The sequence below is a fragment of the Crinia signifera genome, chromosome 2, assembly GCF_055691185.1.
Source record: "Crinia signifera chromosome 2, ASM5569118v1, whole genome shotgun sequence".
Taxonomy (NCBI): Eukaryota; Metazoa; Chordata; class Amphibia; order Anura; family Myobatrachidae; genus Crinia; species Crinia signifera.
The window spans coordinates 184,480,787-184,552,875 of NC_139218.1; the positions used below are offsets into that span (position 1 = coordinate 184,480,787).

Sequence of the window (72,089 nt, forward strand, 5' to 3'; positions counted from 1 at the left end):
ACGGGGGGGGCGCATCGCCGCCCCCCCTGGGCATGCAGGGACATGTCTGCTGTCAGGGACAGCAGACATCGTCCCTCTGTCACTGCGTCTCTAGACGCAGTGGCACTTTGAAGTCATGACGTATATATACGTCATGTGTCGGGAAGTACATCCCGGCCATGACGTATATATACGTCAAATGTCGGGAAGGGGTTAAATGCACCCCATATTTTCATACCCCTACTATCCAACTACGCATAGTTACATAGTTACATAGTAGGTAAGGCTGAAAAAAGACTTGCGTCCATCTAGTTCAACCTGGTATAGATATCTATTGCTGATTTGGTAGGTTCTGGTATTTTACAGACAAATTATATTGAAGTTGATTTTATATAGTGTGGCGAGCGCAGCAAGCCACCGTGCCCGAAGCGTGGCAAGCAAAAACGGGAGCCCAGATATTACATAAGTACCCAGCAGTCAAATATAGGTGTGGCTGCATCATTGAAAAGATGCTTTAAATCGGTGGTTCTTAACCAAGGTCCTCAAGTATCCCTAACATTTCACGGTTTCTCAGTCACCCAGCAGGTGCATCATTACTCACTGACACATTTGAAATAATGCAGAGGTGGAGCTAATTAACTTGTGATTCTGTGTTGAGACCTGGAAAACGTGCACTGTTGGAGGTACTTGAGGACTGAGGTTGAGAACCACTGCTTTAACCCCTTGAGTGGTAGGTTTTGGTTGGGTAGGCCAGGTTTGTCCTGCCCCAGCAAAACCCACCACAGAGCGTAGCCACCCACCTACCTGTCCGGGAACCCTCCTCACCTCTGCTCCGGCGTTTGTATCCCAGAGCTTCTCTGCCACTGCTCCAGCTGTCAGTCACTCCTGAGCACCACTGAGCTGCCCCAAACATCACCAAGCCTGCTCCCTGCAAATAATGGTAGCGGGGATGTACAATCGCGGGAGGGGGGGGGGTGCCTGGACAGGTGATGTGCCAGTGGTGCACACATTGATATTAGTGGTATGCGCAGCTGAGCTCAGAAAATTTCCAGGGATATTACTCAAGCGGTTAGATCAAAGGGGATTGGAAAGCTTTATTACAATGAAGAACAGCTGGATGGCACAACATACAGGGAGATTTTGCAGGAAGGGATCAGTATGCTGGTACTTGGGATGCCGTCGGTCAGAAGAGAGGTTGTGGTATCCCAATGTATTGAATCCTGACACACCCAAGCGGTAAGCATTTTAACCCTACCTTGTTATGGCCGAACTCCTCCCCACTGCAGCCTAATCCCCCTCCTCCTATTTTCCCAGCATTCTTAAATTTGAAATGCATTCAGGATCCCAGCGACATTCTTCTCATCAGTGTCTGGATTCTGGCATCAGTATACTGACTGAATACCAGCAAGACAACCTTCAGTCTGCTAGAAAACAATAGCTTGTGAGAAGATTTATATTTCAGCAGGTATTGTTGAACAAGAAAATGATTACATTTGCCAAGTCATAAATCGCACACAACTCCCCTGAGCTGACCCCGACCTACCTGGGCGGCAGGATCGCATGCAGTTCTTTAGCATGCTATATATCGCATGCAATCCCTGCCGAGCCTGTTCAGAGTCAGAAGCAATTCTGCTGATTGCTTCTCTAGCCGGGACAACTCCGGGGGTCCAGTGCAATGTGCCCATTGCATCGGACCCACTGTCAGTCCTGTAATTTGGGCTCTTTTCCTGCGATTGCCACAATTGCAGAAAGAGCCAAAATTACAGCTGAATCTCCCAGTGTATGGGGGCCTTGTCACAATCTCAATTCAAATGAAACTGTCTCTATTTCTATGTCTCTAAAATTTTTGACTACTGGTTCAAAATAAAAGGTTTGGAAATAGACAATTTTTGTATTAGTCTGGTCTTGCAGGGGTGGATGTGTGTTGTACTGTTACAACTAGCCAGCTACACTAGTCTGTGACAATAGACATAAGTGGGTGAGCTAGTAAAAGGTTTTGTTACTTTAGACATGCATTGTGATTATGTTATTGGTTGTCAAAAACCGCTGATTTCCAGAATGCTGAGCGACATTTGTTTTCTACTGCGTAATACGGTAGTAAGGATTACTGGCCAAACATGCCTGCTGAATAGGTAAGTGCAGTGATTCCCAAACTGTGTGCCGTGGCACCCTGGGGTGCCTTGGAGGACTTGCAGGGGTGCCCTGGATTGGTGGTCCATGACTACTTATTTAATAAAAAATAAAAACTACAACATGATTTGTTAATTTAATTAAACATTTTACTTTCTAGCATAAATTAAAAATGAGTAACCTAGGGGTTTTTATCCAGCAATGCAGAATAGGTTCATTTGGTTGACAGTCAATAGGTCGACCACTATTGGATGACATACATTAGGTCGACCACTATTGGATGACATACATTAGGTCGACATGGTCAAGAGGTTGACATAGAAAAAGGTTCACGTGTTCATGATTTTTTTTTTTTTTATACTGGTTCATACTTGACCATCCCAGTTGGGTATAGAGAGATAATACAAAGTACCCAGAGGGAAATGTGAAGGCTGCGCTGATTAATGAAAAATATATAAAATATCCAATACACCATGGAGGGGAGCACATGTATAGCAAAAGGATGGAGACTGTTTCAAAAAGAGTTAATCAAATACAATTTATTTTACATAAAAGAAATATATATATAATGAATAAAATACTTGCTAATTAAGGTGGCCACCTATAAGATCAAATATATATTACAGGTTGAGTATCCCGTATCCGAATATCCGTTATCCGAATTATTCCGAAAACCATACATTCCAGAAAGTGAAAAAAAAAATGTTTTTTTTGCTAAAAACTCACTGGGGACATTTGTAACAGTCCTACTGAGGACATGATATGTAACTGGCACTATATATGTGCAAGAAAATGATTGCTTGGCCTTCAAATTCAATATCTGAGAGAGTACACAAATTTTGTTTCATGACCTTGTTTTTTGAACAAATAAAATATATTTGTGTGCATTTCATGTGGTAATAAAATATATATGTGTGTATTTTATGTGTTTATACAGCAGAAATGCAAGATACTTCAAAATACATCATTTAAATATTAAAATATTCCGAAATACGGAATAATCCGCTATGTAGTAGTAGTAGTAGTAGTAGTTCGCTATCCGAAATTCTCCTGGTCCCGAGCATTTTGGATACGGGATACTCAACCTGTATTAGCACATATTATACTGCTAATTAACATGTACTCATTTTTAAGAACAAATTACAGAATAAATGACTTTGAATTCACGGGTCGTATATAGCTTTAAATTTGGGTATATAAACTGCAGACTTGCATATATAAACAGTTTGCCGCTTTAGATATTTAAGATGTTGCCGGGCCACAATAAACAATTTTTTGTGCAATGATAGTTGTTACTTTGTAATGCAGTCTTTTAGACAATAAATATGTCAGATCACGGTTTGCACATACATCACCTTTGCTGCCGTGCGGTGGGGTCCTATGCAATGTGTGAATGTGGAGGGACTGGTGGAGACTGACAGAGGAGTCTCAGAGTTGTTGCCGGTACGCGTGTCTCTCACTCACGCTGCCGGTGATGCTGGGTCCTGTAAAGCGGTACCATGGCTCTCACCCACGGGTGCTTGTACCTGCTCCTGTTGGCGTTCTCCACAAGTCACGATGGGGGGGTGGATTGGGGGCTGGCAGATGGAATAATTTGCATGAGGTGATGGTGGCAGATGTGGCAGTCGGCAGCTGGTATCCCATATTTTGCTGGCATGCAAGTGGGTAGCTAGTGGCTTCTAACGCGTTTTGCCCTCCAAAAGGGCTTTTTCATAGAGAGATAATACGATAGTGTGCCAAGTGCGGTACACTAATACAGTGTCCACGTCGTCTGACATCCAAAAACCTTGAAAAACTCATGTCTACTTTTTTGTTTGCTTTTTTTTTTACCATGTTGACCTTTTTCATGCCTGCCAATCGTGGTCGACTTATTGACTGTCGACATAGATACTGTTGACCATGATCCACACCCACAAAATAGGAGGTACAGCACTCCTAAAGGTAAATGTGTGTACCCTAAGCTCATCCAATGTATGAGATGTCAGCATTCTAACGTGGTACAATTAGATAATGATAAATCTGTGCGCTCTGTGGTACTGTTCATGGCTGACTAATATTTGCATACACTTACTACTCCACATGTCTCCTTGTAAGATACATATGCACATTATATAGCTGATGATATTGGTCCTCACGTCTTCAGTGGGTATTAGATGGAAATGCTAATCTGTAAGCAGGATGTTATTTAAATTGAATGTTGCTTTCTGTGTATGATTGTCCAGACATGATCAATACTGCTCCAGTCCCCCCGCCAGTATTCTGTAGCCAGGATAATACAACTTTTCAATCTCTTACTCTATTTCATGTTCCCTGCAATAGTGTTGCACAGATTGTAGCTATAATTTTCAAATACATTTAAAATATGGTTTCTATGGGTAAAACCTTCACTTGTGCTATTTAGAAGGTTTGATAAATCGCACTACAGTTGAGCTCAGTAGAAATGAGGCATTGGGCCGTTTTCAACCAGATTGGTCTAAAAATAATACAAATTATTTTGTATTTTGCTCCTAGTGACCAGCATGCCATGAAGTTAGTGTGAAGATACTAGATGGTAGTAAAAACTCCAAGTAGATGTGGCATTGGCTTCTTTTCAACTGAGCACGTCAATTGTCAACACAATATTTTATGTTTATTGATTTAAGTTGGCCATACACCTAAAGATTTTATTCTCCAATCTGACTGGTTGGAACAAAAATCTGGTAATATCTGAATGACCGCTTCTGTCAGTTTTTCCAGCATTTCGAAGCAAATGGTCGACTGTCATTTGCTCTCATAAGTTACCAGATTTTGGTTCCAACCAGCCAAATTAGACAATACATCTTTAGGTGTGTTGCCAGCTTTAGAATGGATGTTTGGGCAAGAAATGATAGCTATTGTGCGGCCAGTAGGTTATCTAAACATTTTTGGTACTTGTTTCCTAGCAGGGCTTATTATGTCATATAAGCACCTTTTGGCATTGTTTTAAGTTACCCCCAGTATCCACGCCACCCCAGAGCGTGGTGAGCGCAGCAGAACGCGTCCTCCGACCTTTTCATACCCCCCACTATCCACGTCGGGGTGGAGTTGAGTTTATATAGTGTGGCGAGCCACCGAGCCCGAAGCATGGTCAGCCCCGCGGATTACTTTTATATGTATTCCACGTCCCCTCGTGCCCCGCCACACTATATAAAATCAACTCCACACCGACGTGGATAATGGGGGGTATGAAAAGGTCGGAGGACGCGTTCCGCTTCTGGGTGGCGTGGATAGAGGAGGGGTTTTGGGAACAGATTATACTCTCTGTCTATGGGAGTCATGGAATCCCAAGAGGGAGAGTAGCATTGCGTCGCATCGCACACATCGTGCGGTACAAACGTACCATGCGAAACGATTTCACTACGTTTGCGTACGTAAGAAATCTGGGTGCCCTGCTAGGAAACAAGTACCACATTTTTTATTATAAATGGCTATGTTATACCAGTGCTCATGCTCAGTGAAAAAATGTGTGGGGCCTGGGGACCCCTCAATTCATAAAGTTTAAGTATTTTATAAGAGGAAGGGGGAGAGATAAAGAGGGTGTTAGAGCGAAAGAAAGGAATGAGAAAGAGGGAGGGTGAAGGCTCCTTGGAAAAAGGGAAATAATAAGAGGTACAAGAGAGTGTTGGCTAGAGAATGAGGCAGAGGCAAGAAGGATGCGAGTAGGAGTAATGGTGTGTACACACGGTGAGATTCACCTGCTATTCGACTTAAGATTTGAGTGTTATGCAATCTTTGCTAATGCTGTATACACACGGTGAGATTTGGCATCGAAATCAGATACAGATCACACAGGTTTTTTACCTTGTGATCCTGATGCACGCTCCCGTGACAGCACAAATCGAAATCCAGATAGACAGGGCAGCAATGACTATAGAGAGGTGACAAGGAGTGAGGGGTGTGAGAAAGGGGTCAGGGGGAGAGAAAAAGGAGACGGCAAGGAAGAGAGGGTGACAGATAGTGGGTGGTGGGAAGGAAGCACGTTATGATAGGGTGAGGTAGTGGTGGGGTGAGGGTGCCTATTTTAAGGGTTATGGGTAAAAACCGGACTCTGACAAGACCCCGGAATGCCGAACTGGACATCAAACTCTGTATTCTGGAGCTTGTAGTGTCCGGTCTGGGGGATGGGGGTGGGAGGGGGGTCTGCTATCACAGGCATCCCACCAGATAAGACATCTCTGGACTGGAGACTACAAGCTCTGGAATGCAGAGTTTTTATGTCTGGTTTGGGACTATGTAAAAACCGGACCGGACTAGACTCCAGGCCGCCGGACAGGACATCAAAATCTGCAGTCTGGAGCTTATAGGGTCCGGTCCGGGGGGTGTCCTGTTCAGGGGGTGTCTTGTCCGGGGGTCCCTGTGATAGCTATCATCAGGGACATAGGGAAGGGGAGATTACAGCCTCCCCGTGGTCCGGACCGTCCGGGTTTTTGCTACATGCCCGGACCATACAGGGAGACTTTATTCTACCCCTCCTCCTCTACCTGGTGACCGGTGTCACAGGCAGAACCCCCAGACAGGACACCCCCGGACCGGACGCTACAAGCTCCAAAATGCAGAGTTTGATGTCTGGTCCGGGGGTTTTGTCCTGGTCCGGTTTTTACCCATACCCTCTGGTTCAGCGTTTCCGGATCCTGTCCGGGTCTGGTTTTTACTTAGTCCCTATTGTAAGTCAATTGACAGATTGATTAAACTCCCCTTTTTGTGTGACACCTGTGAGAACTTGTTTACACAGCATTGTCTGGCTTACTGCAGTTTCATAGAAAATTGTAATGTTCTCTCAGGGTGGTTGTTGCTGGTTGTTCCTATGTGCTCCGACAGGGAAACAGGTTCCCAGAAGTTTCAGTTTGTGTGACTGGTATTGTCCTACGTGTATTATATTGGGCACTGGAATGTTTTGGGGTAAAAGGAGAAAATTTAAATGTTAAAGAGAACTGGGGGTACTCCTGGTCATGACCCCCAGTCCCTCTGCCTCTGAGCAGACTCTATGTGCAATGTTTATTTCCCACTCCACAGCCCCGGGCAGGGACCCAGTGGGCTAGCACACCTTCCCTGCCTCAGAACACTATCTGCGTGGCCTGTCTATTAGGAACATGAACCAGTGGTGAGCGCAGCAAACTCTGAACAAGTTTATCTGATCTGAGGCAGTTTAGTTATGCTAACACAACATGACCTCGAACCAAAAATATGTGTTCTATATTCTCTGTAAACATATATTTTCTCTTCGGCGGCAAATACTGTGGTGTATTCCTTCCATATTAATGTGCTTGAATACCTAGGGAAAGGTCGGCGCATGCGCTGGAGAAAAGTTCTGGTTACTGGTCAGCAGCAGTGTTGCGTGTTCTGTTGCGCGAAATTCATGCGCCATCTACAGGCTTCACCGACCGCCGGGACATCCTGGCCGCGGCTGTTAGTCACGATCTACCGTATTTGAAGATATGGAGGTAGGGGCATATTAACAAATGCGCTGCATCATAGAAAGATGGGTTAGTGCTGTCGATTTTTTTTTTTTTAAATGCCCTCAGTAAAAATGGCGGTGCTGTCTGCGGAAGTGGTAAGTTATAGGAAACTAGTATTCGCGGACTGAAGTGACGAATCAGGAAGTACGTTTGGGTCAGAGGTGAGTACGTGTGAGGATTCGGCTCCAAATTCTGTATCGTGCATGTGCAGGGAGTAACCCCGTAGTGAAAGCTGTGGTGCGCCTGTATGACAAGTTACCCCCATCCGTGTATTGACTATTGAGCTACATTGAAATCTATCCGCAAGTGACCGGGGGCTTTATATGTGCTATTGGAGCGCCCTCTATTGGTGCTAGGCTGCTAGCAGTGACAACCAAGCGCCTCATCTGGGCTTCTAAGGAAGCCGGACGCCAATAACTCCTTCCGGATAGCTATATGTATGTGTGTGCTGCATTTAGGTTTACGTTGTGGACACCTGGTAATTTTTACAAAATGGAAAAAAAAAATATTCAAGGTTTCTTAAAAAAAAAAAGAAAATGGTTTGGTAACAGAAATAATAAAGGAAATTATTGGCATTTTGTTTCTAATCAAATACTAGATGTTAGCATTACATAGTATACCATATTTACATACCTCCCAACTCTGCCATACCTGCAGGCGGGACGCTGCTGCTGCGCGCCGAAGGCGCGTTGAAAATTTTGGGGGCGTGGTCTATACTTGCGGCTCTCCCACGAGGCCACGCCCCCATTTTGCCGCTATGGGGGCATGACCCAGAGGCTCTGTGAGCCTCTAGCCATGCCCCCAGCCCCCTGGCTGCGGGAATAGACGCTGTGCGCACAGCGTTTATTCCCCGGTGCTTAGCAGCTGACAGGGGGGACTCCCAACAGCCCCCCCACGCCGCGGGACACTGCCGCCCGCGGGTGGGACAGCGGGACAGGCCCTGATAATCGGGACTGTCCCGCTAAAATCGGGACTGTTGGGAGGTATGTATTTATACTACAAATGTATACCATGTATTTGTGTACAAATATCAGATGGGGACATAGTTGCCTACCCTCCTGCATTCTGCAGGAGACTCCCTGAAATAGCAGCAATCTCCCTCATTAGTCTAGCAATCTCCCTCATTTCACCTAGCCCATATTACACTATTAAATTTTGGGGGTAAAAAAACAGAATTAGAGACAGATATTTACATTGAATTATCAGCGCCATTTCCCAGTAGCTCGTACTAACTGCTTTGGGGCTCATCTACATTTGGATATAGAGATCCACTCGTGGGCGCTCCCTATGGTTCGGAAAGTGAGAGAAGGGAGAATGGATAAAATAAAGGGGAAGTAGGATACTTCCTTTGTCTTCTTCTCCTGAGTGGGCTAATTTCTCCTGTAGATGTTCTTGGGTTAGAATGTTCCTGATTCCAAATGTGTCTCGGTGATCATATGGAAAGGGTGAAAAAAAATCAGAGAAATCCACAATGAGAAGTGTCCCTGGGGTAAAGGGTAGGTTTATAATGATGTCACTTCGAGCTACGGTGGCGTACCGAACTCACTTGTGACAACAAGGATACAGGTGTATCAAGGTATCTTTGGATCGATAAATGGGATTGCGTACCCGTACTCACGTGGTAGAATGGAGATCAAAGCGCATCAAGGTTTCTTTAAATATCCGTTTTTATTGGAAAAAGTAAAACATCAATAGAATAAAAGAAGGTATAAAGTGGAAGGTGAGCTAAAGTTGGGTGAAGTCAAACCGGATAACATACGCCCAAGTTCTCACAGGTTAGCTGAACTCACCTTCACAGCTTTTCTGCCTCCTGGGTACACTAGATCTGGGCCAACATGTTTCGAGATAATGCTATCTCTTCTTCAGGATCCAGACTAGTGTAATCAATGTGGCTCTATATAAGCGCTATAGCACTTCCTGTTCCGGGTTGCGTGACACCGGAAGTAAACAAACTGCATTTATCTGAATAAAACAACAAGGTATATAAAATAACAGTGCACGGTCCCCCTTGCTGGTGTTCCGTTTTGTATCTCAAAACGAGATGTATTTATGGTGCACTGTGTGTATGAAAATACTGTCTATATGCGGCAATAGGAAGTTGATACATCGTGGCCGGAAGTTCCCGCGACGGAGCTCGTCCTCTGTACACCCGGAAGTACAGTGATTCCAGGTGACTTCATTAGGAGGCGGAAGTGCTGTGATCGGGTGTTCCGCGGCCTGAAGTCCGTCTCTCTAGGTTTCTCTCTCGTACACCCGGAAGTCCTGTTCTGGTCATTCCTTGACAGCTTCACTGGCACAGACCAGCAATGTATATATTATTGGTACCACTGGGCACCAATGATCATAGCCAATAATATATACATTGCTGGCACAGACCAGCAATGTATATATTATTGGTACCACTGGGCACCAATGATTATTTATTAGCCAGTAATATATACATTGCTGGCACAGGCCAGCAATGTATATATTACTAGCACCACTGCACACCAATGATTATTTATATACATTGCTGGCACAGGCCAGCATTTGTGCTGTAAAAACGTTTTGAAGAGCTAAAACGTTTTACCTGCAATGGGAATGGTACTTAAATGGCATTTAAAAATGTAATCTGCTGCAGTGGGAATGCTAAATACCGTTTAAGTTTACCTGTAACTTAAAACGGGTCTGCAGTGGGAAAGCAGCATGAGACGCCTTTAGAAACTTTTCTATCTATATCTAACAATAAGGGCACTCTCATCCCCAACAGGTATTGTAATCACTTAACCCTGCACTGACCAAAGCGCAACAGGGCAACTGATCTACCTAAAAGGGACAGCAGATGCCTCACTCCCTACTCTTTCTGACACTCTATTCATACAGATAAAAACATCATTGAATGCTCACTGATTTTCAGGGAACCAGGACGGTTGCGAAGGTCAGCAGCAGCTTCTTTTGATCTTTTCAACTGTGAGTGCAGAGCCGGCCCTAGCCTAAATGACGCCCTAGGCAAGATTTTTGCTGGTGCCCCCTAGCACCGCCACTAGTTCTGCCTCTGACCCTGCTCCCCTTTCCCAGCACCATCAATCCTCATCATAGCAGTCATCATTTTGGTGCTCCTACCCGCAATTTTTTAAATAGAAACAGTGCACAAATTCGGTGCGCAGCCCAAAAGAGGGGTGTGTTCTTGCTGGGAAGGGGCAAGGCCACACAATAGTACCCCCAAATTAAAATTAGGCCACACAGTAGTGCAACTTTATTCACATTATACAGTATTATGCGATGGTGTCCCTTATTCATGTTACATCACACAGTAGTACCACTTTACCTTATATACATTACTCCTGACATTATACCCTTAGAAAAATATCCTGAGAAAATAACGTATTTTAAGCACCTCCATGGCCACAATGCAACCCAGCACAAAGCAGTGTGTGCTGGGCAGAGGAGAAGAGCTGCAGCTGCTGCTGTCACTTAAGGGGAGGGGGCCCGGGGCCCCCACTGGGCCCTTCCATCAGACTTTGTCCTGGGTGATTTGTACCCCCTACCCCTTACTCTCGGCACCCCTGATAATACCACACAGTAATGCCCCTTACACATGTGACACACATTATTAATGTCCTTATAACCATAATGCCCCTTACACATTATGCCAACCTTTATTAATGCCCTTCATACACATAATGACACACATAATGCCCCTTACACATATGTTGCACATTATTAATGCCCTTATACACATGACACACATAATGCCCCATACAAATATGTTGCACATTATTAATGCCTTTATACACATGACACACATAGGGCCTTATTCTGGTTGGAGCGGCCGGGCCGTACGCGTACGTCCCGGGGTTTTTCATGATCTGCGCATGTGCAGATACGCTAATGCGCCGGCGCGAACACTCCACAACGCTTACGGCCGGTGTCTCAACGTGCGAAAAAACCTGTACGCGAGCGTACGGGTAATGGGGCGGCATAGGGGCGTGTTGATGGGAGCGGCCGAAATAATGAGGGAAAATGGGCGTAAATATGGGCGTACACGGGGGTGTGCACCAAAAATGAGCGGTGCTACTACCGCACGATCGACTAAGGCACCGTTCATTTCGGACACCAAACAGGCGGCCGCCAACCGCCAGCTCAAACCACCCCTACAGATACCGCATGCCAGCGTGCGCCTGAGTTGGCTAATTTACGCTGATTACTACTCAAACACATACACCTGAATGTAATAAGCAATGCTGCAGTCTATTAAGTCCAAAGCATGATTTCACTACCTGCAAGCCACACACACAGCACGCAAACACATTGGAAGCTTATGTTTTTATACTTCTCCACATTTAAAGGTTTGTTTAATTTAAGGTAAGAATCTTTTTATACGCTAAGGTAGGTATTTGCTAAACAGTTAGACACATTCACTACGTGCTTTCATAGACTTTACGCAGTAGCACACTCAATCTACACAAGTCGACATGTGTCAACGTGTTCACTCTAATACTAACATAGGTTTTGTATTTAGGATACAATAACATAAACCACAGTTTTATTAGGTCTTTATTAAGGTAGACAATTGAGTTAATAGAAAACAATAATTGAATAACAAATAGATTAATTAATCAATTGTCAGATTAGTAGTTGAGAGGCAAGATTTGCAGGTCCATATATGTGAAGGGTATGCCAGCGTGCACGGACGTACGCTCACTCTCACGAGCGGTGAAATAAGCTGAGTTTTCCATTGAAAACAATAGGGACCCGTCCGTGCAAGCTGGCGTACGCTCAGATCTCCGCAAGAAGTCGTTGGGAAGACGGACGAAAGACGTCCGTAAACGGCGCTGTACGCTCAGTTGTACGCCAGTTGTCGGAGTGTAAGGGCTGGCCCGTCCGCGTACGTTCCCGTACGCTCATTTGTACGCCACTCCCCTTCTACGGTATTTCTGTCCGTACGTAAGCGGCTAATTTGTGGGTGGACTTAACCCTAACGGCCGCGTACGGCTAGCGTGCGGTAATGGCGAACGTACGCACGTTTGGCCGCTCCGATCAGAATAACCTCCATAATGCCTGTTACACATAAGTGGCACATTATTAATGCATTTATACATGACACACATAATGCCCCTTACACATATGCTGAACACTATTGCACAACCAACCCACCCGCAGGCAGCACTCGCACAGCCGCTAACACTGTGACCTCTGCTTCTGCTTGGATACAGATGTTTCCTCATACTGTACATCTTGCCTCAATAGGCCATGCAGTTCCTGGCCAGTTCTGCTAACTTTGGGTGCCTTTTTTTCCTGAAAATTCTTCTTATTTGCATTGTTATGTGACCAGTACACACACGGAGCTTCCAATGATTAAAATGATATGTGGCATGCCTATATTCTTTGTGCGACTGTGGCTGTACCTGCATACGGAATGCTATGTTACAGTGATTTCCATGAATACACTATTTCATATGCCGATACAGCCTCACTCACACAGAATATAGGCATGCTGCATATCATTTTAATCAGCAGAAGCTGCTGATGCCCCTAGGCATTCCAAATGCCCTAGGCAATTGCCTAGTCTGCCTATGCCTAAGGCCGGCTCTGTGTGAGTGTCATCTATTTATCTATATTAACCATATTCTGCATCTCTGTGAGCGGTTATCGTCGCAACATAATACCCAGTAGCAACACAGATATCTCTATTTCTTAAAGCTACGGCTACAAAATTATACAGCCAGAATTGAAATAAGAGTAACTCCTACTCTCCGGACTGTACCAGAGTAGGACTAACTCCTCTCTGACACTAATACTAACTGTGCATCTATGTATATTTCGCAACTTCTATTACTACCTCTATGGGAACAATGATCATATTATGGGAATAAGCTGAAATTTAATACAGCCAATAGAAATTACCCACATCTTCGTTTGCCCTTTCAGATAAATTCAGGAGCCTGAAAACTCATAGGACAGTGCAGGAATATAAAAACCTGTACTGTACGTTACCTATGCTATTTACGTTTAGTGTTGTATGTCTGTATGTCCGATCTCTATTTTAAGATTAAATATTAAAAGCTAAATTTTATTTGTTCGTAATAAATCACACTGACAAAGCTAAAAGAGTGCCCCCAAACAAAAGAGCGTACTTTTTCTCTCCACTTTGGTACACTATATCTACTCTCAGGGGAGCACCGCCACGTCATTATCGACCCAACCTATGGGTTATTATTTAATACTATTGTGGTAATCATACAAATCGTTAACTACTGCATGCATTATTGTACAGAATTTTGTGTCACTTGTGCTCAGGTCATATCCCCTCCCAGACTCCCTCCCCATCCCCCTTTTTCCCGATACTTATACAAAAATAGATCATGTCAGACTAATTTAATTAGCTTCTATGAGGAAGTCAGTAGGGGGATGGGGATGGACTTAGGGCGGGATGCTCTAACATACGCGCCACCCTTACCGCCGCAGATTGCCTACATAATTATCGCATATGCGATAATTATGGCAAAGGACAGCTCTTGCGTTAAGAGCTGTTCTTTGCGGTGGGAGACAGCGGGACCCGGCAGGTAGGGTGACCAACTCATCCCTTTAATCCGGGACACACATTAATTACACAGGTTATGTGGCTGGCTACCTGGTTTTAAACTGCCACAGCTCAAGAGTCCATTTTACCTGGTTTTAAACTGCCACAGAACCTGTGTAATTAATATGTGTTCCAGACTAAAGGGATGAGTTGGTCACCCTACCGGCAGCTCCCCCCTGCCTTCCTTACCCGGCGTTGCTGCTGCTGCGCCGGGGCTCTCCTCCTCCCTGCACCCGGAAGAGGAACATAGTGCAGGGAGGAGGAGGTCACAGGTCCGAAGCACAGCACTGTGCTGCCCGGACACAGGTGAGGGGGGGTTTGATGCAGGGGTTGGTGCGTGGCGGCGAGGGGTTGCGTTAGATGCCCCCTGTCGCGATAAGCCCACGGGGGATGCTTAGAGCATCCTAAAATGCAGTAAAACCCCCGATAACGGGATTTTTAATGCATTTTTAGTTTAGAGAATCTCCCCCTTAGGGAAATCTGTTGATGTAATACGTCTTGATTTTGCTAAATCTTTTGACACGGTGCCTCATAAAAGGTTATTAATAAAACTAGGTTACTTCGGGATATGAGATAAAATGTGTAATTGGATTATAAACTGGTTACACAATTGGGGACAGAGAGTGGTTGTAAATGGAATACATTCCAGCTGGGATAAGGTCCAAAGTGGAGTCCCACAAGGTTCAATATTGGGACACTTGTTCAACCTGGGTGACTGTGTAGTGTAAACGGGTAACTGGGGTCAATGCGACCCGGGTCCCATTCACTACAGGGCAAAAACCGGCGCTGGCAGATGCTTTCATCTCCCAGCGCCTCCCCAACCCCACTTCCTGATGGCGGGGACTGGGTTTGCAAACCGGGTCGCACCCAGGTTGTAGCTGGGTACAAAATCCCAGGTGCGACCCGGCATATTTAGCAGATATTTGGAGGATCTCACAGCAATGTTGGCACTCAAAGGGTTTATCCCTTCTCCTGAACATAATGCACATTATTTTAGGATTTCTGGAATTTGTCCAGAGCTGAGACATGTAGGTCAACAATCCAGATAAGTTAAAGCGTTTTTTTTATGTGTACTGCAGTGTTTTCCATTTTTTTTTAATCTTTGTAAAATGTTACCCAGTAATGAATAAACCTGTGCATGCCTGGGAGATATCTAAAATATGCAGAGTTAAGCTCCGATTATTCCTTAGCCAATTAGCAGCATAACCGATCTAGTTAACTATATGTGTGTTGCCGCTGGGCAAACTACAAAGTGCATACACACCGAACAATATCGGTCAACTATATCGTTCAGTGATATCACCAGGGCCCCTGCTATGCATTTAGTCACTGATGATATTGTCAGATTGAGCTGCATGCACAGATGACAGGGAGGGGGTCATTAATGTGCAGAAGTCTGCGTCGTTAACAATATTGAGCATACACTCTAAAAGTTTGTTTAAATTATATTGTTCAGAAGGGCATGACTGAGTGATATCTTTTAATAGATCAGGTAGTGTGTATGGGGCTTTTGGTTGAGTATACATTTAAAGATTTACAGTATTTGTCCAATCTTTCTGGTGGTAACAAAATTCTGGTAATGTAAATGCATATGACAACCAACCATTTGCACTCAAATGCTTGAAAATTTTCAAAACTGGATATAGTTTGTTAAATTAATCTGTGTAAACCAATTTGTCTGAATGAATGACCATTGTCTGTCTGTTTTCCAGTGTGCAAAAAGTTGACCTTCGTTTGCTCCCATATATAGCCTGATTTTTGTTCCCACCAGATAAATTGAAGCTGGGCACACACTTAAAGATTAATCTTTAAGTCCCATGAGGACTTGAGTTGGAATTCATTGCCCTATGCGCAACTTTTTTTATTCTTTATGCTGGAGATGGCTCTTCAGATCAGACTTGTATGTATGAATCCCACTAGGGCTACATATGCATTAGGAACTTAGTATCCGAACCAGCAGTAAAAGCAATAGCTCAGGCTTTCTTTACTATTTTTCTTCGTTCTTATCAGCCACTCTTCTGGCATGAGCCCCTTAAGAAATGCCCTAGCTGTGTACCCACGGTGAGATATTGACTAATGGACAAATTTGACTAAGCAATTTTGGCTAGATGCACTGGAGATTTTGACTAAGCAATTTTGTCTAACTAATGATAGTCTATGATCTAGTCAAAATTGCCTTGCCTGCACAGTCTGTCTATGCTAGGAGATACTGACTTAAACTGGGTAGATACTGACTTAAGCTGGATACACACCTACAGATTTATCTGTTCAATCTTTCTGGTGGTAACAAAAATCTGGTAATATATGGGAGCAAAGGACAATCAACCGTTCACTCCCAAATGCTTGAAAATGGACCAAAAAAATGATTGTTCATTTGTTAAATGTATTTAAACTATTTGTCTAAATGACCATAGTCTTTTTTCCAGTGTTTGGAAGCAAATGTTTGATTCTTGTATGCTCCCATACATTACCAGATCTTTGTTCCCACCAGATAGATTGGACAGATTAATCTGTAGGTGTGTATTGGACTTTAGCGTTCGTATCTAAGGAGAAACACTGGACGATTTTGGCTAACCTTCTAGGAGATTTTGATGATCTCCTGACAAAATTTCACTGGGCAGGATGTACTAAAGTAAAAATGTGGTAAAAACCCGGGTTTTCTGTGTTTTTACCACATTTTTTAATCTACGAAAGCACCTACCAGCGGGGCTTCTCTGTGGAGGGGCTTTAGTTACGCCAGGGTTACACCAGCTAGAGCTATGGCTTCTCTCCGCAGTGCCGCTGTCTGAGGGATCCGACACATATCCCTCCCATCATTCCCTGTGGCCGCCAGTGTCTTTTGCGCATGCACAGAGGAAGCCCAAGCAGCGGCTGGGATCGCAAAGGGGATCTTGATTCATTTTACATTGCATACGTTAGTGCATATGCGATGAGCATCGGAGCGATGGGTGGCGGGATGTACCTGCAGTGGTTGGTACATCCCGCCCACTGTGTCTACACCCCTTTACACTGCAATTTAGATTTCAGTTTGAACACACCCCACACAAATCTAACTCTCTCTGCACATGTTACATTTGCCTCATCAGTGCAGCATGGTTTTGTACATTAGAGAAAAAATTTCAAGGCTGAATCAGGGCTTATATTGTTAACAATGCATGCTATCATATAGTGTGTAACCAGATAATACTACCAAAATCAAAATTAAAGCAAAGAAAAATAATTATCTCCTAATAATGTGAGGTTTTAAAAATATGTCCTTTTCTTCTACGATCCCATGGCAGCCTTCACATTGGGATTTCATCCCATTCCTTGTAGTTAGACAGGTTACTTTTTTTCCCAGGCTCCTCCCCTCTTGGGTATAAATCCCTGCTCCTACCCTCCTCTGGTGTCTTTTTTTCCTGTCTCCTTGTTTAGTTAGAGGCAGGAGGTTACTCTATTTTGGGCTCACCTTTAGAAACAGAAGATCACTCTGGGTGGTTGCAGCATTGAAGTGTGACTCTTTGAGGGTTCCTGTCCATGCCATCCAGAGAACTAGCAGGAGCGAAATGCTGTAAGTCTCCATTTCTCCTAAAACAAGCACCAAGTAGCGTGGTAGCAGCAGAGAAGTAAGAGCAGCTACTAGCGCCGTCGGAATCCTCAGAGACAGCCGCTCGCGGCAGCATGGACTGGACTACAAGGCCCAGAGAGCAGTGCGCCTAGCGCGTACTTCCGGGTTCGGCGGGACTCATAGACTACACTTAACAGAATGCATCGCGCATGACGCGCACTTCCGGTTTCCGGCTATAGCGTCTGCACGCTTCCCAAGCACACTCTGCTGGGGATTTAAAAGAGAGTCAGACACTGTCAGTTTCTGAGGCAGAGCAGCAGCATGGTCCTGTGAGTCGGTGGAATGGTAGGACACTGGGGTTATACCTTATTGGATGCTTATGTATATCTGGCAATACCTGATTGGTTTATGTTTATACAGATTTCTGGTGCTGTTGAGATGGATCTGCCTTCCCCCATTAGAGAAGATAGTGCCCCTGTGAGGTGAGCCTGGTAATATTTTTTGTAGGTAGTATAGAAGTTTTATTTCCAGTATGAGTGATCGGCTTTCCCATTTATTCTTATAGTGTGCCTTCTGAAACTAAGAAAAAGGCTACTAAGAAGAAAAATACCACTGTAAATTGCATGGCTTGTGATAAAGTGATGGATGCAGCATTGGGCAAGACTATATGTGAGGGGTGTGAGCCTCAACCAGAACCACAGGATAATCAGACTAAAATGCTGAAAGATCTTATGGATTGGATGAGACAATCCTTTGTATCTAAAGAGGAGTTTGTGGAAAGCCAAGGGTCTAAGAGATCTAGAGATCAAGCAGGATTCTCATATGAAGTGAATAACTCTTCTGAAGATGGTGATGATGTAAATAATTCCTCTGATGAGCCTGGAGAAATTAAAGAGGATGTTAGGGCATTTAATTTTGATACAGTGGAATATATATTAAAACAGATTTACAAGTCTATGAATTAAAAGAAACTGTTGCACCTGCAGAAGGGGCAGATTTGTTATTTGAAGATAGATCCAAGAAGGGTCGATCATTTCCAGTACATCGGGTTATGAAAGAAACTATTTCTAAAGAATGGTCTAACCTGGATAAAAAACACGGGGAACTATTTAGTGTAGACAAAATGTATCCTATAAAGGATGAGGAATTCCTTAAGTGGTTCAGCATACCGAAGATGGATGCGGCTGTAGCGGAAGTAACATCTCGCACAACATTGCCTCTCGAGGATGGGGCCTCGTTCAAGGATCCAATGGATCGAAGAATGGAGGGTTCCCTAAAGAAACGGCATCTATCCACAGCAAAACGGGGGTAGCTTTAGCTTTGGTGGCCAGAGGTTTAAGAATGTGGTGTAATGCGCCCCATATGGATATTGAAGAAAAGATTTTAAAACCGTATATATTAAAGAATCTGGAGGTCATTCAGAAGTCGGTTGAATTTCTGTGTGAGGCGACCATAGATGTGACTTCGTTTGCAGCAAGTGCCATGTCGGCAGGTGTAGCGACTAGAAGGGCACTGTGGTTACGATCTTGGTCGGCAGACTCTAATTCCAAGAATCGCCTGGTCTCCTTGCCGTTCGAAGGATCCTTTCTGTTTGGCACAAAATTAGATGCCCTGATTCACAGATTGACGGGAGGAAAATCTCAAACTCCCACAAGATAGGAAGAATAAGTTCCCATATACAGGAGCCTCTAAACAGATGTTTAGAGAAGCTAAATCTTATAGGCCAGGTAGGCCATACAGTCAGAGGGGTGCGTTTTCTAACTCCAGACAGTCCTTTTGCCAGAATTCTAGAAGAAGCGGAAGACAATGACAATCAAAGTGTTCCTCAGGTGGGAGCCCGATTATTGCAATTCCCAGATGTATGGGATACCGTGCTTCAAGACAGATGGGTACAGAAAATAGTTCGAGACGGTTATTTGCTGGAGTTCGGCCGAATTCCAGGGAACGACTATTTCATGTTGTCAAGAAAGCCAAGATCGGTACTGGAAGGGCAAGAGTTGAAGAAGATTGTATCCAATCTCCTGGACATCAACGCCATAGAACCTGTTCCAGAAACCCAGATGGAGAAGGTAATGTATACCAATCTCTTTCTGGTAGAAAAGAGCACGGGGGGGGGGGGGGGGGTGTTGGTTCAGGACTATTATAGACTTGAGACAGTTAAATCAATATTTGGAAGTAAATACATTTTGCATGGAGACAATGAGAACTATAACGGCAGGCATAAGAAGAGGGGACTTCATGGTATCTCCTGTTTTTTTTTTTCTTAAAGGATGCATACTACCATATACCGATTCATCCACAACATCGGACGTTTCTCAGGTTCGCCATAAAACAGAAACATTTCCAATTTGCATGCCTACCTTTTGGTCTCGCCTCCTCCCCAAGAGTTCACAAAAGTACTAGTAACTTTAATAGCAGTCCTAAGGAAGAGAGGAATCTTCTTTGGCCATACATAGACAATATCCTCATCGCGGCATCATCCAAACAAGTGCTACTGGAACATCTGCAAGTAGTGGTCAACTTCCTGCAAACACCTGGCTGGATATTAAATCTACAAAAGAGCCAATTGAATCCCACCCAAATAATCAAGTTCTTAGGGGTGATTATAGATTCGGTAAAAGTTAAAATTTCCCTGTCAGACGAGAGATGTGCGAAGTTTAGAGTCCTCTCCCTCTCTCTGACAAAAACAAGGTCAACATCATTGCAAAGATGGGGTGTTAGGGGAGGGGGATCTGGGAAAAAGGCCCACGCACAAGTTGCACCCTTAAATCAAGTATGGTATGAGAATAATTGTTAGTATTGAATTGTATTCCACAGTCTGAGAAGGTTATTTCAAGGTAATGAATAACTCGTGTGGAGGTGCACCCCTGAGAGTAAAATATATCAATAGAAAAAGGGGGAAGAAAAAGTACTCTCCTTTGTTTGGGGGCACGCTTTTGTAGAAAAAATTCTAATGAGTAGTAATTTAGTTAAGTTAAAACGTAACTTTTAATAGAATATTTAGTAAAAAAGTGGTTTAAAGACAAAAATCAAAAAACACAAACAGACTACACATAACATATAAGATTGGTTATTATAACCAATTAGACGGCTCAAGGGAGTCCCGTCACCAAGATGCTGACGTTAGATATAATTAGATATACCAGTAATACATTTGTAAATGGAAAATAGGCCTATATTTTAGTAAAACCTCGGTGGGTAGGTCTATTTTTTTACTGGTATAAATCAAAAAAAAATTTTTTTAGCGAAATGGAAAAAAACACATTTGTTTTGGTCCACACCAATTATTGTATGGTGTGTACCCACATGCACAATTCAAGATTGAAAAAAGTTTTGCTTTGTATAATCAATTTTGACACAAAATAATCTTGAATTTAAATGCAAACAGTAAAGCGGTGGTAGCCACAACTCTGTCAATTGTCTACACAAATGGAGCAAGCATATAGTGGTAATAACTCAGTCTCTGATTCATGGAGCCAGATATATGGCAGAAAAGGGTGATAAAGTGACTGAGCATCTGCTGTCCCTTGCCCCTGGACAAGGTGCCCTGTTGGTATAATGCCAGAGCAGGGTCTAGCCGAGACCCAAAGGGTAGGGTTGAGAGTGCTGCTGAAAGAAAAAGTGTACTGGGAGTATTAGGTTAAAGTGTGAAAAGAGGCGACTTATATCAGGTGGATTTTAGTAGGCTGCTGCTTCCCATATATCAATGCATTGATGGGAAGTGAGCGGTACACACCACCAGATAACGTTAGGGGATAGTAAGGGATGGCTCCTACTCCTCCATGCAGGAAGTATGGTGCCCTGTTGCGCAAAAGACAGTGCAGGGTCCTCTCAAATCCTACATGCAGTATGAGGGAAATCCCTGAGAAAATGGCAAGGAGACAGAGGTAACAGAGATAATAAGGATATCGTCATCAGATGGTATACATTTTCATAGATTCAGTACACAATGTTACGTCCACAAAATCTAGACATATGTTCTCCAGCGGCAATTAGAGTATATATGCTGACTGGCAATCACTTCTGGTAAGCGGTATGTGCATACAGTCTAATAGCGGTAATGGGTATGTCTGCCAAGCAGCGGTGGCTATGGCTACACAGATCGGTGTGGCTAGCACCGCTTACCTGCTTGCAGGAGGGCTCCGAGTCCTCAGTGAGCCCTCGGCATGTGTCCTGAACGGCGCGTGTATCGGCGTCACTGTCAGCCGGCGCCTCAGGTAGCAGTGAGCAAACAGCTGTTTCGCAATAGAGCTTCGTCAGTGCTGACGTGTGGGTCCCACGTCAGTGTATTTATTAGCTGCCCCTGTTATTGGCTAATGCCTGTGGGCGTATCTGAATAAAATTAGGGAGTGTGTGTTGCATGGCTTATTGTGACTACGAAATGGAGCAAAGCATAATAAGTGCTATAGTATGGTGTAGGAAGCGCATGTTTAGCGGTCACTGAAAAAAGAGAGAAGGTGATCCCTGGTATATATTAATAATTGCGCAAAATAAGTGTATCGGAGAAAACTTAATATCTGTTTATAATTGTGCTTAATATACATATGCGCTAGAAATGAAAAAACGGAAAAAAACGGAAGAAAACTGGAAAAACTTTGTACAGGTTACATGAAAAAATGTACCCTGAGTATAAGGGAAGAATTAATTACAATAGTAGTAATGTGTAATTATACGTGACAATGGAGAAATATATTGCAGCAGCAATATATTGTCTATCTATGTTTATATACGCGTGGTTGTACAGATGCTGTAATTTGATAAAGTTTAATTTAATGATAGCCACGTAATTGGTATGAGGTCAGGCATTTTATATAATATATATACGTTGCCTGTGAGCACAGAGAGGATCGCTGGATAAATTTATGAAGTAAAAATACAAAGATACAATTGCCCATGGTTGGGAGATACATTAAAAGGAAAAAAAGGGGGTGAAAAAAAGGAAAACCAACAAAGTGAATAGCCGGTACATGCAAAGTATCAAAATAGAGGAGCTATAAAATTGCTGTATGTATTAGCGAACTGTTATCCAAGTAACTTGGTCTTTTATTATAATAATGATCAATAAGGGGGATATGTCAAATTACCAGAAGCTAACGCAGTAATAACGCATAGGTATTAAGACTATGTTGGGGATATTAATACATGTAAGTTTCTCTATGCGGGTATGTTTATAGGGAAAAGATGGCATTATCATAGCAATATCATTGATGAATTACACGCCTGACAGAGCTGATAAAGAGAGGGAAACTAAGTCCTTCAGTTTAGCGTTAAATAATTAATTAATTAAGGTAATGCTTGGTAAGGAGGAAAGGGGAACAGAAGAAAGTGTGGGGTGATTAAATGTAAATAGAAATTAAACTGTCACTGAATTGGTGTTGGGAAAATATAGATGGTGTGTAGTGATGTTAAATGGTGTTGTGTAGGTGAGACTAGTAGTGGAGTACAGTGTGGGGAGTATTAATGTGTGTATGTGTATTGGTGAAGATATTGTGTCTATATTAAGTGAATTGAAATAATTAAATGAATTGGAAAGGTGTGTAAACTATAGGGATAATGCTAGAACGTGACCGTGAATTTATATAGTGAATCCTATTGCTGGAGGTGATGGTGATAAATATGTGGGAGGCATTGATTAGTAAAAAAATTAAAATATAAAAAGTAGAAAGGGGGGAAGGGGGGGGGGGAAAGATAATGGAGGGAAAGAAATTGGTATGAGTGGGTGATACATGTATTATTACAGGGAATAGTCGGCATAGAGCAATGTTGAATAAGCAGAAAGCTAAATGGTAGTTTTAATGCATCTCAAAATTTGGGGTGATACGTGTTTTAGAGAAAAGAATTATAGCTGGTATATTCATTTAGGCCATTGGGAACCACAGTATTGAGATCAAATATCCATCTACTTTCTTTTTTGAGGAGTTCTTGAGTAAGATTTCCTCCTCTTATCCCAAGTCGAATTTGTTCGAGTCCAAAGGCCTTCAGATCTTTGGGATTGCCTTCATGTTCTTTGAGAAAGTGGCGGGCCACTGATGTAAGTTTTTTGAAATTCGTGGTATCCTTTTGGGCATTTCTGATGTTCCCAATGTGTTCTAGTACTCTGTTTTTGAGGGCCCTGGTGGTCATGCCCACATATTTCAAATCACATGGGCAGGTGAGGCAGTAAATCACTCCCATAGTACTGCAACTCATAAATTGTTGGATTGCATGTTTTTTACCGTATCTGTCAGTAATTTGTTCTTTTTTCTGTATATATGGACATGCTTTGCAATTTCTGCATGGAAAAGTTCCTTTTAGTCGTGGTTTGTTCTTAGGGGTTCCTATATAGTGGCTTTTTACCAAGGTGTCCCTTAGGTTCCTTGATCTTCTCCAGCTGAATGCCGGTTTGTCAGGTAGCGCCTTCTTGAGGTCACGATCGTTTTTTAAGATGTACCAATGTTTGCCGATGATATTTTGAAGTTCTTTCCACTCCTTGCAGTATTCTGTGACAAACCTAAGGGCAGATGTTTCACTGTTGAGTTCTGTTTTCTTTTTTGGAAAGATAAGGTCCTCTCTTCTTGTTTTTAAAGCAATGGATCTTGCTTTCTTGATACTTCTCCTACTGTAGCCTCTCTCCATTAGACGTTTCATGAGTTCATTACTTTTGATGTTGAAAGTTTCTCTACTGGAACAGTTCCTCCTTAATCTCAAAAATTCCCCCTTTGGGAGGTTTTTGATGGTAGGGGGAAAGTGTGAGCTATCACAGTGGAGAAGGCTGTTAGTAGCTGTTTCTTTACGAAACAATTCTGTGTGGATGTAGTCATCGGTGCCCCGGAAGATGTATAGATCAAGAAAAGTCGCATTACTCTCACTGATGTTAAATGTAAGTTTTAGGTTCAGGTGGTTGTTGTTAAGTACCGAGATAAAATCCAGGAGGTCTGCTTTTGGACCCTGCCAAATCATTAAAATATCATCGATATACCTCAGCCATGTTGTTATTTGGCTGGTATATCTTTCGTTGGCTTCTGAGAAGACAGACTCTCTCTCCCACCATCCGAGGAACAGGTTGGCATACGTGGGCGCACAAGCCGCGCCCATCGCTGTCCCCCGGACCTGGAGAAAGAATCTGTCATTAAAAGTAAAATAGTTTTTCTTCAGTATGAACTCCAAAAGTGTAAGTAAAAGTTCATTGAAGTCATTGGTGCCTTCTGAAGCAAGGAAGTATCTGATAGCTGCAAGGCCCTGGTCATGATGGATGCTCGTGTATAGGGACTCCACGTCCAGTGTCACTAGATATTGATCTTTTTCCAAGATCACATCGTCCAATCTTCTGAGTACATCACTTGTATCCTGTACATAGGAGGCTAGTGAGAGTACGTGATGTCTTAGATGATGGTCACAGAACACACTTGCCTGTTCAGAGAGGCCCCCTATGCCCGACACAATTGGTCTTCCGGGTGGTCTTGCTAAGTTCTTATGTACCTTAGGCAACATATAAAAAGTCGGTACTTTTGGATGTTCCACACTCAGAAATTTCAGCTCGCTTTTAGTAATGGTACCAGTTTTGAAAGCCTGTTCAATTATCCTGTTGTAATAGATTCTGTAGTTGTCTGTAGGGTTGAATGTCAATTGTTGATAGCACGACTTGTCCTGAAGTTGGCGTAGTGCCTCAGTGAGGTATAATTCTCTGGGCCAAAGTACAATGTTACCACCTTTGTCGGCCTGTTTTACTATTACATCATCCCAGCTTTTAATGTCTCGTAAGGCCTCCCATTCTTCTTGTAAGAGATTTTTACTGGTGTAATGTCTGGGTCTAGTAACATATAGTTGGTCCATTTCTTCAGATACCAGTTCCAGGAAGATCTTTACCTCTGGACAGATGTTACTTGATGGATAGAATGTACTTTTTCTTTTTAAGATTTCCCTGGAGTCAGTCTGGATAGTCTGCCCAATCTCAGATTCTTCGGCTAGTTCCTCCAATATTTGCAATGCGGACTCTTCTTCTTCTGTGAGGGGTATTGGCGAGGAGATGTTAGTCCTGGGGTTTGCTGTTCCGGACTCATTTGTTTGATGATCGGAAAAAAATTTTTTTAGGAGAAGTTTCCTCCCAAAAAGTTGTAGGTCCTTTTCCCATTGGAATCTGTTAAAAGATATTTCAGGGGAGAAAGATAGACCTTTGCCAAGGACTATTTCTTGTATTGGAGATATTTGTCGGTCGGAGAGATTGATCACTTTTAACTGTGGGTCATTTGGGGTCAAAATTTCTTCTGGAAGCGAGGAGATTGCCTCTCGGGTTCTAGAGTACCCCATGTTCTCCAGTTTCCTCTCCCTTTTCCTTTTCTTCCCCCTCCGTAGTCTCCTCTTGTAGGGTTCCGATATCTGTTTTTGGAGGAGGGGCCTCTCTCTAAAAAAGAAGCCGAGGAAGTTGATTCCAGGGAACCTGGTATCTGTGGTGACACGTCTTCGGTTTCAGAGAAGTCAGTGTCAGAGGAGCTTTGTTCTGTGAAGTATCTACGTCCCTTAGTTTGGCGTGCGTTGGTCCACCTAAAGATATTCCCACTTGAAAAATCTTTTTTGTCTCTGATAAATTTATTTTTCTTTCTGACGATTAACTCGTCTTCGTATTTGTTGAGATCTTCCTTTTGTTTCTCAAAAGTGTGTTGGAAGGCAGTGTCCTTCTCCCAGACTTCTAGGGTCGTACCCAATTCTTCAATTTCTTTCTCAACTTTGTTCATTAATAGCATATTGTGTTTATAGAGAACATTCATTAATTCATTTGAACATTTCAGGAGGCAAGATTCCCATTCTGTTTTCAGAGTGTCTGTTGCCAGTTCGAATGTGGGAAAAAGTTTAGGGCGGAGTCCGCGGGGTACTAATTTTTGTTTTAGGTAATTCTCAAGTGTAGTGACTTCCCATTTGAGACGTATCTGTTTCTGTAGGAGTAATCTCAATTTATGAATATCATCGTTCCAGTTATTGTATCCCGTGGCATCTGATACATTCGTAGGGAAAATGTTGTTTAAATCTTCTCCAATGTCACGTTTAGTGGTAAGTTCTTTCCGTAAATTAAAGGCCATGCCAGAAGGCTGTCTGTGTTGATGGTCAAAAAACACGCTTGAAAATAAGTTCCTAAAGAAATAGGGTGGGTGTAGAGCTGTGCAAGCGGACAAAGATTTGAGACAAAACTCAAAAAAGTTGCATGGGGTGTTAGGGGAGGGGGATCTGGGAAAAAGGCCCACGCACAAGTTGCACCCTTAAATCAAGTATGGTATGAGAATAATTGTTAGTATTGAATTGTATTCCACAGTCTGAGAAGGTTATTTCAAGGTAATGAATAACTCGTGTGGAGGTGCACCCCTGAGAGTAAAATATATCAATAGAAAAAGGGGGAAGAAAAAGTACTCTCCTTTGTTTGGGGGCACGCTTTTGTAGAAAAAATTCTAATGAGTAGTAATTTAGTTAAGTTAAAACGTAACTTTTAATAGAATATTTAATAAAAAAGTGGTTTAAAGACAAAAATCAAAAAACACAAACAGACTACACATAACATATAAGATTGGTTATTATAACCAATTAGACGGCTCAAGGGAGTCCCGTCACCAAGATGCTGACGTTAGATATAATTAGATATACCAGTAATACATTTGTAAATGGAAAATAGGCCTATATTTTAGTAAAACCTCGGTGGGTAGGTCTATTTTTTTACTGGTATAAATCAAAAAAAAATTTTTTTAGCGAAATGGAAAAAAACACATTTGTTTTGGTCCACACCAATTATTGTATGGTGTGTACCCACATGCACAATTCAAGATTGAAAAAAGTTTTGCTTTGTATAATCAATTTTGACACAAAATAATCTTGAATTTAAATGCAAACAGTAAAGCGGTGGTAGCCACAACTCTGTCAATTGTCTACACAAATGGAGCAAGCATATAGTGGTAATAACTCAGTCTCTGATTCATGGAGCCAGATATATGGCAGAAAAGGGTGATAAAGTGACTGAGCATCTGCTGTCCCTTGCCCCTGGACAAGGTGCCCTGTTGGTATAATGCCAGAGCAGGGTCTAGCCGAGACCCAAAGGGTAGGGTTGAGAGTGCTGCTGAAAGAAAAAGTGTACTGGGAGTATTAGGTTAAAGTGTGAAAAGAGGCGACTTATATCAGGTGGATTTTAGTAGGCTGCTGCTTCCCATATATCAATGCATTGATGGGAAGTGAGCGGTACACACCACCAGATAACGTTAGGGGATAGTAAGGGATGGCTCCTACTCCTCCATGCAGGAAGTATGGTGCCCTGTTGCGCAAAAGACAGTGCAGGGTCCTGCCAAATCCTACATGCAGTATGAGGGAAATCCCTGAGAAAATGGCAAGGAGACAGAGGTAACAGAGATAATAAGGATATCGTCATCAGATGGTATACATTTTCATAGATTCAGTACACAATGTTACGTCCACAAAATCTAGACATATGTTCTCCAGCGGCAATTAGAGTATATATGCTGACTGGCAATCACTTCTGGTAAGCGGTATGTGCATACAGTCTAATAGCGGTAATGGGTATGTCTGCCAAGCAGCGGTGGCTATGGCTACACAGATCGGTGTGGCTAGCACCGCTTACCTGCTTGCAGGCGGGCTCCGAGTCCTCAGTGAGCCCTCGGCATGTGTCCTGAACGGCGCGTGTATCGGCGTCACTGTCAGCCGGCGCCTCAGGTAGCAGTGAGCAAACAGCTGTTTCGCAATAGAGCTTCGTCAGTGCTGACGTGTGGGTCCCACGTCAGTGTATTTATTAGCTGCCCCTGTTATTGGCTAATGCCTGTGGGCGTATCTGAATAAAATTAGGGAGTGTGTGTTGCATGGCTTATTGTGACTACGAAATGGAGCAAAGCATAATAAGTGCTATAGTATGGTGTAGGAAGCGCATGTTTAGCGGTCACTGAAAAAAGAGAGAAGGTGATCCCTGGTATATATTAATAATTGCGCAAAATAAGTGTATCGGAGAAAACTTAATATCTGTTTATAATTGTGCTTAATATACATATGCGCTAGAAATGAAAAAACGGAAGAAAACTGGAAAAACTTTGTACAGGTTACATGAAAAAATGTACCCTGAGTATAAGGGAAGAATTAATTACAATAGTAGTAATGTGTAATTATACGTGACAATGGAGAAATATATTGCAGCAGCAATATATTGTCTATCTATGTTTATATACGCGTGGTTGTACAGATGCTGTAATTTGATAAAGTTTAATTTAATGATAGCCACGTAATTGGTATGAGGTCAGGCATTTTATATAATATATATACGTTGCCTGTGAGCACAGAGAGGATCGCTGGATAAATTTATGAAGTAAAAATACAAAGATACAATTGCCCATGGTTGGGAGATACATTAAAAGGAAAAAAAGGGGGTGAAAAAAAGGAAAAGCAACAAAGTGAATAGCCGGTACATGCAAAGTATCAAAATAGAGGAGCTATAAAATTGCTGTATGTATAAGTGAACTGTTATCCAAGTAACTTGGTCTTTTATTATAATAATGATCAATAAGGGGGATATGTCAAATTACCAGAAGCTAACGCAGTAATAACGCATAGGTATTAAGACTATGTTTGGGATATTAATACATGTAAGTTTCTCTATGCGGGTATGTTTATAGGGAAAAGATGGCATTATCATAGCAATATCATTGATGAATTACACGCCTGACAGAGCTGATAAAGAGAGGGAAACTAAGTCCTTCAGTTTAGCGTTAAATAATTAATTAATTAAGGTAATGCTTGGTAAGGAGGAAAGGGGAACAGAAGAAAGTGTGGGGTGATTAAATGTAAATAGAAATTAAACTGTCACTGAATTGGTGTTGGGAAAATATAGATGGTGTGTAGTGATGTTAAATGGTGTTGTGTAGGTTAGACTAGTAGTGGAGTACAGTGTGGGGAGTATTAATGTGTGTATGTGTATTGGTGAAGATATTGTGTCTATATTAAGTGAATTGAAATAATTAAATGAATTGTAAAGGTGTGTAAACTATAGGGATAATGCTAGAACGTGACCGTGAATTTATATAGTGAAACGTCTAATGGAGAGAGGCTACAGTAGAAGTATCAAGAAAGCAAGATCCATTGCTTTAAAAACAAGAAGAGAGGACCTTATCTTTCCAAAAAAGAAAACAGAACTCAACAGTGAAACATCTGCCCTTAGGTTTGTCACAGAATACTGCAAAGAGTGGAAAGAACTTCAAAATATCATCGGCAAACATTGGTACATCTTAAAAAACGATCGTGACCTCAAGAAGGCGCTACCTGACAAACCGGCATTCAGCTGGAGAAGATCAAGGAACCTAAGGGACACCTTGGTAAAAAGCCACTATATAGGAACCCCTAAGAACAAACCATGACTAAAAGGAACTTTTCCATGCAGAAATTGCAAAGCATGTCCATATATACAGAAAAAAGAACAAATTACTGACAGATACGGTAAAAAACATGCAATCCAACAATTTATGAGTTGCAGTACTATGGGAGTGATTTACTGCCTCACCTGCCCATGTGATTTGAAATATGTGGGCATGACCACCAGGGCCCTCAAAAACAGAGTACTAGAACACATTGGGAACATCAGAAATGCCCAAAAGGATACCACGAATTTCAAAAAACTTACATCAGTGGCCCGCCACTTTCTCAAAGAACATGAAGGCAATCCCAAAGATCTGAAGGCCTTTGGACTCGAACAAATTCGACTTGGGATAAGAGGAGGAAATCTTACTCAAGAACTCCTCAAAAAAGAAAGTAGATGGATATTTGATCTCAATACTGTGGTTCCCAATGGCCTAAATGAATATACCAGCTATAATTCTTTTCTCTAAAACACGTATCACCCCAAATTTTGAGATGCATTAAAACTACCATTTAGCTTTCTGCTTATTCAACATTGCTCTATGCCGACTATTCCCTGTAATAATACATGTATCACCCACTCATACCAATTTCTTTCCCTCCATTATCTTTCCCCCCCCCCTTCCCCCCTTTCTACTTTTTATATTTTAATTTTTTTACTAATCAATGCCTCCCACATATTTATCACCATCACCTCCAGCAATAGGATTCACTATATAAATTCACGGTCACGTTCTAGCATTATCCCTATAGTTTACACACCTTTACAATTCATTTAATTATTTCAATTCACTTAATATAGACACAATATCTTCACCAATACACATACACACATTAATACTCCCCACACTGTACTCCACTACTAGTCTCACCTACACAACACCATTTAACATCACTACACACCATCTATATTTTCCCAACACCAATTCAGTGACAGTTTAATTTCTATTTACATTTAATCACCCCACACTTTCTTCTGTTCCCCTTTCCTACTTACCAAGCATTACCTTAATTAATTAATTATTTAATGCTAAACTGAAGGACTTAGTTTCCTTCTCTTTATCAGCTCTGTCAGGCGTGTAATTCATCAATGATATTGCTATGATAATGCCATCTTTTCCCTATAAACATACCCGCATAGAGAAACTTACATGTATTAATATCCCCAACATAGTCTTAATACCTATGCGTTATTACTGCGTTAGCTTCTGGTAATTTGACATATCCCCCTTATTGATCATTATTATAATAAAAGACCAAGTTACTTGGATAACAGTTCACTAATACATACAGCAATTTTATAGCTCCTCTATTTTGATACTTTGCATGTACCGGCTATTCACTTTGTTGCTTTTCCTTTTTTTCACCCCCTTTTTTTCCTTTTAATGTATCTCCCAACCATGGGCAATTATATCTTTGTATTTTTACTTCATAAATTTATCCAGCGATCCTCTCTGTGCTCACAGGCAACGTATATATATTATATAAAATGCCTGACCTCATACCAATTACGTGGCTATCATTAAATTAAACTTTATCAAATTACAGCATCTGTACAACCACGCGTATATAAACATAGATAGACAATATATTGCTGCTGCAATATATTTCTCCATTGTCACGTATAATTACACATTACTACTATTGTAATTATTCTTCCCTTATACTCAGGGTACATTTTTTCATGTAACCTGTACAAAGTTTTTCCAGTTTTCTTCCGTTTTTTTCCGTTTTTTCATTTCTAGCGCATATGTATATTAAGCACAATTATAAACAGATATTAAGTTTTCTCCGATACACTTATTTTGCGCAATTATTAATATATACCAGGGATCACCTTCTCTCTTTTTTCAGTGACCGCTAAACATGCGCTTCCTACACCATACTATAGCACTTATTATGCTTTGCTCCATTTCGTAGTCACAATAAGCCATGCAACACACACTCCCTAATTTTATTCAGATACGCCCACAGGCATTAGCCAATAACAGGGGCAGCTAATAAATACACTGACGTGGGACCCACACGTCAGCACTGACGAAGCTCTATTGCGAAACAACTGTTTGCTCACTGCTACCTGAGGCGCCGGCTGACAGTGACGCCGATACACGCGCCGTTCAGGACACATGCCGAGGGCTCACTGAGGACTCGGAGCCCTCCTGCAAGCAGGTAAGCGGTGCTAGCCACACCGATCTGTGTAGCCATAGCCACCGCTGCTTGGCAGACATACCCATTACCGCTATTAGACTGTATGCACATACCGCTTACCAGAAGTGATTGCCAGTCAGCATATATACTCTAATTGCCGCTGGAGAACATATGTCTAGATTTTGTGGACGTAACATTGTGTACTGAATCTATGAAAATGTATACCATCTGATGACGATATCCTTATTATCTCTGTTACCTCTGTCTCCTTGCCATTTTCTCAGGGATTTCCCTCATACTGCATGTAGGATTTGGCAGGACCCTGCACTGTCTTTTGCGCAACAGGGCACCATACTTCCTGCATGGAGGAGTAGGAGCCATCCCTTACTATCCCCTAACGTTATCTGGTGGTGTGTACCGCTCACTTCCCATCAATGCATTGATATATGGGAAGCAGCAGCCTACTAAAATCCACCTGATATAAGTCGCCTCTTTTCACACTTTAACCTAATACTCCCAGTACACTTTTTCTTTCAGCAGCACTCTCAACCCTACCCTTTGGGTCTCGGCTAGACCCTGCTCTGGCATTATACCAACAGGGCACCTTGTCCAGGGGCAAGGGACAGCAGATGCTCAGTCACTTTATCACCCTTTTCTGCCATATATCTGGCTCCATGAATCAGAGACTGAGTTATTACCACTATATGCTTGCTCCATTTGTGTAGACAATTGACAGAGTTGTGGCTACCACCGCTTTACTGTTTGCATTTAAATTCAAGATTATTTTGTGTCAAAATTGATTATACAAAGCAAAACTTTTTTCAATCTTGAATTGTGCATGTGGGTACACACCATACAATAATTGGTGTGGACCAAAACAAATGTGTTTTTTTCCATTTCGCTAAAAAAAATTTTTTTTGATTTATACCAGTAAAAAAATAGACCTACCCACCGAGGTTTTACTAAAATATAGGCCTATTTTCCATTTACAAATGTATTACTGGTATATCTAATTATATCTAACGTCAGCATCTTGGTGACGGGACTCCCTTGAGCCGTCTAATTGGTTATAATAACCAATCTTATATGTTATGTGTAGTCTGTTTGTGTTTTTTGATTTTTGTCTTTAAACCACTTTTAAACTAAATATTCTATTAAAAGTTACGTTTTAACTTAACTAAATTACTACTCATTAGAATTTTTTCTACAAAAGCGTGCCCCCAAACAAAGGAGAGTACTTTTTCTTCCCCCTTTTTCTATCATTGCAAAGATGTCTAAGTTTATTGGGGATGATGTCCTCCACTATAGGGATTGTTCCATGGTCACAGTGGAGAATGAGAACTTTCCAATGGACAATCCTTACACTTCTAAAGAAAAAGACTATCAGGACTCAGAAGATAAATCTGTCCTTAAGGGTAAGAAAGTCTCTTTCCTGGTGGACAAACAGAGCATTGATAGACAGAGGGACATCCTTAAAGTCTCCGAATTTTCGGGTAATTACAACCGACGCAAGTCAGTCAGGCTGGGGGGCCCATTGCGAGGGAGAAGCAGACCAAGGGGCGTGGTCAAAAGAAGAGAGTGTGAATTTGTCAAATTGGAGAGAAGCCGAAGCCGTATGGAGAGCGGTGATGGCTTTTTTCTCAGAGAATCAGAAAGACACACTTGAGAATCTTCTCCGACAATACTTCAGTGGTAGCATATATAAACCACCAGGGAGGAACCAGGAGCAAGTCACTCATGGAGGTGGGCTCAAAGATTCTAAGCTGGGAAGAAGAGAATTTGAATTCCGTGACAGCCATTTATGTGCCAGGAAAATAGAATGTCTTAGCAGATTTCCTCAGTCGGAACGAAATTCTTCCTGGAGAATGGGAGCTAAATGGAAGAATCTTCAAAGAGGTGACCGACCGTTTCGGCACACCAGAGGTAGACCTGATGGCCACACATCTGAACAAAAAGGTGAAAACCTACTTCTCCAGATATGATCTTCCACAGACCTCAGCAGTAGACACTTTCTCCATCCAATGGACATGTTGACTAGGTTATGTGTTTCCCCCATTTCCTTTGATACACAAGGTCCTAAAGGAAATCATGGACGACAAGATACAGGTGATAATAATCCTTCCGTTTTAGCCCCGAAGGGCATGGTTTTCGACGGTACTGAGGCTAGCGGTGCTAGATCCATGGACCCTGCCAGCAGTTCCAGATCTTCTATTGCAAGGACAGATATGGCATCCAGATCCAGCAGCCTTAGCTTTAACGGCGTGGAAATTGAATGGAACCATCTGAAACAAAAGGGTCTCTCAGACCAGGTGATCTCATTATTACTTCAAGCTAGAAAGAAAGTATCTACTGTGGCTTATTACAGAGTATGGCACACCTTTATCAACTGGAGAGGGTCGAAGGAGGCAATACAGGAAGTCCCAACTTCTGAAGTTCTACAATTTCTACACAAGTGGTTTGTGGATGGATTGGCCAATTCGACATTGAAAGTACAGATTTCGGCCTTAAGTGTATTGTTAGAGAGGAAGTTGGCAGAGGAACAACTGACCATCAGATTTTGCAACACAATAAAAAGAATGAGACCCCCGATAAGATCTCTAGTGGCCTCTTGGAACTTGAATCTGTTACTGAAAGCTTTGATGAAGCCTCCTTTTAAACCATTGAATGAGATTTCACTGAAATATTTAACCTGGAAAACTGTATTCTTGGTTGCTATTACCTCAGCGAGGAGAGTGAGCAAACTGCAAACTCTCTGGGCAGAAGAGCCTTACCTGAAAGTTTTGTCAGATAGGATTGTCCTAAGAACTAATCCTTATTTCCTTCCTAAAGTTGTTTCTGAGTTCTATCTCAATTAAGAGATTTCGTTACCTACGTTCTACCCCGAACCCAAAGACAAGGAGGAAGAAGCTTTGCATCATTTGGATGTCGTAAGAAGTATTACTACATACTTGGGGGGGAACGGAAGAAGTCAGGAAACTAAAAAGTTTATTTGTAATCCCAGACGGAGCTAGAAGAGGATTGACTCCTACCAAGCAAACTATCTCAAGGTGGATAAGGGAAGTCATCTCATTTGTATATAAAATGGAAGGAAAATAAGTCCCGGCTATCGTTACGGCACACTCCACTAGGGCTACTGCTACATCATGGGCGTTGAAGGCGATGGCTTCAATCAAGGACTTGTGCGACGCTGCTACATAGTCCTCAAGTCATACGTTTTCTATGACACTATGAGCTAAATGTGTCTGCACCTCGATTCGGAGGAAGAGTTCTTTATGTAATACAGGGGTGGGGAACCTCCGGCTTGCGGGCCGGATACGGCCCCCGCACCCTGTTTGTCCGGCTTGTCGCCCACCCGCCCGCCCCACAGTACTACTGGAGCCGAGGGGAAGGGAGCGCATCGCGCATCTCTCCTTCCCCTTCCCCTCCCTGTGTCACTGTTACTGGGCTCTCAGCCAATCATAGCTCGCGGGCTGGCAGCCAATCAGGAGCCAGCCCGCGAGGTATGATTGGCTGGTGGCCCGGACACAGTGAAGCCGGGAAGGATAGACGCGCGATGCGTTCCCCGACCCTCGTCCACCGTCTCCCGCCCCCCCCCCCCACCCCGTCCACCGTCTCCCGCCCCCCGAAGAGATAGCTGGGACCCCCGCCCCACGAAGAAGAAGCAGCAGCAGCGGGGGAGGAGAGGAAACCCAGACACCATAACAGTGAGTTACTTGTGCTGCTGCTGGCTTCTGGCACTGTGGGCTGTGGGGGCATATGTGTGGCACTATGGGGGCATATCTGTGTGGGAATATCTGGCACTGGGGGCATATCTGGCACTGGGGGTATAACTAGCGCTGAGGGGGCATATGTGTGGCATTGTGGGGGCATAACTAGCACTGTGGGGGGCATATGTGTGGCATTGTGGGGGCATAACTAACACTGTGGGGGCATATGTGTGGCATTATTGGGGCATATCTGGCATTGGGGGCATAACTAGCACTGTGGGGGCATATGTGTGGCATTATTGGGGCATATCTGGCATTGGGGCATAACTAGCACTGTGGGGGCATATCTGGCACTGGGGGTATAACTAGCGCTGAGGGGGCATATGTGTGGCATTGTGGGGGCATAACTAGCACTGTGGGGGGCATATGTGTGGCATTGTGGGGGCATAACTAACACTGTGGGGGCATATGTGTGGCATTATTGGGGCATATCTGGCATTGGGGGCATAACTAGCACTGTGGGGGCATATGTGTGGCATTATTGGGGCATATCTGGCATTGGGGCATAACTAGCACTGTGGGGGCATATGTGTGGCATTATTGGGGCATATCTGGCATTGGGGGCATAACTAGCACTGTGGGGGCATATGTGTGGCATTGGGGCATAACTAGCACTGTGGGGGCATATGTGTGGCACTGTGGGGGCATATCTGGCATATGTGTGGCACTGTGGGGGCATATCTGGCACTGCGGGGCATATATGTGGGGTACTGGGGCATACCTAGCACTGTGGGGGGCATAACTGGCACTGGGGGTAAAAGTTTTGTCATGTAGCCACTTGTGTCATATGACCATGCCCCTGACCATGCCCATTTTTCGCAGCACAGTACCACTAAGTCATTTTTTCGACTTGCACCATTATTAATGATTAAGCAGTAATATGGGCGGGTGGGCAGTTGATTAAGCAGTAATATAGGCGGGCGGGCGGCTGATGCATTAATTAGACAGCCCTGGTGTCTCTGCCAACGTGTATATGCTGCTTTCCATGTGTATAATGCCCACATGTATATGCCGCTACCCGTGTGTATAATGCCCACATGTATATGCTGCTTCCTGTGTGTATAATGCCCACATGTATATGCCGCTGCCCATGTGTAATTTTTGAGTTGATAATTTTTATATGGCCCCCAAAGGGTTTTAAAATTTTCCAAATGGCCCTCGGTAGAAAAAAGGTTCCCCACCCCTGATGTAATAGATGATTAAAATCTTTACAAAAACTTGAATTTGGCCTTCCCTTGTATTTTTAGCTTTAGTATTTCCCAATGTGAAGGCTGCCATGGGATCGTAGAAGAAAACATTGGATTATACTCACCGATAATTCCTTTTCTTCTTAGAGACCATGGCAGCCATTATTTGCCTTCCCTTATGACACCAGAGGAGGGGAGGAGCAGGGATTTATACCCAAGAGGGGAGGAGCCTGGGGAAAAGTAACCTGTCTAACTACAAGGAATGGGATGAAATCCCAATGTGAAGGCTGCCATGGTTTCTAAGAAGAAAAGGAATTATCGGTGAGCATAATCCGATGTTATTTGTTCGGTATGTGATTTGCCATTAGGCTTTGTGTACTGTATGTGTTGGCACAATGCCGTATTGTGTTTAGGTTGGCACTAGTGCATGGTTATTCTTGGGTGCTAGCCCATAGGGTTGTGGTAAGCAGTCTGGCCCCATTAAAGGTAGGCTGCATTAAGTCAGCATATTCAGCACAATCATGATGATTCCACAAGTGACAATGATGACCATCCACTGAAACTAGTTTAGGCCTTCTATTGCCAGTGGTTTGTGTTTCCCATTTTCCTCACAGAGGTTAAATACATCCTCTTCTTTTATAGAATTATTTGGTCACTGAGCACAGACCAGAGTTCCAGGACCATCACATGAAGCTTCATGGACGGTCTGAAGATGAAAGGAATGGTTGTGTGAGGTTGGTACCAGATACACCTGCATGGTAGCAGATACACTCCCAGCATATCATACAATACTTTCTTAATTTATAATAATCAATAAAAAAAATAGATAAATTCAAGATGTTCGATGGAACAGAGCGATTAACGGCAGACCGCATGTGCTGTGTTTGGAATGTACATGCACATAGATGTCACTGCGTACCCGCACATAATAAGTATGGCTCCACAATTCAAAATTCAATCTCTACACAAGTTAAAGAAAATGCCTATAAAATTTATTATCGCTGGTACTTGGTGCCTGTTAGACTAAACAGAATATACAGTTCTGCTTCACCTCTATGCTGGAGAGGTTGTGGAGAGTCCAGCAGCTTTTTACACATTTGGTGGACTTGCCCTAAAATTGTAGATTATTGGGAAGAAGTGGCAAATTTGTTGGGTAAAGTGTTACTTACTAAAATTGATAGGGAACCATGGTCCTTTCTTTTGGGACATCCAATAGCTTTTCTAGACCCACCGTTAGAAAAATGAGCATCCCAGATACTTAGCGCTGCTAGGTGTCTAGTTGCCTCACACTGGAAAAATCTGGACCCCTCTTCCCCTCAAACATTAACAAATAAGATATGGTTTGAAGCTTCAATGGAGAAGATAACCGCATTCCTACAGAACAAATCCATAAAATGTATTTAAATATGGAATCCTTGGTTTGACTATACCCAATCTCTGTGGCAGAAAAAACACTGACCATCTTGAAAGTTATGTAATCTAATTCTAAATTGAGACCTCTTCCGTGGTAATTCTTTAAAATTCCTTTCAAAACTTCTTTCTACCTTTCAAATACTCCCAGGCAAAACCATTAATTTATTAAATTCATTAAACTTAATTTTTTTTAATTTTTCCTTCTATATTATTCACCTTTAAAATTTAAACTATCTCCTATATATTTGGCTACATCTGTCACTCAAAGTGGGTGTCTGTGTCTATAACGCTCTGTTCCTGGACTTTCCTCTTAATGTGTGATTGCCTTCATCTGTGCTGAACACCTTTCTGAGAAATTAACCTGTTTAAAACAGGTGATGGCAATCATACATTAAGGGGAAGTCTAGAAACAGCATTGTGTCCCTCCTAGAGAGGGTCATGTTGGGAGGTATGTGACAGAGAACCAGCCCAGTGAGCCCACAGACAGTGCCAGACACCCACTGCCTTCCCATGTTGCCCAGCACTGCTACTCCACAGCCACAAGGTGAGCGCCCCCCTCCCGCGATTTGCGGCAAAACCTCCCCCCCCCTCCCGCGATTCGCGGCAAACACACCGGCTCCCCCGCGACCCCCCCTACCGCGATTCGCAGCAAAAACACCCCCGCGACCCCCCCTCCCGCGATTCGCTGCAAAAAGAACCCCCCCACGACCTCTCCCGGAATTCGCGGCATAACCACCACCCCGCGACCCCCCCCTCCCGCGAATCGCGGCAAACCCTCCCCCGTGACCCCCCCCCCCGATTCGCGGAAAAAACACCCCCCCCCGCGACCTCCCTCCTGCGATTCGCGGCAAAAAGAACCCCCCCCGCGACCCCCCCCCGCGACCCCCCCTTGCACGATTGGCGGCACCCCTCCCGCGATTCGCGCCCCCCCCCCCCCCCCGCAATTCGCAGCAGCCCCAGGATTAAATGGCACATGCAAAATACTGACATGGCTATGGTCGACAATGAAAAAGGTTGACATGAGTTTTTGAAGATTTATTTTTAATTTTTTTAATTTTTTCATATTCATTGTCCTGTGTCGACATGGACACCAATGAAGTGGCACACTTATGTCAACATTTACATGTGTTGACCTTTCTGTGTTGATTTTTTCTTGTGGCGATTCGCGTCACACCCCCCACTCCCGCGATTCGCGGCACCCCCCGTGACCCCCCACCTCCCGCAATTCGCGGCAACCCCCCACCGGAACCCCTGTGAACCCCGCCCTCCCGCGATTCGCGGCACCCACCCCCGCGTCCCCCCCTCCCGCAATTCGCGGCACCCCCCCGTGATTCGCGGCAGCTCCAGAATTAAATTGCACATGGAAAACACTGACATGGCTATGGTCGACAATGAAAAAGGTTGACATGAGTTTTTGAAGATTTATTTAATTTTTTGAATGTTTTCATATTCATTGTCATGTGTCAACATGGACACCAATGAATTGGCACACTTATGTCAACATTTACATGTGTTGACCTTTCTGTGTTGATTTTTTCTTGTGGCGATTCGCGTCACACCCCCCCGCAACCCCCCCTCCCGCGATTCGCGGCACCCCCCGTGACCCCCCACCTCCCGCAATTCGCGGCAACCCCCCACCGGAACCCATGTGAACCCCGCCTTCCCGCAATTCGCGGCACCCCCCGTGATTCGCGGCAGCTCCAGAATTAAATTGCACATGGAAAACACTGACATGGCTATGGTCGACAATGAAAAAGGTTGACATGAGTTTTTGAAGTTTTTTTTTCATATTCATTCTCATGTGTCGACATGGACACCAATGAAGTGCCACACTTATGTCAACATTTACATGTGTTGACCTTTCTGTGTTGATTTTTTCTTGTGGCGATTTGCGTCACACCCCCCCCACCACCCCCCCCCCCCCCACAACCCCCACTCCCGCGATTCAAGGCACACACACACACACCTCCCCCGCGATTCTCGGCACCCCAACCCGTGACCCCCCCTCCCGTGATTCACGGCACACCCCCGCGACCCCCCCTCCCATGATTCGCCGCAACCCCCGCCCCGTAACCCCCCCTCCCGCGATTCGCGGCACCCAGCCCCACGACCCCCCCTCCCGCAATTCGCGGCACCCCCCCGCGATTCGCGGCAGCTCCAGAATTAAATTGCACATGAAAAACACTGACATGGCTATGGTCGACAATGAAAAAGGTTGACATGAGTTTTTGAAGTTTTTTTTTTCATTTTTTGAATGTTTTCATATTCATTCTCATGTGTCGACATGGATACCAATGAAGTGCCACACTTATGTCAACATTTACATGTGTTGACCTTTCTGTGTTGATTTTTTCTTGTGGCGATTCGCGTCACACCCCCCCACCCCCCCCCGCAACCCCCACTCCCGCAATTCACGGCACACACACACCCCCCCCCCCCCCCGCGATTCTCGGCACCCCACCCCGTGACCCCCCCTCCCGTGATTCACGGCACACCCCCCGCGACCCCCCCTACCATGATTCGCCGCAACCCCCGCCCCCGTAACCCCCCTCCCGCGATTTGCGGCAACAAACCCCGCGACCCCCCTCCCGCGATTCTCTGCAATCTCTCCCCTCCCGCGATTCGCAGCATCCACCCCCCCACAACCCCCCCCCTCCTGCAATTCGCGGCACCCCCCGCGACCCCCCCTCCTGCAATTCGCGGCACCCTCCGCGACCCCCCCTCCCACGATTCGCGGACACCTAAGTTGCAATACAGGGCATCTTTCATACAATTCTAACCATATTTCTCATATACAAACGTTCACAAATTAAGGGGGCGCAGCCCCTTACGACGGTGTGAAGAGCGCCCGTAGGGCGCGATGAATCACCTAGTTAAGTAATAATTAAGATGCTTATAATGCAGTTTACAATTTAAAGAACATGTATTTAAAGTATAGTTTATAGCAACACTTGTGTGATTTCATAACTTTTTTGGTTTTAAAAAACAAGTTTGAGTTATTCTACTTTTTTTTTTTTTGTGCAATGAACTTTGTATATTTTGAATAGTCACAGTGTACTTTGTTAAATTTTTGAACAATAGTGTCCATTTTTAATGTATGCATTTCTTTAAATTTTTGTGTATTGTAAATTGTAAGCAAATGATCATTTGAATAAAATATATTGATTAAAAAAAAAAGGATGGCTCCGCAAAGTTTTTGATAAGAATTGGCCACTTCAAACGCCCCCCCCCAGTAGAAATAATTGGTTTAAAACGTATAAATATGCCAAAAGTACTTCTGTTGTAGTTGCTATTAGATTCAGTTTGCAATTGAACTATTCCTAAAATTAGTTAAGCTACAGGATTGCCGTAAAAAGGTGTTTACTGAAATAATGAAAAATAAGTTAACATCCCTTTTCATTTCCCCATAGGTCCCAAAATCACAGAATAAAAGGACACACACTTGATATCTACTTCAGAAAAATCCACGTAAGGACAAATATCTGGAATGTACAAGTTACAAAATTCTAGAGCGTGATATTTTTGTCTGGTTTACTTTGCTATTGAATGTAAAAAAAATAAGTCTATTTCAATGTTTCCAAAAGAAAAACTTTATAGGTTCAATTCAATTAGATATGAATTGGTCCCTGTGAGCAGTTCATTTGCACTGTGAATTTAATTGTGAATCCAGGTACAAACCAAATTTTGTGCACACCCCCTGAGCAGGTGAATCGCTAGGGAAATCTTTATTAGAAGGTAGCCATGTCGATGTCCAAATTGAATTGACCACTGTAGTATATGTTCACCTATCCAGGGTTGTTTCTAGAGCCGGGCGAACTGTGCAATTGCATGGGGTGGTGGTGGTTACTGTTGGAAATGTACCACCCAAAATTTCTGCCACTCCAAAAGAGATGGCTCTGAAGGGTTCTAGAGGAGGCAGTGGCCATTTTGTGAGGGTCATTTACTACATAGAGCCAGAGAGAGGCGGCAGTAGTAAACAGCAGTGCTGGGACCACGGCAGCAGCAGCGCCATCAAACTAATCAACCCCTGACAATGAGCAGGTAGTGTGGCAACAATAAGGGGCATTACTTTGTAAGGCATGCTGCTTCATTTTGTCACGAGCATTACTGTGTGGGGCATACAATGCAAGGGGCATTACTGTGTGGAACATTATATGGTGCAAGGAGTATAACTGTGTGGTACATTATATGGTGTAAGGGGCACTATTGTGTTAGTGTTAGGTAGTCTTTTCCACACCCATTGCAGCAAATTTACACTCCCTTCTGGGGCACACACTCAAATCAATTATTATTACAATGTCCATGTACAGTGTACAGATTTTTTTTTTTTTTTTTTGCACTGGGAGTCAAGTTGTCTAAAAACAGCCCTGCCCCTTCCCCCCTGTTCAACAAAGGTGAATTTCAGTGAAGAATAATTTGGGCTAATCTGAAGTACATTTCCAGGTCTCCTGACAATTTTATTTTTTCACCAGATACTGACTTTGTAATAAGTACAGGATCTTTTGTGAAATGTGGAAGAGCCATGACCCATTTTTGCAGGAGATTGTACGGTTCTCTCTGTGCTGTCGCGGAATAACCCTCCTAATGCAGGTGAGAGAAATGTATACAGTTGTTGATGGTGCCCAGGAGCATACATTTAATTTCTTATGTGTATGTATTTCTCTTTTTACTCACTAGGTTGTGTTCAATCTGCTGATACCAGATCATGACGCAGATGCCTTTTCTCCACCAAGACTTGAACCAAGTGCTCTTGGGGACTATGCAGTAGAGATATTTTTGGGGGGTTTAGGACGGTGGGATTCAGAGCATTTCCTCTTTATTGCAGAACATGGATATGTGTATGAGCACAACATGGCTTTCTTCCCCCTACTCCCCCTTATTCTCACTAGTCTAGCACGTGGACCACTCCTGCCACTAGCAGGAGTGCTCACCCTGCGTAGTCGCTTATTGCTTTCAGCTGCCCTTCTAAACTGTTTCTGCTCTGCAGCGGCTGCATGCGCTTTGTACCGCCTTGGATGTGTGACTTTGCAGTCACGGCGCTCCTCTTTCCTTGCTGCCCTTCTCTTCTGCATGAGCCCAGCTTCCATTTTTATGACTGCTACCTACTCTGAGAGTCTGTTTGCACTAGCAACCTTCAGTGGGTTGTGGCAGCTGCAGAAGTCTAGAACCCTTGCTGGATGTGCTTTTTTCTCTCTTGCCTCTGCTACGCGTTCCAATGGACTGGTTAATGCAGGATTTTTGTTGCATTCTGGGTTAAAGGCAGTTGTGCAGAGGAGAAGCAGGTCTAAACCACTGATAAAGAAACTCTGTGGAATTATTTTAGTGATTCTACCATTTGTCCTCTTTCAAAGTTACTGTTATGTCCGGTTTTGCCTGGTGTCCCATGAAGAAGAACCAGTATCCCATGAACTTCTAAAACTTGCAGTGGATAAAGGATACAGGGTGCGCAGGGCACCTTTTCCCATCTGGTGCTCATTCCGCTTTCCAGTGGCGTATTCTCATATACAGACAGAATATTGGAACGTTGGACTCTTTAGTTACTTGCAGCTGCATCAACTGCCCAACTTCCTGCTAGCTGCACCAGTTATATTTCTGGGTGTATCTGCAATATTGGAATATATTGCTTCGAATCTAGAGCTATTCAGAACTCTGGGTCTCTGGGACGTTCAGACCAAGCACTCTGATGGATACAATGGGCATCGAGTCTTTGTCTACGTGGCGCACCTTACAGCTCTAACAGGGTTTGGAATCGTCTGTATGCATGTACAGGTAAAACAGGTGCAAGTATTGTTTAAGGGGGCTGTTGACAAATTAAGGGGCACAAGCTTTGCTTCTAAACAAAGGCAGGATTACAAAGTAAAAATGATGGATCAAACCTTTGATTGGATGCCATTTTCTCTTATTGGGTATCCTGTCTAGTGCCAGAGGGCAGCAGGAGCTGAATGTCAAGTAACCAGGAACAGGTTTATGTTTTTTTCTTAAATTATTTGTCTTTGGTATCCTTACCATCAACAGTGAATACTATTAAACCTTTGAGTTCCAACGATGCTGTGAGAGATCCTCAAAATATTTGCTAAAAATGCCAGCTCTACTCACAGCGACTTTTCTTTTAGTATAAATAAATACAAATACAGCAAAGTCAATGAATTTAAGTTTAAACAAATATCGCACCCAAAAGAACAGTTGCTGTGAGCAATGCTAGCATTTTTAGCGGATAGTTTGAGGATCTCTCACAGCAGTGTTGGTATTCAAAAAGTTAAGCTAATGCATTCCATGTTCCAAGGGACACAGATACAATCAATAAGTTATACTAGACAAAATTTATAGCAGATTTTTGGGGGAACCCAGCAGCACAGTGCCAATTGTAGTCTTGTAATCCATTGGTTATTTCAGAAAAAAAAAAAAAATATATATATATATATATAACAAACAAGAAACAGGCAGCGGCACTCCAAGGATTTTTCAAGCAGTGTATTCAAAGGTCAGGAACCAACGTTTCGGGGTATCGGATCACCCCTTTGTCAAGGTACAAGTGAAGACCTTGACAAAGGGGTGATCCGATACCCCGAAACGTTGGTTCCTGACCTTTGAATACACTGCTTGAAAAATCCTTGGAGTGCCGCTGCCTGTTTCTTGTTTGTTCTACCATTTGTCTCCAGAAGGCACCCAGGTATTTGCCCCTGACAGCTGGAGTGCCAGTCCGCCCTCTACAAAAAAAACCATATATATATATATATATATATATATATATATATATATATATATATATATATATATATTATAATACAATGTTTATTTTACATAGTACAAGATGAGGCAGCGCATTACACTGGTTACACTTTGTTAAGCAATACAATACAAAGATTGAGTGGAGTGGAGAGTCTATGATGAAACCGGATTGGGTGACATGCAAAGCAGTCTGTGTTTGTCACATAGCATGACAGAACGAAGATGCCATACACATAATAGCCCTGATTCAGATCTGATCGCAGTACAAAATTGTTCTCAAAATGGACAAAACCATGTGCACTGCAGGGGGGGCAGATGTTACATGTACAGTATAGAGAGTAAGATTTGTGTGAGTTATTTTTTTTCTGTGCAGGGTAAATACTGGCTGCATTATTTTTGCAATGCAATTTAGATCTCAGTTTCAACACACCTCACCCAAATTTAATACTCTCTGCACATTTTACATGTGCCCCACCTGCAGTGCACATGGATTTGCCCATTTTGAGACAAATTTGAACTGTGTTGCTTTTTGAAGGTTAACCAGAATTGCTTGCACACGCATAAAACTGTAACTGTAGTAAGTCAAAACGGGTACACAACCAAGTCAAGCCCCATTGTTGCTATAGTTTTACTGGAAAATAAATTAGGATGAATGGCATGTCACCTGAAAGTGGGACAATAATTACATAATCCCAAGAGTTGATGGATGTTGTTTCTAACCCAATTTACACTGTGGAGTGTGAAGGGCGGGGTGGCGATTAGACAAGTCTACTTGGGCCACTATTACAGTTGTGCAATATTTAATAAATTGAGAACTGAGGCCACCCACCCCCTAGAGACTGCACACCAAGTGGGCAAATGAGGGAGATTGTGAAGGGAGGTGCATGACCGATGACTTTGTGTATGCCACCTGGTTTTGAATACCCTCTAAAAAATAGTGTGCGAGCCACAGCCTACATGTTTTAGGCCAAGGACAGTGTGTCAGGTAGTGTGAAGCTGGAAGCTTTCCTTCAAACACAGTTGCACGTAATGAAGTATTTTCATGGAAAATACCTGTACTCGTCAGTACCTGTTTCATTAATGTTTAAAGTGTTCTATGTAAGTGGATAGATTGTATCACAGCACACCAAGAAAAGGGGGGTGTTCTAATAGATTTACACTGTCTAGGTAGATGGTCAAAAGGGGAAACGACATGACAATGGTTGACCTTTTTTATTTTATTTTTTTTCATACATGTTCTGTGACCATCATTAGTATACATGTGTACCCTAACGGGAACACTGTGATTACCACAGTTTCTATTCCCAATAGATTTCTACATAGATATTAAATCATGCAAAAGTTGACCAAACATGGGAAAACCCACAAAAAAACAGGTCTACCAATATCAAGTCGATATTTTAAACCTGGTGACCTTTCATACGTTACCTACCTAATGCACCTACCTATCTACCTAATGCATGTTGACCTATTGACTGTCTACATAGTCCTCTATTATCCTGAAACCGAACTTGGTAATAATAGTGCATGTGTTTGCTTGTGCTCCTAATCTCTTTCTCTCCCATACAGGTTCTCACCAGGCTTCTGTTCTCTTCTAGTCCTGTGCTGTTTTGGTTCTGTTCCCACATGCTGCAAAAGAATGAGCCATGGATATGGGGTCTCAAGAAGGGTAACCCCTCCTCTAACCCAGTTCTTCGCCTACTTGGGGCTTGGACTTCTCTGCAACAACGGACAAAGATTCTTCTTAGTTATTTTGTAGGATATTGGGTGATTGGAACAGCCTTACATGTAAATTTCCTCCCATGGACATAGGTGTAGTGTGAGCAGAGGGATAGGATGCAGATTAGCAGATGATCATAGCCCATTTTTTTTTAATAAGTGTATATAGTATATTATGCAAAATTCATGTCTAATTCCCTTATGCGTGCCGGCAATTCTGGCTCATACTGTATTTAGGAGGACAGGATATAAAGCCTTATTCAACATGGATCTCAAATCAAAGAATTCGCAATCCACAATGTGCATGCGTGACGGCAACTGTGCGCATAGCAGTCACATAGATGTCGCAGTTTGATTGACAGGAAGCCAATGTTTAGGGGCAGAAACATGGTGGTTTTCTTTGTCTGGGAGAAGTCTTTTTGAGTCATTTGCTTTTTCTATAACTAGCGATCCACGCGGAATTAGACCCATGGTGTGGTTTGTCTGGTAACATAGAACTAGAATTTGACTGCAGATAATAACCCAATGGCACATTCGGTCTGCCCTTCTGGGTAGAGTATTAGAAATATTATTAGGGTTGGTTTATCATTTGGGGGTTATGGTAAGGCAGTAGTTTGGGTTAAGGATTGTTAGGATATTAGGGTTCATGTTCAGGGTGAGGGTTGGGTTAGGGTACTAGGGGGAGGGTTAGGGCAGGGATGTTTTATGTCCTGATTTTGGTGGGATGGTACCAGATTTGGAGCATGTGTCCCCCAGAATATTGGTGCAGAGAGGGTAGTTTAGAAATCCAGCAGTCAGCGAGGGTGCAAGGAATGCAGCATCAGGAAGATTGTGAGGTAGAACCGGAGATCGAGGTCCAGCTGGGGAGAGTGCGCAGGATGAAGAACAGGAGCCGTAAGGAAAAGACTAAAACAATCAGATGTTTAACAAGCAAGAGTGATCTTGTGATGTCAAAGCCAGGTATACAGCAAGTAGTGTCCAGGTGTTTTGAGTTGGAGGGAGGCTAAAAAGCAATTTACTATAAGTAGTTTTATAGCATATTCCCTCATATGATCGAGCAGCTATTTGCCGTTACATTAAAGATTGGTTTTTATCTTCTAATGTATATGCCAACTCTGGATTAGAAATACAACTGATACGCATACCCCACATGCACTTTTAACCCTTTCAGGTCCAATGTCTAGTCAGATTCAACAGCCTTAGCACTAGAAGCAGATCCAATAGTGAGCCACTTTAAAATTAACATCGTTCAACATTCAATGTACACAATTTTTTTGCAAAAAAAAAAATACAAAACCAATGACTATTAATTTAAACCAGACTGTTTGAATTGCAAAAAATAAATTGGACTGCAAAAGGTTAACAAAGCTGCATGTGGGGTACGCCGCAAGAAGCATGAGGACCCCCACCTACATCCCATCTATTGCACTTTATCGCTCCTGGATTCTGAACTTTGCAGTCTGAATCAGCCATAGACCCAGATCTAGCTACTGACCTTGTAGTTATATAACCACCTGTCTGGAAGGCCTTTCTCCTCTATGCACTGAGGTACAGATACTGTTGTCTGTTGTGGGGGTATTCTAGGAACAGACTGTATTTTCTACCTAGTGAGCGAGTGAAGTGCTCTTATTGAATTGTACATACTTGATCCTCTATGTCACAGTGTTTCTGTTTTTTATTTTATGAATAGACGTTTTCTTGAATTTATTTATTATAAATTATTGTAAAGCTAATACAATCACTGATTTAAAAAAACAAACTCAAATTAGCTCTAGAGCAAAGTTGCTGTTTGTGTTTTGTTGAAACATACAGGTGCACGCTGAAAGGAGAAGGGCCATGCTGTGTCTTAATAAGTGAGCAAAGCAATATGACCAACAGCTCAGAAATGTAATTGTTCCTATCTAGTAACTTGTTCCTGCCCAAGTGACACTTTTTCTAAATGGTCAGGCATACTCACACTGCAGTACATTTCTTGCAGTTACCAAACATATGTTAACAGAGGAGAAACGGGCAAATATTGCAGTCATCATATTTCGAAACAAACAAACCTAAAATTTAGGCTCCTGCACCCTACTTTTATACTAAATCACAGGGTGGTTTCATTTTCTTGTGCTATGAGATAATACAATATGTAAATAGACAAAATAATGAAATTGCTGTAACTGTAATTGCAACAATATGGGTGTCAAATGACAAGTCAGACCAAAAGGTCCCTACACACTGGGTGACTATGCCCAGTCTGTATGGACAGCAATGATTGCGTTCATCGCTGCGGGGAAAGCCACTCAGTACATACACACTGAGCAGTTTTCCCCCTGCCCGGCGCCGACGGAGGAGGGAGGACGGCGTTGCATAGCGAAGCACTATGCAAAGCCATCCTGAAAGCTGCTCATCTGCTGGTATAACCAGCAGATGAACGGCTTTCCTGACGATGTTGCAGGAGCGCGCAGCAGCGCTCATTACCGGGTCATACACACTGGGCAGCTTTGAGCTGAAAGCCGCTCAAACCTGCTGTTTTGAGTGTATGGGCCTTTACAGTTGTAGAACAAAATCCATATTGTCACATAGCTTCATATATCCTCTGATTCAGGGACACATGCAACACATATTAAACATGTCACCATGTACTAGGATAATAAAATTATATCAGAGAGGCCCTGTCCCCAGATAAAGGGACATAATCATGCAACCACCAAGGGCAAAGACTTTTTAGTTCTCAGCTTATCAAATATCCTTTTAACTGAAGCAAAGCATAATGCAGAGGTTCCCAAATGGAGTCATTAAGGCTCCCTAACCATCCAGGTTTTAGGGTTATGCCTATACATTGACAGTGATGTTTATGTAGTGGCAAGCACTACAAAAGCACCACTGGCCCAAATTAGACCTGTTCACATGACTGTGAATTGGCAGCGGCCAGTGTTCAATTAAGATGCCGCCACCCTGCTCCATTGCGAATGAATGTACTTGCTGTGCAAATGGATGTGTATGGGTGCACATCTGCTTGCACTGGTGTGAAAATGTCTAAATTCCTACTTAACAGGCTTAACATCGAATGGTTTTTACACTGGCCAGTCATCGCAGGCTCTGTGAAGGGCCATTTCAATAGGGGGATAGGCCATGCAATTGCAAGGGACCACACAACTCGCCCCACTGTTCGCTCAGCAGGGGTGTAACTCTGTGGGCCCCATAGAAAAATCTTGAAATGGCCCTTATCCACCCTTGTACATAATTATTTAAAAGGGTGCAGAGGATTGCCTGCTGGGCCCTCAACAACCCCCCTACCCCAGCAGTCAGGCCCCATAGCAGTTGCATCCCCCATTACTCCACTGAGCATACAAAAGGTACCATATATGCAGTGCAGCAGACATATGTACTGTACAATACATGGGATGTGTTTTAAGAATTTTTTTTTATGCAAATGTTAAGTAATATGCAATATTTTAATGGTGGCTTACTTGGAGGACTCCACTGACACTATCCAGCTGGGAGGACCCCATTCACAGCAACCAGCTGGAACAGGGGCGGATTGGAATTTTGAATCCTGCCAGGGAGGGGGGGGGGTGTATGTAATGAGTGCAGCTGGTCCTCTCCTCTCACCTGCTGCTGTTGCTCGGTTCTGGCTCACTGTCTGGCCGCATCACCCCAGCTTTCTGCTCGGTGTCTGTGGGAGAGAAGGACCATGGCTCCAGATGCCGGGTGGAGGGGGCGGAGCTTCTGCAGCTGGGTAAAGGGGAACAGGAGCTGCTGGGAGCCCTCTGCCGCCACCCTTGAAGTTTTAAAAACCTCAAGCATGCGTGCGAGAAGCAGCAGTAGAGAGGAGAATGGAGCCTGTGAGCATTCACTCACGAGCTCCGCAAAAGGGATGCAGTCAAAATCCCGAATGGGTCATAATACCGACAAGGACAAAATCCTGACATTTGAAATCCTGACAAGGACAAAATCCCGACATTTAAAATCCTGACAAGGACAAAATCCCGACATATAGAATGTACAGGTGAAACAGTCAACATGACTTTCCGTCGACAGATTGCAAGGTCAACATGGGTTTTTTCACTGTTTTTTGACCCGACATGTGCCGACAGACGGTATTTCATGCCCTACCATCCACTAGGGCGTGGTGGGAGAATAAAATAGTGTGCCGAGCGCAGCGAGGTACCGTGCCTGAAGTATTGCAAGCGAAGCGAGCGATGCAAGGGGCTGCGGTTCACTTCCAACTGTGTCCATGACGACTGTGTCAACATTCTGGTCAAAAAACAGTGAAAAAACCCATGTCGACCTCGCGGCCTGTCGACGGAAAGTCATGTTGACTTTTCACCTGTATATTCTATATGTCGGTATTTTGACCCTGTCGGGATTTTGTCCTTGTCGGTATTATGACCCATTCAGTATTTTGACCCTGTTGGGATTTTGACCGTCGGGATTTCATACCGAAGCCCCGCAAAGGCCTATGTGAGGTGCTGTGCGCTGTCGCACTTGCGCAGCAGCCCTCTCGTGGCCATTTTGGATTTGGCCAAAGTGCCGTGGCCGCTATACGCTGATGCGTGGAACAGCCAGCCAAGGGGGAGTGAGGCCGGACCAGTTTTAATGAGTTTTGGGACGGCCCACCAGGAAACCGGGCCAATCCGCCCCTGAGCTGGGAGGACCCCACTGAGCAATTACGAAAGATGAGAACATTAGTAGTAATTTCACACTACAATTAGTGCCCCACAGCTCCCCTGCCTCCCTTATTATATACACAAACACTGCAGTATACAGATGTAAGCCATAGACACATGCATACACACACACATGGGGGGTTTGAGTGACAGGTGACTGCTATCCACGCACTGCAGCACCCATTTCTGTGCAGGAGGCCGCATCTCTTGTCCCATGTCAGCCAGGAGGCAGCAGCCTGATCCAGCGCTGTCTGGCATCAGCCATATCTGTCCATGCTGTGCCTGCCCCGCACTAGCAGCAGCATTTGGCTCTGTGTATTCCTCCTGCAGCTATCTGTCCACAAGCAGCAGCAGTGAACACCCGCTGAGGAAGCCCGATATGCTTCTACAACGTGCCATACTCCGCGGCCCCAGGTCTAGAGGAGGAGGTGACTAGCCCGGAAACAGAGAAGACCGCTGCAGTGCGCTCTACTGTGAGGTGGTCTACGTGGCTGGCCTTATATGTCCTGGGTCCCCACCTCCTTCCCGAATCTGTACCAGGCAGGCCAGGAAGAAAAGCTGCCAGACCCAGTGCTGCAGCAGCTGCACCAGACTACTAATTAAAACCCCATAGCAGTTGCACCCCCTGCACTCTCTATAGTTATGCTACTGCTGCTCAGCAAGTACCTCAATGCAGAGAGGTGCACAGGCGCTCTCCTTGCTCTTCTATCTTGCAGAGTTTAGCTGCTGGCTGCCACAGCGCAGCCAGAGCCGGATTAACAATGGGCCTGATGGAGCTATAGCTCCAGGCTCACTGTAGCTGAGGGTCAGGGCTTTCCAACGAGACCAGCCCCGCGTCGCTAGCCCCCCGGGAACCAGAGATACCGCCAGGCAAACCTGGAACGTTTTCCCCATAGGATAAAATGGGACCCGCTAATTCCAACCTCTACCCGGCCGGTTCCAACGGCTGCCAGTTCCCCCTACAGCATCACAGAAACTCGAGGTTGATCTCAGTTGAACCCAAATCGCTGGGCCTTCAATCTGATACCTGGTCCATATGGGTTCATTGGTTCTAGAGATATAACAGGTAAAGCTATTTTGTTTTTTTCATTTCTGAAATGTAATTTCATGGCTGTTCATGTTGCTTGAGGACAGATTTCTCTGGAACCAAACGGCCCAGTTTCACGGGACCAAAATCATTCGAAGGCTACATGTAAATGGGTCAGTTGGTTCCGAAGATATAGCTGGTTGTTTAAAGGGGGGCGGGGGTGGTTTTCTCTCCCCCCTCACACCAGGAAATGCAGGGACTAGGCCGGTGTAAAAGGGGCCAGTCCGAGAATGTCCCTGCATGATCCTTGGACAATATTCCCTCCATTTTCTGGTATGAAAGGGGTATTATTTCAAATAGCCGGGACATGCAGTGCTCTGAATACATCCGGCTGTCCCCCAGTTACCGCGAGCATGTATTCCCCCTTGGCAATGAGCATGTAATCCCACATGTCAATGAGCATGGAACCCCTGGCAATGAGCATGTAGGTAAGCAGCACTTATGTAGCATAATTTCTAATAGGCTTTATGGTGTTTGGCATAATACATATTGGACATTATGGTGTGTGGCTTAACATGTAATGGCATTATGGTGTACATTTTTTAAATGCGTGCATTTGGCACACAATGTCCCTGTTTGTAAAGCATATTGTGATTTTTGGCTCAATCCGTTTGGTATAGTGTGTATTTTGCCTCGATTCATGCAAAAAAAAATGTGAATTTTGCCTTAATCTGTGTGGCATAACGTGAACTTTGACTCCATCCATGTGCCATAGTGTGAATTTTGGCTCATTTCATGTGGCATAATGTGTAAGAGGCAAGTACTGTATAAGGGGGTTACTATTGTGTTGCATGATTTGTATAAGGGGTATATGGTGTGGTAAACATAGATGACCTCATAAAAGGTGCTGAAATGTTGTCTACCAAGTTTTGGCATTCAGTATTTTATTTTATGACTGGGATGCCACCTCACCCCGCAAATATTTTAGGACATCAGCGTTCTTTGGGTGCACCTTTGGAGGGCACCCGGCAATATATAATGTGTGTGTGTGTGTGTGTGTGTATATATATATATGTATATATATATATATATATATATATATATATATATAATTAGTTGAAAGTATTTACCCAAATAGAGACACACCCATGAGCAGACCTTAATCTGGCACTGCCTGCTACAGCGGGGTCCGTGGCTCTTTGGCACCATCTACCCCCTGTTAGCCGCTCCAACTGGCGTCCTCTCCTCTTCCAAATGCCTCCCCCTCTGCTGGGGATCTTTTGGATTTGCCTAGTCATAATGGAGTCCAGCCTATAAGCCAGTCCAAAATGGCGGACGCTATCACGGGGGAGCCTTTACCTACGATCCCTCCCCCCCCCCCTGCAGGGAGCTGGCTCTGGGGTCCCCATGGGCCCAGGAAGCTTCATTAGCTATGAAGCTGGAAGCGCTGTGCAAGGAGACCAGACAATGTCGCTGACATGACACGCTTCTGTCAGCTCCTGCAGCGCTATCAGTGTGAGGATTCTCTAAGAATCCTCACACTGTTCCTGCCTAACTAAGTGTAAAATTAAGAAAATAAAAAACACCTAGCTATCTATCTTCTGGCTGCTTGCTGCAGCCTGTTTAGCATAGCACCCACTCGTTTGGGCACCTAAACGAAACGAGAGAAACTCTGGGATGCAGAAGGGAGGAGTCTGTCTCTCTAAAAGTTTAGCATAGGTGCCTGGCTCCTTTGGACCCACCTACATCCCAAGGTCAAGCTGCGTCACCAGGATAGATGAACGATAAAATGCTTTTATACATCTCGATTACTAATGTCACTTTTTGTGAGCAATATGCAATCATTTGTAATGTACGTTTTAAATAACCCATTTCAAGTAAATTAGGCTTCCTCTAATCTGTACAATTTTGCTGGTATGCAGTTATTAAGTCAACGGTCAATGTGGCAACACAAGAATGTAGGATTTTTTATTTTGTGAAAATGTTGAGGTTAGGTTTTCCTTAAAAATACGGAACCGAGTTCTGAATCACGATAGCATCCCCTTGTACACTGTGGGTGAGAGTTATTAAGAAGAAAAGAAAAGTGATAAAATGGATAGTGATTAACCAGCTCCCTCCTCTCATTTCTCAGACACAGCCTGTGACATGACAGGTAGGAGCTGATTGGCCGCTGGTTTATCACACTCCATTTTATCACTTTTCAAGCTTAGTTCATCTGGCCCTGGGTCTGATACAAGAGAAAACTTTGGATTGCCTCATTCTTCAACATGTCATATTAAATTGTAAGATCAATTAAAATGTGTACTGAATATTTGATGAAAACATGAGTTTAAAGTTTCTGAAGTGATTATATTTTTTAACCCTGTCAGGTTTTAATTTTTTATAATATTTCAACTGGAGTTGGCAGCCTTGGCATTCTGAGATCATCAATTTTCCAGTCAAAAACAGTATTAGGGTACTTGTGGAGTATCACGGCTCCCACGACCTTCATCGTATGCTGATTGTATGCTAAAAATCGCAGCGATGCGATGCGATCGCACCCGATTTTGCACTGAAATGCATCAGAATGCATTGAAATGTGTATTAAACTTGTGAAATGCCCCCAAATGCCATTTTTATAGTGCACCACCCCCACTGGGGGGCATTTCACTAGTTTAATACACATTTTAATGCATTCTGATGCATTTCAGTGCAAAATCGGGTGCCATCGCATCGCATGCCATCGTATGGCATCCGATGCGATCGCATACGATTTTTGAGCAAAAATGCTCAAAAATCTGTAAAAATCGCATCGTACAATCTGTAAAATCTGTAAAAATCATATCGCATCGTACATATGGCATACGATGGGGATGCGATGGCATACGATTTTTTGAGCAAAAATGCTCAAAAAATCGGTAAAAATCGTATCGCATCGTATGCCACTACATATGGCATACGATGCCATACGATGGGAGCCGTGATACTCCACAAGTACCCTCATTAGTAATGGGCTATGCCCAGATACAGTGTAATTATTCTTTATATGGCGCGTATAAGCATCTGCAGCGCACAATTACAGAGAACAGAAAATGATCTGGAAACAATGACTTTAACACCGAATACAATACAGGACAAGTACAGGGGATATAAATATACTGCAGAAATAGCAAAATTAAAAATATCTTTCCCATTTATATGGAGTCCCCTATATATTACCTATTTAGGAGTAAAAATCACGAGAGATCTAAATAACCTTTACACACTAATTTTAACCCATTAATTTCCTCAGTTAGAGCAGAACTTTCCAGATGGAACATGAAACAACTTTCCTGGATAGGAAGGATAAATGCACTTAAGATGAATACATTGCCTAAATGTCTGTATTTATTTCAGACATTATCAATACAGATTCCGGAAGGATGGTTTAAATCATTAGACACAATAATAAGACAATTTATATGGGGTAAAAAACATCCTAGATTAAAGTTAACATATTTAACTAGGTCCAGAAAGAAGGGGGGCTTACAGCTTCCAGAGTTTAAACTATATTATCAGGCCATCCATCTAAATAGGGTGTTAGAGTGGAGTAGAGAAAGAGATAACAAACAGTGGGTAAATATCGAAGCATCATTCATACCCTACCCAATAGAGATCCTACCATGGACTCCCAAATTATATAAACCCGCCCCGGTACATCCAATGATTAATGCAACATTATCAATATGGGAGAAGATTAGAAATAATGCAAACGTATCCTCCAAATTTGGCCCTTTAACTTCCTTTATAGCAAACCGGTCATTTTTCCCAGGACAACAGCATAAGGGCTTCTCAGAATGGATGCAAAAAGGACTGTTTAGAGTAGGCCAGATGGTAAACACATTAGGAGTCAAACCATTTCAAACAATTCGTGAGCAATGGGAAATAGAACAAGCAGACTTTTGGAAATACCTCCAGACAAGGCATTATATAATGTCAGGAGATAGAATGACCCAGGCAAAAAGAGAACTTACGAATTTTGAAAAAATGTGTGTAGTGGCTAAAATTCAACCCCATAGAATCTCGATCCTCTATAAATTATTACTAGGGAAATATGAGTCCCAGACTCCCCATTGGGCGAAATCCTGGGAAAAAACTAGGTATTACGTTAACAGAAAGAGAGTGGCAAAAAAATTGTTTAAAAACACACTACAGCTCTTCATGTATTATAATTAGGGAGACACAATATAAAATCTTGACGAGATGGTAAAGACACCCTTCTCTCTTACATACAATATACCCTTCAACCCCTCCAATATGCTGGCGATGTTTGAGAGAAGTGGGCTCCTTGAAACTCATCTGGTGGAGCTGCCCTAAAATAGAAAAATATTGGAGCGATGTATTTGTGGTCGCGCAGCAAATATTAAAAGCTACAACACCAACAGACCCGGCCTTTTGGTTGCTCAACCACTCACAAATCCCTATGCATGAATATAAAAAATCCCTGTTGAAACATATAGGCAACACAGCCCGAGCCGCAATACCGGCAAGATGGAAATCGATAGTCCCTCCATCCCGTAAAGACTGGTTCATGAGACTAGATTACTATATGTCAATGGAGGAACTATTGAATGAATCCATAGTAAAAAAAAAAGATTTTATAGGGATATGGCAAAGATGGATAGAGTATAGAACAACGGAAGAATATAAAATATATATGGTATCTGTTTTAGAGTAAAATGGCCCAGATCGGAAGACTAATACCACTTTCACATCGCCGACACGTTTTAAAAACCGGTATTTTAAAACGGTAATTAAAACGGGTCAGAGCCTTAACATTGCCGCAGATTACCGTTTTAAATACCGGTTAAGTCTCATTCAACATAGCAGTCAAGCCGTTTCAACCCGAACACGTTTCAAGCCAGAGTGTCAACATTGCCTGGGGGACAGCCTATCACTGCTCTGTAGCTTGTGTTGTTTGCCTGAAATACCGTTTCAGACTGATAACACAGATATTTATCTGATAAGATTAGATATGATTAATAACCCAAACCAAATTTATTTACTTTATTACCTTTAAATATAATGGCAACGCTGAAATGATTGCACACCCACACAACCTTGTTATAAAAGGTATGACAATGCTTTACTTAAAGAATAGCTTCATTACAGGTATTTGCAAATGCAGACTAACACAAGAAACATAAAATTGATTAGCTAATACTTAAACAATAATTCTAAATCAAATCAAAATGGACACCTTTCAAGGACAGTGATCAGCCATGATTAAACCTCCTTCATAATTACCTCCAGCCCCCCCGTGCTTGCTGGTTCTTCCTCAACTGCCCTTTTTCCCTCCTTCTATCACTCTGATATTTAAACCTTTATCACATTAATTAATTAATTACTCATAAGCATTGAGTCTTATTGGCAAGCTCTGCTTTCAATCATGATGTCATAATTAACCCAACACCCAACTTCAGTGGCCTTGTGGGTCTACGCATGTGTGGCCTTGTTCCCATATAGTTGATGATTGTGGAGTCTAGGTGTCTGTCCTTGTTCTATTATACTGTCAACATCACATTCTTAAGCTTCTAAAACCAAAAACAATATTCTATAAGAAATCACTTTTACAGCTCTGTTCTGAATGATCAGCCATTTTAATAATATTATTATGCAAGTCATGCCTAACAAAATGGCTGCTGCTTCTAACATATTATAACTGTTTAGCGCAAAGGGAAGGCCTCATACGCAGTGAATAGTACAGTGTGCAACAAGCTAAAGTCATCTGCAGCAATAATAGCGGCAGTCAGGAAAACAGAATATAATAAAAGCATAGATTTATTGATTAGTTGATTTTCTGTATTATCAAGACACATTGTACACATTCACATTAAACAAAAAACGGCAAGGAACCGTGTAGGACTCTGCTTTTTACACGGTTCGAAATACCAGTTTGTCACACCAGGGGCTTAGTCGACGAGACTGAGACCTCTGGTGGGGACCTGGACCGGTACCTGAACCGGGAAGGTTGGAGAGGACCCTTGCGCATGGAGTGTGCGACAGTGCACCCAGAGCCAATAAGCAGTCAGAGGTAAGATACAACCGGAGTTTATTTGCAGATGGTTGTAATATAAACAGACAGTAAAGTATGCAGGAGAAATGACAGAGTTCATGCAGATTGCAATACTTTACAGATGTGATGATATGTGGGATCGATGGTGGAACATCGGATGTGAAGACTGTGGGTCCGGAATGACGGACGGAAGACTGGAGCTTGACTGTGGGTCCGGAATGACGGACGGAAGCTTGGCTTGGAGATCCGGAATATCGGACTATCGATGATGATGTGGGAACATCGGATTCGGGTATCGGATATGGAAGGAGACTGTGGGTCCGGAATGACGGACGGGAGATGACTGTGGGTCCGGAATGACGGACGGAAGCAGGAGATCCGGAATATCGGACTAGCGATGAAACATCGATGGTGGATGATGCTGGAGCATCGGAAGGACCAGAGTCCCGGAGCTAGGCTTGGTCGCTGTGCTGACTAGGCAGGATCACAGGCGATGGAATAACCTGGACTTCACAGGAGATGGAACAACCTGGAACACACTGCAGCATGGAAGACAACACCAGCAGAGAAATACACTTGCACGGAGACAAGGACAGCTGACCATACACTGGAGACAACTGAAGCACTAGCAATGGTTCTGAGAGCTCCCAGCATACGTATCCCCACTGGGTGGCCAGGATTGGCCGAGGAAGTATGACAGGGAGATCAGAACCAACAGGATTGGACAGCACAGACATGTGACTGGGAAGAACATGGCAGCCCCCATGTCTGCTTTGGCGGGAAAGTGTGTTTGTGCACACCATGCTGGATACTGGGAGCAATGGCGGCGGACAGGTGGATTGCCGTGCACTGGGGACTGTCACTGGGAGACAGGACGCCGGCAGAGATGACGTCTGGACCGCAAGCTGAACCTGCGGAGGCACTTAGCCGGTAAGAAAGTCTGTCTGACAGCTCGGATCGTGACACAGTTAACTTTAAACGGTAAATCGGCTGTGGTGCATTCACAGTGCAGGCTTAAACGTTTTAAAAAGGGAAAAAAACTGCAATTTACCATTTTAAAAGTGCGATGTGAAAGGGGTATTAGTAAAAAGAGGAGTACCACCCCTTTCTTTATTCACTTCTCCCCCCTTTCCCCTTGTCGTTATTTGTCTTCCTGTGTGCATATTACCCGGTGTTTTTTTTGTTCTTTTCTTTCCTTTTTAACTGAAAATGTAACAATTGTAAATTAGCGGGACGTATATATGAAAATTGTACATTCTTCTGCATTCCCCTCTATGGTCCAACTTCTGTGGACTAAATGTTTGTAATGTATGTATTGTGTTTGTAAAAATTTATAAAAATTTGAACATAAAAAAAAAAATGTGCACTGAATATTTGATGAAAACAGGAGTTTAAAGTTTCTGAAGTGATTATATTTTTTAACCCTGTCAGGTTTTAATTTTTTTAAATATTTCAACTGGAGTTGGCAGCCTTGGCATTCTGAGATCATCAGTTTTCCAGTCAAAAACAGTATTAGTAATGGGCTATGCCCAGATACAGTGTAATTATTCTTTATATGGCGCGTATAGCATCTGCAGCGCACAATTACAGAGAACAGAAAATGATCTGGAAACAATGACTTTAACACTGAATACAATACAGGACAAGTACAGGGGATATAAATATACTGCAGGATTTGTTGTCATTGAAGATGGTTTAAGAAAAATAAAAGCACATGAGGGAAGAGGGCCCTGCTCGTGAGAGCTTACATGCTACAGAGGAGGGGCAGACAGATGGGTGACATAGACGGGGTAGTTAGTGAACATGAAACAGAGGGTTAGGGTAAGATTTGTCTGGGTTTAATGAAGAAGTGTCTTGAGCGCCTGTTTGAAGTTTTGTAGAGAATTCCAGAGAAATGGACAAATATATAGGTAGGAGATATGTAGGTATGTGACAAATATTGTAGGTAGGAGAGTGGGGGGTGGTATTTATTAGTGAAAGACTGAGTAGGAAGATAAGTTTAGAGATGTAGAGGAATGGGAGAGAGCTTTGCAAGTCAGTATGAGAAGTTTAAATTGGATTCTGAAAGGGATTGCAGGTGAGGGGAGATAGACATAGTGCATTTAAGGGAGAAGAGCCAGGGTGTAGCACTGAGGATAGATTGAGAGTCATTGGTCAGGGATTTAATTATGAGCAAATTACATTAGTTCTGTCTAGATGACCAGTGAGTGCAGAGGCGGAACTACCATTGGTGCAGCAGGTGCATTGCACCAGGGCCCCTGAGGACTAAGGGGCTCGCCGCTGCCAACTGGTGTGTGGCATATTGGAGAAGAAAAGGAGGGCCCAAAAATGTAGTTTTGCACCTGGGCCAACCACTCATAAGTTCCGACACTGAGTGACTGTATATGGTCTTTTCGAGCATCCTGGGTGACGGAGTCTTATCCTATTTTTTAGATGAAAATATGTTTTATGAGAGGTGTGGAATGTGTGATTTAAAGGAGAGGGAGGAGTCAGATTACTCAAAGATTATGCACTTGGGAGTTAGAGGAGATAGTAGTACCATCAATGGGTTGTGGAGTTATGAGAGGAGACAGGGAAGAAACGGTCATAGATGTAGGAGGACAGCCAGGAGAGGGCAATGTAATGCAGACCAAGGCAGTCAAGGATGTGAAGAAGAAGATGGTGGTATACAGAGTTAAAAGCAGGAGAGTGGTCAAGAAGAAGAATCAGAGCATAGTGGCCCATAAGCCCAGCACACATGGGACAATTCTACAGAAACAACATGAAAATGTAAAGCAGCGCTTAAATTGAATAATTGGTTAATATCCTAAGTGAATCAATAAAACATATTTAATGGCACATTAAAATGAACAAACTAAAAATAATAATAACCAGGGGTGTAACTAGAGCCTTGTGGTCCCCATAGCAAAATCTTGAAAGGCCAGGCTGGGGCAAACTTTGACACACTGCGTCACACTGACACACACAAATGTTGTAGAGTGACCAGGGGCCAGCGCCACCACTAGGCAGGACTAGGCATTTGCCTAGGGCGCCGGCCACTGGAGGGCGGTACTGAACCACCGAGGTACCATAGAGAGGTACCAGGGAGCGGGGAGCAGGTAAGCATGTAATCCCCCTCCCCGACCCCCATCCCACCCGTTAATTAACGCTGCCCCCCCGCCGCCCACTTCCTGCTCCCCGCTGGGGGGATTGCAGCGCGGCAGTATCGCCCGCACACACACACCCCCCCCCGTGCCGTATCGCACCCGCCGAACCCGAGACCCCCCTCCTTGCCGCATCGCACCCGCCGTACCTGAATACCCCCCCCCCCCTGTGCCGCAGTATCGTCCGCACCATCCGGGGCGGCACACGCACACACACACATGTTGTACAGGCAGTCACACTGATATACACATACACATATATACATACACTGTACAGGGACAAGGGCAGGGCACGCTGACACACACTTGTTGTACATGGATCTGACACATATAGGGTACATGTACCAGGGGCGCACACATAAACAAACACCACCACCACCACCACCACCCCCCCCCCCCCCCCCCCCCATACCTGCAGGTGTTCCCAGATGAGTCAGTGGGATCGGGACTCAGTCCTGAGATCTGGCTGGTGGCGGGACATGGTACATAGCGGGTCTTCTCCCCCTGATCTCCCTCCACCAGCTCTGGGCATCAACAGTGGGTCCACTAATCCTCCTCCACAGAGCGGCTATGGGCAGCTATGGAACCTCCTGACATGGATCAGGTCCTCGCTTGCTCCCTCCCTGCCGCCGCCAGTACGGTGCAGCTCCATACAGCAGCAGTAGGTCTTCTTCTGCTCTCCCCACAGAACGACTTCTGGCAGCAGCAGCGGAACCTCTTCGCCGCTGCAATAGAGCGGCTCCTGAGGGGTCATTTTTTCCCCCTAATGCCACCAGCGTCTTCCGGGCAGCGCTACCCCTCCCTCCCTTCCTCCCTCCCTTCCTCCCTCCCACGCTCACCTGAACCCGTGGCTGCATAGTCATGCTATTTTTTTGAATAAAGTATTTTTATTGAACAGGATATGAATACAGAACAAGCATCACATCAAATATTATGCAATGGCAAATAACAGTAGCATCATTAGATTCTTGAGATATACATTGCATATTATGTCGGTAGAAAATGCTTTCACATTGACTGTTCATGCACAATAAAATAAATTTGGTAACAGCATATGACATCTCTGTTCTGTCAAAACTTCATAACAACACAGTAGATTATTGATTTATTATCAGGTAAACCTAGAAATTAGAAAAGAGAAAAGGGAGAAGAAGAGAAAAGAAAAATGGAAAAGAACAGTTATCATGCATGGAGTGCGCAGGGTAAAAACTCCATCCAGCAGGGGGCAGCGTTGTCCTATCATTTTATAATTAAAATAATTATCAATCACTACAACTTGGCATTAGTACTCACATCAGTTTAACTATCTAGTTCTCTAATATTAAGAGTGTGAAGAATGTGGGGACTCCAAACACCTATTCCAGATCTTCTCAAATTTAGGCATGGTGCCATGCGACATATAAACATATTTTCTGTGTTGTACAGTGGTGTTTACCAAGGCTTTCCATTCCATCAAAGCTGGCCCGGTGCTAGTCATCCAGGACCTAGCAATGATCACTTTGGCCAAGGAACATACATTAATTACATATTGGCTTTCTGAGAGGTTCAGAGGGGCATTGTCCCTGCTTCCCAGCACACATAACTTAGGCGTCAGAGCCTGCTCAGGGATCCCAGTGGATGCTATTATTGCCTGAACAGCGACCCAGAAAGAGCTAACTAGGGGACAATCCCAAAGGAGATGCCAAAAGCTCCCCTGTGGGAGATGGCATTTAGGACAGTCTGGTGAGGCTCGACCACCAAATCTAACCAATTTACACGGTGTCAAGTATGTTCTATGCAATATACATAGTTGGACTTGTTGAAATCTCGCGGAAACTGTAGCATGCCGCGGGAGAGCCAACGCTTCTTCCCATTTCTCCTCAAATTGACCCTCCCACCTTTTTTTTAAAGTGGATAATGGATCCTTATGCATATAGGATAGCAGAAATGAGTAAGCTAAAGAAACAGCCTTAGTCTGCCCCATATTAGTGAGAAATATTTTTGCTGGAGAGGATAGCAACACAGGGGGACTATTGTTAAACTGGGTGTTAAGAGCATGTCGCAACTGCAAGTACCTAACAAAGTACAACTGAGACAGCCCATTCTTCTCCCTTAACTGTTGAAATTATTTAAACATGTTTGCCTCATATAATTGTCCGATTGTCATGACACCCCGGGATGACCAAAGCCGTCTGCCAGATAAACAAGTAAGTTCAGATAGTTTAACGGAATGCCAGAGGGGAGCCTTAGGGTCAACAGCTGTGTATCCCATCAAGTACTGAGCCTCTTGCCAAATCCTAATAGCCTGAACGACTAATGAGGGGGCACCCCTATGCACCTTGCCGCCAAGCAACAGCTGTGGAGGCGAGACCATGGGACATATTTGGTATAGGAATGTAACTGGGAGCGAGTTCTAGTGAGTGTCTTGTATCCAGAGTCTGAGGTGCGATAATTGACTAGCATAATAGTACAACCTAAACTGTGGCAGGGCCAGACCCCCGTCAGTTCTTGGTCTAGTGAGCATATTAATGCTGATCCTAGGGCGCTTGTTTGCCCATATCAGGGAAGACAGTAGGCTATTCAAATGTCTAAAGAAGGAGGCCGGTACATACACCTTGGGCTGTATGATCATTTTAATTAGATTGACCCTGCCAATGACATTTAGGGGTAATTTAGTCCACACTAATGATTTATCTTTGATAAAGGATAATATCGGATGTAGGTTTTGGGGGAGGAAGTCCCGACTATCATTTGTGACACTTATCCCCAAATATTTGAATTTAGAGATCCAGCCAAGTGGGAGAGGGGTGTCTGCAGCGGGGGGCTGCGTAGGGGCATGATAGAGGATTTGGACCAAGTAATAGTAAGGTCAGAGAATCCACCAAACTCCTCCATCACTTGTAGGGCGACTGGCATAGATATTTTATAAACTTTCAAAAAAAGTAATAAGTCGTCGGCATAAAGTTTCACAGTATCCGTCCTCTGTCCCAGCTCCAGTCCAACTATGTCAGGGTGGTCTCTAAGAGCACACGTGAGTGGCTCAATAGCTATTGCAAAAAGACCAGGGGAGAGGGGACACCCCTGTCTAGTGCCCCTCTCCAGAGCAAAGGGAAGTGAGACGTGGCCATTGACAGAAATCCTGGCCATCGGTTGAAGGTATAATAACTGCACCCATTTCTGGAATTGTGGGCCGAAGCCCATGCGTCTCATTACGTGCCACAGATAAGGCCACTCGACAGAATCGAAGGCCCTATTGGCGTTGAACGAGACAATAGCAGAGCACGTCTCATCCACATGTGTAGCCTGGATGTGTGTAAACAACCTTCTTAAATTTTTGCTAGTAGACATACCCGGCATAAAGCCGGTTTGTTCCGGGTGGATGATGGATAGTATCATGTTATTAAGTCTAATGGCCAAGATTTTTGGCAGGAGTTTAGCATCAGTAGTAATTAGGGAAATAGGCCTGTACAATACAGGGTAGTCTAGGTTTTTACCAGGCTTTGGTATGACCACTATAATGGCCTCTGACATAGAGTCCGGCATGGTGTTTAGTTCAAAGAGACCGTTAAATAAGTTCAATAACTTAAGAGCAAACATATCTATATGGTATCTATAGAGCTCCACCGGGACTTCATCTACGCCCAGAGCCTTTCCACCAGGGAAGAACTGGATTGCAGTTTATAGCTCATCAATTGTGATCAATTGAAGAGAGGTACTGGCCTCGTCGGACATTACAGGTAAGCTAATATGTTCCAGATAGCTGGACAAATCCCCCTGTGAGCAGTTCCATCTGGACCGATACAAATCTCGGTAAAAACTGAGAAACACTTCAGCTATTTCCCCAGTAGATGTCTTCAGCACTCCGTCAGTACTATAAATCTGGGCAATAGTATTAGCTGGATGGTCTGAACGCACCAAATGGGCCAAAACACTGCCTGTCTTATCTGCATTCATATATAAGTGGTGGGATGTAAATAGAAGGCTATGAGCATTACGCTCCTCTAGATGGGAGACCCAATCGTTCTGTGCCTGTTTCCACCTCAATCTAGACTCTTCCGAGCCATCCCCCAGATTTGCAGTCTCCAGACTCAGACACTCCTTCTCCAATTCTACACCTCTGACTCTATGGGCCCACTTAAGGGAAGCAATTTTAGATATGAGGGTTCCCCTCAAATATGCCTTAAATGTATCCCAAACGACCAGTGTAGAAGCAGTGTATGTGTTATCACTAAAGTACCCCTCCCAGAGGGTCCGGAGATCTGAGGAGTCCCCAAACTGAAGTAACCATGAGGGGTGGAGTTTCCAAAAGGACTGTGCCCTCCGGCATTCCATCTCCACCATTAACACCAAAGGAGAATGGTCTGGGACACCTCTCGCCCTGTAACAGACAGCTGTAAGTCAAGGCAATATCGAGGGAGAGACCAGAGCAAGGTCACTTCGTGAGAAGGAGCTGTGAGTCCTAGAAAAGCAGGAGAATTGAGTGACAGTTGGGTTTTTGAGTTGCCAATCATCTCGCAAACCAATTGATTCTATATAATTGGCGAAACTTGAAGGGCGATCCTCCATAGGAACGGATCCCGGGGGCCACCACTTATCTAGGCCATGGTTTATTAATTTATTAAAATCCCAGAGACATAGAACTGGTGTGTCGGGTGATTGGGCCATATACGCAGCCGCATGTCTCAAGACATCATAATTAAAGGGGGGAGGGACATATACTGCTAAAATAAAAAAGGGTTGCGAGTATAATTTACAGTTTAGGAATACGTATCTACCCAGTGGGTCAGTTTTAACATAAAGAAATACGAATTGTACCGATTTTTTAATTAGTATGGACACCCCCCTAGAATGTGTAGTGTGAGAGGCATGGTACGTCCACCCCACCCAGGGCCTGCGCAAGGAGAGTAATCTGTTGCCCTCTAGATGAGTTTCAACCAGGCAAGTAATATCAGAACCATATTGCCTAACCATTTTGAAAACTAGGGAGCGCTTGACTCTATCATTTATCCCACGGACATTCCAGGTTAAAATATTAAGTTGCGCCATCTTAAAATAGAGAGTTTAACATAGTGGGGACAGTAATAATACATATAACTACTCCGGATTACAAGCTATCCCACTATTATCGATTCAGCAAGTTCCAGAACCCCCACATCTAGATATGAAAAAGTAGCACATAATGTATGACAATTAGACAAAAAAAGAAAAACAGATATACAACAATCCCAAAAGAACACACCCCCTCCCGGTATACCTCCCCCAACTGTGGCATACTTATATCCCTAAACTAATAACTATGAAAAACCTAAGAGATCAGGGAAACTATCCAGTTAACCCAGAAGGCTATCAAGTAATAACCACCAATACAAGCATCGGGGCTCCCCGGTCATAGTAGAAACTGTAAAACGTCTAAAGCAACACTTATTGAGGCGGTATGTGGGGGCATAACGCATAATGTGTGGCTTAATGTGTAAGGGGCATTACGGTGTGCAGCATCATGTGTAAGGGGCATTATGTGTGCAGCATCATGTGTAAGGGGCATTATGTGTGCGGCATCATGTGTAATGGGTACTATGGTGTGCGGCATCATGTGTAATGGGTACTATGGTGCCATCAAGCAAGAACCCCCTAGCAATGAGCACGTAGATAAGCAGCACTTATGTGGCAAATATGTAATGGGCATTACGGTTTGTTATATAGTATGTAATGGGCATCATGATGTGTGGCATAATGTGTAATGGCCATTATGGTGTGTGGCCTTATGTGTAATTGGAATTACGGTGTGTGGCTTTATGTGTAATGGGTATTACGGAGTTTGCTAAAATGTGTAATGGGAATTACTGTTTATGGTCTAAAGTGTAATACCACACCCCTTTTTTGTGATGCCACGCCTCCTTTCCATGAGGCCACACCCCTTTTTGCCGTGCGGCTATGCCAAGCTAAGGTCCCCCTACTGTTGAATCTAGATCTGGGACCACCCATTACCATAATTCTAGATTCCCCTATGCCCCTTATGGGTGAGTCCATTCTCTATGGTTGCAGGAAAGTAGGCGCACACATAAGGCTCCAAATGTATTAAGAAAAGTGCTGGTGCAGTTTAATGCACATATATATTATAAATTCCGACACTCACAGGGAGATATATTGCTGGGTGCCCTCCAAAGGTGCATCCATGGGACGCTGATGTCCTAAGATACATGCGGGGTGAGGCAACACTCCAGTCATAAAAAAAAAATACTGAAAGCCAAAACACAGTAGACAACATTTCAGCACCTTCTATGTGGTCACCTAAGTTTACCACACTGTATACCCCTTATACAAATCATGCAACACAATAGTAACCCACTTATACTGTACTTGCCTCTTACACATTATGCCACATGGAATGAGCCAAAATTCACACTATGGCACACGGATTGAGTCAAAATTCACATTATGCCACACAGATTAAGGCAAAATTCACATTTTGCCACATGGATTGAAAATACACAATATGCTTCCCAAACAGGGACAATGCGCGCCCCTGGCGCTTATTAAAAATTTACACCATAATGTCCATTACATGTTAAGCCACACACCATAATTTCCAATATGTATTATGCCAAACACCATAATGCCTATTAAAAATTAAGCTACATAAGTAATGCTTACCTACGTGCTCATTGCCAGGGGTTCCATGCTCATTGCCAGTGGTTCCAAGCTCGTTGCCATGTAGGATTACATGCTCATTGCCAAGGGGGAATACATGCCCAGGGTAGCTGGGGGACAGCCGCTGCCAGGCAGAAGTGACAGCCGGGCAGAGAGCACGGGGCTGCCCAGCTGTATTCAGACCACTGCAGGTCCCGGCTATTTGTAATAATACCCCTTTCATACCAGAAAATGCAGGGATTTACCCGGCAACATGGTCCCAGGATCATGCATTTTCTGGTGTGAAGGGGGAGAGAAACCACCCCCCCTTTTAACCAGCTATATGGTTTGGTACTTGTTTCCTAGGACGGCGCCCAGATTTTCTATGTACGGCACTGTAGGGAAATCGCATCGCATCGCATCGCATCGCATCGCATGGGCCATTATAACTGCATGCGATGCGATGTGATTTTTTTCATGTCATTTTTTTTGTTACACCACAATATCGCATCGCATCTCATGTCCCGCAAAATCGCATGCGATTTTATAGGGTGCTTGATGCAATGACATTAGGTATGCAATCATATGATTGTATGTCCTCAAAAATAGGTTTAACGCACCCTCCCCACACACTATCCACGCTAACCCGAAGCATGGCGAGCGCAGACAGCCCCGCGTCCTCTGACTTTTTCATTACCCCACTATCCACGTCAGCATGGAGTTGATTTTATATAGTGTGGCGAGCGTAGCGAGGGAACGCAAATTACTTTACATGTATTCCGCGTACGCTCGCCACACTATATAACGTCAACTCCACGCCGACGTGGATAGTGGGGTCATGAAAAAGTCGGAGGACACGTTCCGCCGCTGCTCGCTATGCTTCGGGTTGGCGTGGATAGTGGGGGGGTGCGGCAGATGCGATGCAATGGCCCAAGGCTGAGAGAGCAGTGAATAAATTACATAGGAAAATTGCATCCCATGGCCCTAAAATGGCGCATGCGATGCGATTTCACTACGCAAAATAGCCCACTAAGCAAATTGCTTAGTGGGCGCCGTTCTAGGAAACAAGTACCTATGGTTTAACCAGCTTTATCTTCGGAAGAACCTTTAAATGGGATTCAAATGATTTTGGTTCCATGAAACTGGGCTGTTTGGTTCCAGAGAAATCTGCCCTCAAAGAGCATGAACAGCCATGAAATTACATTTCAGAAATAAAAAAAATCCATTTACCCACAATATCTCTGGAACCAATGAAACCATATGAACCAGCCTGGTATCAGATTGAAGGCCCAGCGATTTGGTTTCGAATGAGATCAACCTCAAATGTCTGTGATGCCAGGGGATGAACTGGCAGCCGTCGGAACTGGGTGGGGGTCAGCATCAGTGGCGTAACTATGAATTGGGCGCCCCCCGTCATTAATGGGGGGCGCCCCCCTCCCCCCCCCCTCCAGAGCACCCCCCTCTCCCCCATCCCCTACCCGCAGCCTTACCTGTCTTGCTGCCGCTGGTCCCGGCTCCCTTGCTGGCTTCATTCTTCTGCTATGGAGACGGACCAACACAAAATGTCCGCCCCCATACAGCAGACAGTTTCAGATAACTGTCTGCTATATGGGGCGGACATTTTATTGTGGTCCGTCTCACTAGCAGAAGAACTGAAGACAGGTAAGGCTGCGGGTGGCGGATTGGCGGGCGGGTGGCAAGCGGTGGATGGGCGGACGGGATGGTGCTAACTATAGCAACGCAGCCCCCCGGCGCCCCCACATGCACAGCGCCCCCCCCCCCCCCCCCCCCCCCCCCCCCCCGCGACCGCGGTGCTATAGTTACGCCACTGGTCAGCATTCCATGTTATCCTGAGGGGAAAACGTTCCAGCTTTTCCCCGCGGTATCTCCGGTTGTTGCCTGCTGTAGACACTCAGCTTTTTTATTCATTCATTCTTAATTTTTCTTGTGATTGGTGGTAATTTTTACTATTCATTTTTTTTTACCATTTAGTGTATACTATTAAGCTCTGAAGTTATACCAAACTCTTTTCCATATCTCATTATGTAACATTTTTTTTTATTCAGTAGACATTGGTTTATTCCAAATGAACTAGTGCAATACATGTATTTAATTGTTACATGGGTTTAATTGTTACTTTAACCAAATATATTTCATATCAGACCCGATGACTTTGCATGCTCTGTTATTTTATATCCAATGGTTCTATACCCTTTTCTGTCCCATAGAGCTGCTATATGGTGTCTTCCAATGACTATATATTTTGCAGATTTGTGCACCTAGTCCTAAAATTAACATATACTAATTTGTACAACCTCATGTGCTTTTCCTTCTCTTACTAACTTTGATGGCACCAAATCCTGTGGTTCTCAGCTGCAATGATATTTATTCCAGTGTTCTCTGCTGATGCAGCTCTGTATATGTACCCTGTACTTGACCTCTATTGTATTAGTCATGGTTTTGCTTATTTGTTTATGTACTCTGTAATTGGGCACTGTAATACCACTTTCACATCGCAGACCCGTTTTAAAAACCGGTATTTTAAAACGGTAATTAAAACGGGTCAGAGCCTTAATAGTGGCCAGATTACCGTTTTAAATGCAGGTTAAGTGTCATTCACATTGCAGTTGAAACGTTTCATTCTGAACACGTTTCAAGGCAGAGTGTGACCATTGCCTGTCATTATGTGACCTACGGATACCTGTGCTGGGACAAAGGTGAGCCGCGTCTGGGACACCAGCAGTCCTTGTATGGAGATCTGATGGAAGATGTGGATGAAGTCCGGGGAGTGGGGCACCAGCCTCACATTATATTCATACTGGCTGAAGATCAGGGATACCGTGACATTGGGTACCACGGATCTGAGATCAGGACCCCGACACTGGATAGATTAGCTGCGCAGGGAGTAAAGCTGGAGAACTACTATGTGCAGCCGATCTGCTCCCCCTCCAGGAGTCAGTTCATCACTGGGAAGTAAGTGCCGAGTGAGTGAGTGTTATCACACAGGATATCAGTGCTTGTGCTTGTGTTGTTTGCCTGAAATACCGTTTCAGACAAACTGTACACATTCACATTGCACAAAAAACGGCAAGGAACCGTGTAGGACTCTGCTTTTTACACGGTTCGAAATGCCAGTTAACTTAAAACGGTAAATCGGCTGTGGTGCATTCACAGTGCAGCCTTAAACGTTTTAAAAAGGGAAAAAAACGGCAATATACCGTTTTAAAAGTGCGATGTGAAAGAGGTATAAATAAAGTTGAATTGGAAAAAACGGTGTGGCTCTACCAAATAGATAGGGCGTATTCTATTATAGAACAAAGGGCATAATTCTAATAATAGTTTGTGGATTTGAGAGCCTGCACCGGTCACATATGTCAGTAGAAATACTTAGATTATATGATTAAATGACCATACTAAGGTGAGTATGAAATTTACAATTCAAGGATACTGTAGGTGGCTGTTAACGCACAGGAATGTACTGGATCTAATATGCTTATCCAATTGCTTGGAAATCTTTTATCATAGTAGTTCGCAAACTCAATTCTCATTGACCCCACAAGTTTTTCCAGCTGGTGAAACACAATGCTCCTGCTATGTGATGTG

The 72,089-nt window shown here is 43.7% G+C and overlaps 1 protein-coding gene across 8 annotated transcripts; it reads left to right on the plus strand.

Moving 5' to 3' along the window:
- The first annotated feature begins 7,416 nt into the window (after window positions 1-7,416).
- PIGV (phosphatidylinositol glycan anchor biosynthesis class V) lies at window positions 7,417-48,789 on the plus strand. 8 transcript variants are annotated; one of them, XM_083173303.1, is made up of 7 exons: window positions 18,120-18,174; window positions 18,258-19,761; window positions 37,803-37,894; window positions 41,984-42,041; window positions 43,046-43,163; window positions 43,251-44,342; window positions 46,872-48,789. In XM_083173303.1, the coding sequence occupies exons 5-7, from the start codon at window positions 43,083-43,085 to the stop codon at window positions 47,112-47,114; spliced, it is 1,416 nt and encodes a 471-aa protein (XP_083029429.1). In that variant the 5' UTR covers window positions 18,120-18,174; window positions 18,258-19,761; window positions 37,803-37,894; window positions 41,984-42,041; window positions 43,046-43,082; the 3' UTR covers window positions 47,115-48,789. The 8 variants fall into 8 exon arrangements, with proteins under 8 accessions (XP_083029431.1, XP_083029424.1, XP_083029432.1 ...); XM_083173298.1 differs by lacking the exons at window positions 18,120-18,174; window positions 18,258-19,761 and adding an exon at window positions 7,418-7,568; XM_083173300.1 differs by lacking the exons at window positions 18,120-18,174; window positions 18,258-19,761 and adding an exon at window positions 7,686-7,744.
- The last annotated feature ends 23,300 nt before the right edge of the window (window positions 48,790-72,089 follow it).

Coding starts and splice junctions, on each gene's coding strand:
- PIGV (XM_083173298.1), top strand. CDS start 43,083: ATGTGGAAGAGCCATGACCCATTTTTGCAGGAGATTGTACGGTTCTCT. Junction 43,164..43,250: donor GAATAACCCTCCTAATGCAG/GTGAGAGAAATG, acceptor TTTACTCACTAG/GTTGTGTTCAATCTGCTGAT. Junction 44,343..46,871: donor TCGTCTGTATGCATGTACAG/GTAAAACAGGTG, acceptor TCTCCCATACAG/GTTCTCACCAGGCTTCTGTT.